The sequence below is a fragment of the Oncorhynchus masou genome, chromosome 18, assembly GCF_036934945.1.
Source record: "Oncorhynchus masou masou isolate Uvic2021 chromosome 18, UVic_Omas_1.1, whole genome shotgun sequence".
NCBI classification, from domain to species: domain Eukaryota; kingdom Metazoa; phylum Chordata; class Actinopteri; order Salmoniformes; family Salmonidae; genus Oncorhynchus; species Oncorhynchus masou.
Genome location: NC_088229.1, coordinates 59999049 through 60056902, shown reverse-complemented (window position 1 = coordinate 60056902; position 57854 = coordinate 59999049). Strand labels below are relative to the sequence as shown.

Sequence of the window (57854 nt, the reverse complement as noted above, 5' to 3'; positions counted from 1 at the left end):
TCACCCCCTCTGGCCTTATTGCTTAAATATGATTTTATTCTAAGGATGAAAAAAAAATCATATTGAGATATTATCCCATTTAGAATGTGTTGATTACGCATCCACCACCAATCAATTTAACTAACATGATTGCTATGGGTCTGCTGAGAGAGAATTGCATTTTTGCTTCAACAAATAAATCATTGAATCTAAATTGGATGAAAATGAAAGGCTTTTGCCACAGTTGCATGTCTGTCTGTTGACCTCTGCCCATTCATCTCTCTTTGACCTGTCATTAGGATTATAACTATGGTCTGTTCTGGTGTGCTCTCTGAGGCCCACAGGAAATGAATGATCAGCCCACTCAGTTAACTCTCTTTTCAGAACCAGCTAACCTAATGAACCATATGATACATCAACAAATGTGATACACAGTACACATTGAAAATTGTTTTAATCTTCTCATAATTACATTTATTTTGAGTATGTTTCAACTACAAATATGACTACACACTGTTCATTTTTCCACAAAGATCCTGTATAGTAGTATTTTAGCTTGATAGCCCATTAACCCTGTAGCCTTAACACAGGAAATCAGATGAGGTCAGAGGGAGAGGAATTCCAGTGATGTAATTGTCCCTTTGACCCGTGTTCCACTGTCCCCCCAGCCATGCTCCTGTGAGGGCTAGAGGAACCAGCCTTCCTTCCTCCACCACCTGCCTGCTGGGCTCACACATATGAAAGGACAGGCCCTTTGTAATCCAGCAGGGATTACACCACCCAACAATGCAGCGCTGAAAGAGTGACAAAAGCCCTGTATCAAACGCAACCCTGGGCTGCTGAGGGGAACCTGCTATGATCTCCCACTACCAACACTGTCACGACCACCTCTCATCTCCTCAAGAAAGCCCTTTAGCATTCGCTCCTCCTGTCTTCTACCCTCTCATCTCTAGTGCCAGGCTTCTTTATCTGTGCATTCCTTTCCATTTACATTGCAGTGGGGGAGGGACAGAAGGGAGGGACAGTGGGGAGGGACTGTCTCTGATCTGATAGAGCCAGGAGAGAGAGAGTCAGGAGAAACCTGAGGGTATCTAGAGTGTGTGTATATCCACCCCCACACTTCACTCTCAATACATACATTCTCAAGATAGGCAGGCAGGCACCAATGCATAAGGGTAAAAGGACAAATAGTATTGTGTGTATGATGGTTTTACTACCTCTTCGAAACGCAGTGCTCAAATGGACCTAACTAGTTGAGGAGACATGAACAGTTTGACCATCAACATGGCCATTTGCTTAAAGGTCTTCGTCTGCTTAAAACACATCACGACTTATGTAAAAGCACTATTGAAAGGACGTTTGGGTTGATTCTTAAGAGTCTGCAAATGTTTACATTTTAGAAGAGGGTGAAAAGAGGTAGTTTGCTTTAGGGATTTCCCTAGGGAATCATTGTATTCCCCTTCCACCCTTTGCTCAAATATATGAGAGAGAGGGGAGGGCTGTGGGTTGGTCTTGGAAGGTAGTAAGATGTGACGTGAGATGAAGAGCACCAGAGTCAGGTGTAGCGCTTATGTTAGATCTATTGTAGAGAACCTTGTGCATTCAGTCGGTCAGTTAGGTATTGACTGAGGAAAGTATAGGCTTGAGTCACTCTAATCAATTAAGAAAGAAGAAAATCATGCCAAACCATATTCAAAACCATGGTGTAGCTGTCTATGCATAACTTGATTCACTACAGTGTGTGCTGTGCTGGAGAACGTTGTCTTTTACGGAACAATTCCCTATCTCTGATATACATAACAACTGTAAACATTTTCACTGTTCAGACATTGTCCCTTGAGGCAGTGTGAAAAAGACGAATCTGCCCTATTTCCACCCTCTAGTAAAATAAAAGCAACATTTTGCACAGGGGTATGGGATCGTGGATTGAGAGACTGGAAGGACACAAGGAGTGTGGAACTGCTTCTGATCCTGCATGTCACCGCTTCTCTCTGTCCAGCAGAGGCATGTATTCATCAACGCCAAGGGAAGCCAGACTTCCCCCCAAAAATTGACCAACAAAAAAAAACATATTAAATAATTTATCTTTCGCATCTCTTGGGTTTCATAATTTACCTTCAATTCGCAAGAGGCTGGATGTATCTCACCAGAGAAGGCATCCGAGCGAGCGAAACAGCGCACCTCTGTCTCTGTATGTGTAGGCCATATATTTGACGCTGTCTGGTCATAAAGAGTATGATATTGTTGCCGCCCATAGCATTGAATGCAACGGAAGCCAGCGTGCGTTTGGCCTCCCTTGATAATAAAAGTTTAAAATAATAGTCAATCAGCGTTGAGCTAAACTGAGTGAGCTCAACTGTGAATGGTCCTGGCGCACCCAAAAAAAAGTGTCAAGGGAAGCCAGTTTGGATTTGGCTTCACTCCCATCACATCGAGAGTGTACGTCACTAACAGAAACTTGTTGTGGATCTCGATGTGTTGTAGTCTTCCGGAGGCTAGCTAGCTAAAATTGTCCCTTTCCTAAATTAGCTATGGATGGAGATAGGGATTTGGAGATGTGGTTTTACTTAATTCTCTGTACTGGCCAATGATTATAATGGCGATTCTGAGAAGATGTATGTTCAATAGGTTGCTAAATGTAGAAGGCTAATGTTAACTAGCTAAAGTTTCCCATTAAAGGAAGTTAGGCTAGCAAGCCAGCTTTTTAGTCAGTTAGCCTAGGACCACAAAAAATGTAAGTGTGTAATTTATGACAGAGTGATAGATTGTTTCTTCAACATGAAAGAGAGGAGGATGGCATTGGCATGAGTCAACATGTTTTTTCTACTTGCACAAACGCACATGCACGAACAAACACACACATACACACAGAAATCAGAACCATGGACAGCCACATCATATGTATCTTAAGTTGATTGGGCTAAATTGTTTTTGGTATATTTTAGTTGTCACTGCGTTAGACTAAGCATAGGTAATTTGATGATGTTGAAATGTTGAAGTTTAAATGGTGCTGGAATAGTGGAGGCAAATCCCGTTTTCTTTGTGACTTGCAGTAACTCTATGTGGTTCTAAATCAATAGTTGTTTAGTCGGAAACATTAACTTGGTTGAACATGCTGTAGGTCATGTAACTGTTTGTTACATGCAGAATGCTTTGTGGACCTCACTTGACAGAGGATGCTTTCCAGTTTTGTGATGAAACACAGGTGTGGTTGAATTTATTCTGCCACTGTGTCATCTCATTGACTCAGCCTTAGGCCTATTTATCACGGTCTCAAGGCATATGAACTAACAGGTTATAGAGCAAACAACACAATTATCACAACACGTAGGTTGTAATATGACTTTTTTTCTGGCTTCCCCAGTGATTTTACCCACTGCTGTCCAGTTAATTGGAACACAAAGCACAGCGAGGTCGATGGGAGAGAGTGGTGGAGAAGGGGGTTGCTGTCTATCTCAGCCAACACTCCGCCTTCACTGCACACTGGAAATTGACTGGGGAACCAGCAAGCGAGACCGACAGACTGTCACTGGGAAAATGAACTGTCACCTCTCATTTCTCAAACTCCTGGCAGCATCGAATTGGCCAGCTTTGAACCATGTGACGCAACACTGATTGAGTTCTGCTGTCTCCATTTGGAACAATACAACTGTTTTTTTAAATGAATGGAAAGAGACCCTGCAGCCGAATGAGAGTGGATGTTCTGTGACAGCATTTTAGCCTTATTCTACTCGACCTGCCATGGTTACAATCGTCCCGTTTCACCACCCCTCATTATTTCCATAGCGCTGCTTCGTTACTCTGCTTTTCTCCCGTTCCTGTTTTTCTTACGCCAAACAGCCATGGTGAACTGACAGGCACACCGTGGCAAACTATTAGGGTGGCCATTTGGATCCTGGAGGCAATTCCAGAAAGTATCAAGACGTTAACCCTGGCCCAGCCACTTGTCCCTCCTGGTTAGCCTGCATATAGGGTAGAGAATGGATGCAGTTGCTGGAGCACTCATGAGGGGTTGGCCTGCAAGTTGGCTTGGGGATGCAGATATGAATGAGCCTCCCAAGGAGGGGGATGATTTTTGGAGACACTTACCTTGGCTCAAATGAACCACTGTCACAACAAAGGAATCACGCGGAAAGCGGGACATGTGCCATTATCTTTGAGGCCTACTGAACACCTGTAAGAAGCTTTTATCCTGGTTCTAAAATGTTTAGGATACCACCCTGATTTCTGCCTCGATAATCAACAAAAGGGATCTCTCTGTGCTGCCCCTGAACTCCCCAATCCCCAACCCCCTAACCCATGAATACTGTATCCAGTTCAGATCCTTTGAAGCCTGCTGTCCCTGCCTTGAAGCCTGCTGTCCCTGCCTTGAAGCTTGGTGTCCCTGCAGTGTGACATGCCACAGTGGAACCAGAGACTAAGGAAGTGAGCCAGGCATTCAACTTGTAAAAGAGCTTGCAACAACTGCAACCAGCATGGGGCTCACTATTCATCTCTTTGGTGTCAGAAAATGTTACAGTGACGATGTTAAAAAAATATGACTAAATGTTGACTTGTTGCTATGTATTATCGCTCTTTGTGTTTCAGCTGGCATTCATGCTATAGCTTACGCCATTACCATTGTGCCTAGTAGTATTCTCTGCCTGCGTTTCTGCCTTTTGCATCTCTGTGTTTATTGCATGTTAAATCCCTGGCCCTGCTTGTTTTACGTTCTCCAGTTAGAGCTGTAGTGCCACACTGACAGGCTGGTGAAAAACCATCCTCCATCTCACTGGTTGAACATCTGTCTCCATGGTGCTGGCTCCTCCATTGCTGGCTGTGACGCAGGTGGAGAGCCCTGGTGGGAGGTCTGAGGTATTACCAAGCGAGAGGACAGGAATCACACCTCTGGGTTCAAGTCCTGCACTTAGTCCCTTCCCTGTTTTTGTTGGACCTGTCAGCCGTCACTATATCTACTGCCATCACCTCCCAAGGCCCCATTGTGACTGTCAGGGTAGAGAAAAGATACATGGCAACTAACCTGACATATTCTCTTTGGTGACGCTCAGTGTAAAGTTTAAAGTGAAACGATGATTGGTTGAAAATCTATCAATTATTGACGCCAATTGCTAGAAGAGAACATAAAACCTCATTCAGATGTATTTCAAATCATCATGGCTTGCCTGATGACTGTTTGTTTCAAACGGTCTAATTGGGCAAATGGGAGGAAGAGAGTCAGCTTCAAAAAGAGACAACGAGGGAGGAGAGGACCACATGGGTTGTGGCAGGAGGCAATGAGGCAGATAGGTCTTTTAATGGAATGATCATCATCTAGCACCAGTTCCCTCTTTGTTAATAATTCATGGTAAAAAAAATGTAAGGAACTATGATGACACTACAATTGTCTAATAAGCCATACAATATGTAGATGAAAAAATATCCCCTGCCGCTTTTTAGCCTTGAATATTAAAAGCAAAGAAAAGGAAGAGAGGGAGACCTTCAGTTGACTCGTCAAAGCCATTCTGGTGTCCTGACAGATTGACTAGAGGCCTTTGTGAATCCATTTGTGGGTGAACTTTGAATGAACCTCAGCTTTGGGGGAGAGGGCACTGACAGGCCAGTGCCTCTGGGGCAGGAACTGTGCAAACCTAACACTCAGTGCAAATATTGAGCCTGCCTATAACATCAGGAGATGAAACAGGGTTGTCAAGCCCCTGCCAGCTTTAAGGAAGAGCTGAGGGCAGAATACAAGGTTTAACTATAAATGTAGCTCTAGTGGTGGTAGATTATCCAATTACTTTTCTAATGAACTATTATAGCAATCAGAAGAGAAAGTGGCAAGTGTAAGTGGGAACCTGTACCAATTGTTTGTGGATCTCAGGGCATGGCATTTGTGCAGAGCCAAATTGAATTTGGGTAACAAATCTAGTGTGAAACCTGGCACCCTGGAGTTTGTTGTCATGTTTAGAAAGCCTGGGGGTATTCTGAGGTGAAGAGGTCATTGGTAGCCACCCCATGTGTGGTGAAAGACTCCTCATGTCACATTATGCAAAGGGAAAGAATGGGTAAAACTCAACAGCAATGAAAGACAGAACATGATATATTTGTTAAAGTTTAATTTTGTAAAAACTATTATATAGAAATCAGTCATATGCGATTGTCAATATGAATTGCATTTCAAAGAAAATTACATATTTTTCCATCTGATTCCTAATTTCATGAGTAGGCAGATGTAAAAGTTTCAACAACAGTTAAACAATGTTGACTTCCAAAATACTGTTTGCGTAGAAAGAACATCGAAGAAGAATTCAATTAGTTCCAAAGATTTAGATTTTCTTACAACATATCCTTATTGTTACATTCAATAAATTATTTATAGCCTACTGTATGGGAACATTTCATTGACTCACAAAATGTACAAATCAGCACAAATACAGACTTTTCAAAACAAACATTTTATTTCTAACTTCTCACATAATTATCTAAATGTATTTGTAGAATATACCCGTAAATAGTGCAAACATGAAACTAAATTGTTTGCAGAAATTAGTGCACCTAAACCCTGTAAACCTGCAGTATCCTTGAACATGTGACAAGTAAAGTGCAGCACCATGAGTGCGGTAATTCAAATGTTATTTGTAAAAACGATTGCTTTATGCGGTCTTCGAGCTTGGCGAGACATCAGGAGATGAGGTGATCTCTCCCAAATCATTTGCCGGTACTGCTATGTTTCGAAAGACGGTTCCTGCTTTCTCACGCTTTTTCTGCTTCATCCTGCGGTTTTGGAACCAAATTTTCACTTGAGTCTCGTTGAGCTCGAGAATAGCGGCAACTTCCACTCGCCGGGCCCTGGTCAGGTACTTGTTGAAATGGAACTCCTTCTCGAGCTCTGTCAGCTGCTTTGTGTTGAAGTTGGTACGGATTACATTCTGTTGACCGGGGACTCCATACTCTGAAACTGTGAAAGTTAATGAATGAATGAAGGAACTGATGGAATAAATTGAATTTTAAATGAAGGAATAAAAACAGGAATAAACCGTATTATGATTATGTGATGATTGTGAGCGGCCAAGCAAACACATTCTGTATTTGATAATTTATTTTACGCACCACGGCACATTTTACGCACTAATATGCAAAGCACAAACATTGATTAGGCAGTGTCTTTATAAATTCCTCATATATATATATATATTGTAATGTTGTCTATAAATTAGCCTTTGTCATGACAGTGTTATTTATGACCCTGTCCCAGGAGCTAACAAACCTGTTTTAGGGGGATTCCTCTTAACTTTCATCCAGTCGAAAGTTTTTGAAGTTAAATCTGCATTGAAATCATCCGAATCCTTATCACTATATTGGAAAGGAACTAATCTCGAGTAAATACTCTCCAAGTATTCTGGTTGCCCCTGTTCTCCACTGCAAAAGTGCAGATACTGGCTACTTGGTGCAGACCCTGGCTCACTGTTCCCTTCGGCCAGGGGCTCACTATTCCCTTCGGCCAGGGGGGGCATGTTCGTTCCAATGGCTGACACAGGAATCCCAGGCGTCTGAATGAAACCTCGTTCTTGTTCATGAATTAGAGCGTATTGATGAGGTCCATAATCCAAGTTGGGCCCTGTTGGCGAGCCATACACCGAGTTTCCCGTTGAGCCAAACTGGAGATCTATATGATGTAGCTGGGGCTGGTGGAGAGGGTGGCTTGATGTCTGGTGCACCGAAGAACCACCAACTAACCGCCCATCGAACACAAAACTATCACTTGTTGAGCATGAATTGGAAGATAAGGAGGACCTGTATCCATGGTTTAAATTGTGGTGTCCGGCATTGGCATTGAATATGTTAGTCCCCTTGTTACAAATGGTATAATCTAAGTAAGAGTTCATCCTGTATTGTTATGGCAAAATTAATGAAGACGGGTCAGTCCACCTTAATTGCTCTTCCCTGTGCCCTACAACCTCTAGGTAGTATGTCAAATCTGTAAAACTGCCTACCACGCTCATATCACCTTAGTGACAGACCATGTGACTCACTTTACGCCAATGGCAAGTGGGACCTATAACAGTTTGTCAGGTCAGGATCGTCCATCAAACGTCTCACATTTACATGACAAATGCTTCAGGCAAACTCGCCCATCAATCTGATAAGAACAGAAACACGTCACACCACTTCTGCAAGGACCTTCTGGTCAGACTGAGGGAGAATGATAGTCTGAAAAAGTTCAAGATTTTGAAATTATTTCAATTTTGTCTCTCGAAAATTTAGAGTTTGAAGCAAACAGTTGATTTGGATGGTCTATGTGATCGAAATAGTATTTTGGCTGTGCTTTTTTAACAGCATTATAAGAGTAAGTAAGTTTAGTGAACTGAAATGTTTCCATTGTCATTCATGCAGTTAACAAGAGGATATACGATTGGTGTATAATACCAGGCGTTCTCTATGAGAATTATGTTGCCCAATGTGTATAAGTAAAGCAGCTCATGTGAATTACTTGATTAGCTCGGCGTGTTCTTCCGTCTGAGAGCTAATTTTACAGAGGAGTCTTGAAATTAATGCGACGATCAATCTTCTGCTCCTCTAAACGCTTGACAGCTACTTCTCCAATTTGCTCGAGAGAGAACAAAGAACAGCCTAAATCATTGTGCCTTTATGGACTTTTAACAATGTATTAATGCGTAAACTCTTTACCAGACTATACCTAATGTGGCCTATTTCATTTGACATATTTTAATATATTTGGTATGTATTTTACTCTAACTGGACACCTTTAAACTATATAGAGGTAGAGCAAGCTCTTTTTGAAAACAAGATGTGTAAAAAAAACAGTTCTGCAGAAAGTCTGAACCACAAATGCATTTATTCAACAATATACAGAAATTATTCGTCAGCATAGCCTACACATGCATTTCAACGTGTGTCCAAAAGGATTTCACAATGAAATTACATTTTGAGGAACATTGATTCAACTGTCCCTGAAGCATTAGAGTCTGTCTGTAAACACTAAGCCCTATGATAAAAAATAACAAAATACATTCAATTCCCATAAATTAAATAAATAAATAACATTGTAATAAATATGTTTGTAATATTCCAATGCATACAGTTGGGTCATGACTTGCATAATGTCAAGTCTTGTACAAAAACATAAGTGAGAAAAGTTTTTACTTGATATTGATTTAAATTCGATGTTTTACATTATCCGGTGGTTTCATGTAATTAAATAATTTCAGGTTTATCCTATATGGATAAGAAATCAAAATAGAAAAACAGAGCAGTCCAACAGGAACGAATAGCCTATGCAGGTGCTGATCTGTGGATGGCATCACATTGACTCTAGCAATACTTATAAACACTCTACTCGAATTAACTCTGTGTTTTACCTCCGACTCTAGTGGTCACAATCAGTCGCTTAATTCCCAAAATAGTTAAAGCTGCTCTTTTCGAGTAAAATATTAGTAACTCTGCTGTAATGACTCAACACTATTTGCATGCATTTGGATTCAGCGAATAATTGGCCTTTTGCGCAATTATTATTATTTTTAAATGTGTGCAGGCCTGAACTTTGGATTCGGTCCACAAAGGATCTGATTATGGTCAAGTGACATTTTGACTACATATGCTATAAATGAGTCAGTTTAGGAGCTTGCTTTATTCATTCTTGAGAAGAATGATGCCCCAATATGTATGTTGTGTTTGGATCATATAGTGTAGGTTTGGGATGGTGTTGGCTTGACATCATCTGTGCAGTCTGATTACACTGATTACTTATCCCGCATGCAGTGAATGGCAAGTTCACATCAACATGATCAGGGTCAGCTTGAGCATAATGAATGGAAAAACTACTATAATTGTCCTGCATACTGCAAGGAGCATATTCTGGGGTTGTGGCATATTTCTGTTGCCCTTTCATTGAGTTTGGGGAGACTGATGCACTGACATAATTGTGTTGTTGATGCTTTAAAGATGGCGGGGAAACAGTGTCATAATCCTCCCCATTGCATTAAAATAACCTAGATTGGTAAGAGTTCCAAAACTACCTGAAGAGGAGCACAGTCCTTTAAACTTTCCATCTTTCTTGCACTTCATTCTCCGATTTTGAAACCAAATCTTGATCTGCCTCTCCTTTAGACTGAGTTGGCTAGCCATCTCCACGCGCCTGGGGCGGCAAAGGTAACGATTGAAGTGGAACTCCTTCTCGAGCTCAACCAACTGGGCGCTTGTGTATGCGGTGCGCGCCCTTTTGGAGACTGCAGTTGTTGGGCTTTCCTCGTCACCAAATAGTTCTGCCGAGAGAAAATGAAATGTAACCTCATTCATAAATTGAATATAGTACCTAAACAAAATCTTAACATTAGGCTATATTACATTAACATGTGAACTTCTTTCGAAACTGGAAATGCAATTAGCCAACGCCCATTGGTCGTAATCATATTTACATTTACATTTAAGTCATTTAGCAGACGCTCTTATCCAGAGCGACTTACATATAATACAATTAGGATTTATCCAGCTTAAAACAGTATTATTTGTAGATCTAAATGGAAATTTTACTGTCCAACTATTTATTGGGCTAGGCATTTGAATACACACCATTAACTTCTAATGGATTGTCTCCGTTCTTCTTTATACAGTTCTGAATTGTCGACTTCTTCATCCACGGGAATATGATTTTGGTGAAGGTAGAATTTGAGTTAGGGTCAATCTCTTTTGGGTGCTGTGATTTGCTGTTGTCATTTGACTGCGATGAGCAATCCAACTCCTTCAAGTTGACCTGGCTCTCCAGGTAGGCCAAGGGTTGGTGGGCTGGTGCGTCATGATTGTATCCAAATCCACTGGCACCTTGGTATGGGGACTCTCCAAATATTGCTATGGCGTCTTGGTAGGTATTTCTCTGCATTGTCAAGAAATGTCTCATCAGCTACGGGGGCCCTTTTGACCTTCTGAAGGAACATTGACACCCAGAAGTCACGTGACAGTTTCCTTCCAATGACCTCTTGGTTGCTGTTCTGAAAGGTTATGAAAAAACACAGAAGGGAGGTGACAGTATGAATCCATCTTATCAACTCAATAGCATCATGACGTGAATAGGAGCCTTTCAACCTGCTTACAGCAGAGGCAATGTCAGACTAAACGATACTCTCTAATATCTACTTTTCCCTTCTCATCCCTAAAACAAGTCATTGTTTGTTGAGAAACAAGTCATCAGTTTTTAGTCCAGTAGTGTTATTCAACATAGGCCTACATAGGCCTACTTTTGCAGACGCGTCAATGGGCTGAAACAAATAAGAATGCAAACAACAATGCAATTTGAATTCCATAAAGAGAAGACATTTTTATATTTTCAAGAATTTAATGCTAGAATGCTTGAGGCCTGTAGAACTTGTGTGAAACTATGCTATTTTAGAGAAAAAATAAATAGCTCTACATGTTAAATTACTAGCCTAAAAAAATACAACTAATTAAAGATACATAGGCTAATGATAACAGTATTATAATATATAACTGTCGATAGAGATTTAGGCAACAAAACTCGACAAACAAAAACAAGGTAACTGTGTCAAGTGTCCTACATAAAGCCCAATGTAGGGGGGAAAAAACAGCCAATTTCTTTATTCAATATCAAATAAACTTAACCGTTAATGGTAGCCTATAATTGTATGTCTAATCACGTTTCCTTACATTTCCATTGAAATCTTCAACATGAACAAAATATTCAAGGTCTCTAAATTCATTGTAACGATTATGCTGAGTATGCCTTTAAAAGCAACCAAAATAAGTAAAAACAGAAGATGATTAAATAGTTTAATAGAAAACGAATGTTGGATGGTATGGAGGCATAGCGTACAGCTTTATGAACTCTGCTTGAACCGCGCACGAGTCGTATGGTCATAAATCACAAAGAAAATAGTCGACCATTCACCAGCCCGGCTTACCTTAGCGTATAACGTAGACTCCACGAATACTGACTAGATATGATTCATTTCACATTCAGAATCAATAACGAGAGGTCTCTCCTTTCAAAAACATCGAGGAGTATTATAATCCAGTTCCAATGATAGGCTTGCTATTAGCTCATTGGGAGTCGCCCACAGCATGGAAGAGGTCGAACGAGAATATGGGTAGCCTTTGCGCAGCTGACGAGACAGCGAAGAAGAATTCTGGCCACATCGCCAATTTGAAAACACTATTCGCCGAAAACCATGACCTCAGTCCGTAAATTATGAGACAAATACATGTGGATACATTACTCCATGATGCTTTGTAAGGGACTGTCTGCAGTTATAGCAGCCTATTTTAAAATGTGTGTTTAGGATAGCCTTTCCACAACGATAATTATGGTAATTGCAGATATGGTGGGACGGGGCTAGTGGCCTTTGATCGAATAGATTCAGACGAGAGCAATCTGCATTAATGAACTGACCTGAGGCGCCAACTTTTCTCTATGGCATAGCCATAGAGCTAACATAGGCCTACTCAAAGTATAGACTGGGCTATCTCATTGGATGTTATATGCCAGATTTTACCAACAACATAAATATATAAAAATCAAGAGTCCAGTGTTTGGAGATGACAACAGAAAACAAATAACAATTTGAGAATAGTAGCCAAAATGTGGAATGGCATTGGTGTCTTAAAATAAAGAAAGGAAATCAAAACGCACCAATTGAACTATGCCAAACTAAATTGTCAAAATGGGGTTATGATTTTGTCACTTTATGACTTTGCATACTATTGCATGACCCCTGCATGAATAATGTATGTCAATGTGACATTTGCCAAAAAGTTCTTGTTGAGTGTGACTGGCTATCAATAGAATGTATTCCCATGATAATATGAATTTAAAATGTCAGGATTATGCGGTTGTCTAACCTGGCAGACAACCATATCGAAAAGTTTACTGTTTTGCACACATCAGGACAAAACACACCAACCCAACACTCATATTCAGTTTTGGAGAGATAAATGAATATTCCAGCATATTAGTGCTCAAAAGGCCATGGACCCACATTGCGTCAGTTTCTTTGGAGAACCATCTGCCTCTTGGCTGTACAGGTTAGACATTGAGCCTATTGGAGGTGAGGATCAAACATGCCGCTATAGGATTGTTGTTAGTGGATCGATACCCATTGGGACTGTGGCGGTGCTTTGATCTTTGATGTTAACCTTTTAATTGAAAATACTCAATCCCCTCCATTCATTCATTAGGGACAATAGTTAATACCCCAGGCAGGATAGCTAATGTTTAACTACACGGAAGTAATTAGGCTACAACACAAAATAATCTAAACATTGACCAGTCTTTTGATCAAACACGTCAGGCTGCCAATCTAACGAAATTTAGCCGAGGTAATTTAGCCGTGACCGGTTCAGACCATGCACATGGATTTGTTGAAGCTATCAAATGGATACCATACATTTCCCACTTTTTCTATTTACATTGTCATTATACATTTATAGGATGTCTGCCTATAGCCTAGCTATATAATCTTTCAGTGATCAAATATATATGTGTGCCTATTCTTCGAATCTCAAGACAAATTCCTGCCATATACACTGTCATGAAAATACTATAATAATCGTTTCAAATCATATTCCATAAAAAGCTCCTATCCTGGGGAAACGATGATCAATTCGAAATGATGCATGAATATGTGGCGTCGAGATTAGACAATGATTTATTTCAAGGTTCTATGGCTTAAAATGAAACGTTAAGGCTCTGTAATTGCCAAGTTGATGTAACCCGAGACCTCCAGGCAGAAAGTCTTTATATCGGTCTGCTCAGCCCAGATGAAGGATGGAGAAAGACAATTAAGAGCACCGATTAATCGTATCACTTGTGGATCTGTAGAGTAATGCACATACAAAAACAAAACAAGAGTATTCCAGAAACACAATGGCAGCTGTCTCTGACATTGGCTCACATATCATTAGGCTATAAATCAAAATGGAACGACTGGCAGACAAGAAAGAGAGGAAGATAGTGTAGGTTGAAATGTATACATCACCTAACCCATCGAAATCAATTAAAAAGAGAGATAGTCTAGCCCATGGATCTCTCGCATATTGAAACTTCAATATAGAAAATCAAACAACATAATGTTTCATGCTTGTTGTAACATTTCTTGAATTGGACCATACATTTCCTGCAACGTCATTCACATAGCCTGATTAATACAAAATCAGATTCTCCAAAATGTTATCCATATACTTACAATACATTTGCAGGATCTTCTTCATTCCAGCCATGTAGACTTTAAGAAGATACATTGTACATCAGCGGGCAAATCACTACAGTGGTTGGCCTGATGAACGCATGCATCTACTCTGCAACCTCTTCCTCAATTAGTTAATGAATCACGTGACATGGATGGTTGCTCACCAGGCTACTCTGACCTATGATGTGGGAACTGGCTTCAGAGCAATGCAACTTTGTTTTGTATTATTTGCACGGTGCTGCAAATATAAAGTCAAACCTACCCATATCGTTTTTGATTTGCACTGTAGTGCTGTCTTTGAGAACGAAGATAAGAACTCTTGATTTCTTTGGCAGACGGTCTGGTCCTCTATAGATAAACTGTATAGCAAAACGTGTATTAAAGAATGAAGAAATACATGTTATCCTGAACGATGCCCACATCTTAGGCCTATACTGAAACGTCGAATGGAGCCGTTCATTTCTCTGTCAGAAAATGGTTGGTCGGTTAGAATCTAAACTCATGGATTAGTTCAGATTGCTACAAGGCAAATTATTATTAAAAACGGCAAGGCCTCCTGCTGATCTCATGCAACGGCAATTGATAGTAGGCGCATAAATACAATAAACAAGATTTACAAATGTTCAAACAACTGATTCTAGTCTATAAGAGGCAGACATATTTACGCCAGCAATTAACTACCCTAAATAAATTTAGGTAAGGCAAATAAGTTAACACACCCTCTGAGTTTAGTCTACAACAGCGAAAATCATTTTAAAAATGCATGGGGATATAGGCAGTTTCAGACCCAAATATTAATTTCAGGCCTCATGGTCAGCATGACGAAATTTAGGACAACACACAGTAAATATTCTAGCATTCAGATTTGAACAAAAACAGACTGCCTCGTCAAAGTATTGATCCATCCCTAACCGTGTGGGGGTGGGCATAAAAAGTATAAGTAGTATAAATATAAAGAACTACGTTCAAAAAGCATGTCTCACCATGGGTTTGGTACACCATCCTCTTTGATAATATTTAATACCATGAAAAATAACATCTTATCCAACTTCCTTACACTTTTAATAAAATGTAGTCTGCACTAGCCCAGTTTGGACTAGCCCAGTCAATCAATATCGTAAAGGCCAGGGCTCTCCAACCCTGTTCCCGGAGAGCTATCCTCCTGTATGTCAACCAGCTAATTATTAGAATCAGGTGCTCTCCAGGAACTGGGTTGGAGAGCCCTGTCATAAGTTGGAAAGCTTTCATATAATAACGATTTTTATACTAGATATAACACCTCATGGCTTTACCCATCAGTTGCATTGAAAATACATGAGACGTGCATTTCGTTATAACAATAGACCTATGTTTCAAAACTGGAAGTAATGAGCAACAGTGGCACTTACCGAAGTTCTCTAAAAACGTATCTTATTATCCAAATGACAAAACTCGGGCGTAAAGGTTAGCACTCGGTATTCGCCAACAGCTAGTTTTGCGCATTATAGTTTTCAAAGGAGACATGATGGATATGTCGGCGAAATGAATGCAGACGGAAGGCTATCGTCAGTAGTAACATGGGGCTGTCTATAGACTGGGCACTTGATGCTGAGTGGGTAGGGCTACCCGAACAATGTAAACCTTAGCTCGCCCCATGTCATTGCTGTTAATCTTTAGACGGACTCGCGGTCATTACTAGCCAAATAGTATGGATTATATTCAAAGTAGTGATCCTGGGATAAGAAAAATAACAATTTTGATCTTGACCGTTTGTGTATTAAAGCAACACGATTAAATAATAATAAAAAAATGCATAATGACAAAGTTTATAAACTAGGTTTGGCACACATCTAGTCCAACATTAGGCTCTCTCTGTCAAAAAGGTCAGTAGGCTCTGTTGAGGGTAAATAAAGAATTGCATGTTAATTCCAATCACTCAATATAGGCTATGTATCCCTGTTGCACAGTGGCTCCAAAGCCCATGATTTCCATCTCAGCCTGCACCTTCAGTGGGGTATGGGGGGAATAGATTACAGGTATTCTTCAGTGGCGCCTAAATCAATACCAACGAAATCCTAAATGTCTTGTTTAAGCATTTTTTGTGTGCTAGATACAAGACAACCACGTTTAGGCTATTTATTTTATTTCCAATCTTATTGATCTTCACTGGAATTATGTCAAGGTGGACCAAACGATTCTAATTAGCATGATATACCTCCATGTAATTGCCTAAATAAAGGAAACACAAACATAAAGTGTCTTAACCTCTATATTTCTGTTCAGTGTAAAATAATTACAAACACAACATGTAAAGTGTTGGTCTTACGTTTCATAAGGTGAAAAAAATATCCCAGAAATGTTCCATATGCACAAATATCTCTCGCCTTTGTTGTGCACAAATTTGTTTACATTCCTGTTAGTGAGCATTTCTCATTTGCCAAGATATTCCATCCACCTGATAGGTGTGGCATATCAAGAAGCTGATTATTGCTGGGGACAATAAAAGGCCACTAAAATGTTCTGTTTTGTCACACAAAACAATGCCACAAATGTCTAAAGTTTTGAGGGAGCGTGCAATTGGCATGCTGACTCTAGGAATGTCCACCAGAGCGGTTGCCAGAGAACTGATGTTCATTTCTCTGCCATAAGCCACCTCCAAAGTAGTTTTAAAGAATTTGGCAGTATGTCCAACAGGCCTCACAACCACTGACCACATGTAACACGCCAGCCCCCAGGACCTCCACATCATCAGGCTTCTTTACCTGCAGGATCTGCTATGATATTTTGAAATTGTTTCATGTTGCGTTTATACTTGTGTTCTCTGTAATTTGGGGAATATGTATATTGTACATAATTTAAAAGATAAATAACGGGTCAACATCTAAATATTGCTCCCAGCGTTGATCAAAGCTCAGAAGGCTTATATTCTTGATCTGACGGAGTTCTAATCGCGCCTGCATCTTTGCGAACGAGTGGAATCATGAACAGTGGTCTGTTCGTAATATTCGCCTGCGTCTCCTGGATTTGCCTCCCGGATTGGCCTTTTTAGAATTACATTCACCACTCTCTCAACCGCTAACTCCGCCCTCTCGTGCACATGCCGAGGGCCTGAGATGTGAATCTAACCACCCCAGCTCGGAGTCGGCTCAAGTAGGTAACGAGAGACCCTGTGGAGTGTGTTTGCGAGATGCAGGACAAAAGGCCATTTTAAAACCGTCCCGAGACTCCTGCCGTGTCTACAGACATCCCCCAAAACAAACAAAAACCGTCTTTCAAAGAATGAGTGCACAACTGGTAAATAGTCTCTTATAAAGACGGTATGTCGGTCAGTTGGCTAGCTGTCGCAGATACTTAAATTGCAGGTTCTGTATTGGGCTACTTTATCCCAAATAGAAGGATGAAGTAAGAATCGAACGTTAAACGGAGCATACCTTAGCAGGATAATAATAACGTTGCTTTACAGAGGCTATACTGAGACAGCCAGTGATGTGGTGAGGCTGAGGCAGGCTGCAATGCATGTAGGAAGAAGCAGAGATACCGCAAGATAGCGGAAGAAGTAGTGAACACATAGGGATATTTGATATATATATATATATCAATATGAACATCGCCACATGGCCTATTTTCCCTATAGGCCTATATTGTCGAATCAAAAAGCAAACAATACAGTCTTATATCGATCGTCCACTGGAGTTTACAGTTTACCCATCACCCACTACATCACTGATATTAATACAAAATTGTAAGTAACATTCTAATAATTCATGTGAATGCGATAATACATAGGATAATCTGTGTGCTCCATTGACGCCTGTGTGGAGCTTGATGAGTAATGCCTAGGAATACAACCGTGAGCACTATGGAATTTGAGAAAAGAGATATGTAAAGAGTTGATGGTTTTATACAATTCATTATGACAACTGACTGAACAGTCGCTGATGTTGTGTGAGTGTCATTTCTCATATTTCCCCCTTTCAAATCAAATCAAATCAGGCGTATAACATTACAACTGTTTAAGCTAGCTAACAGGCTATGTGGATGTTAATCAACTGAGGTGAAAGAACTGCCAAACGTATAATTTCTGTTTACCAAATATCATTTTTACGTTTTTTAATTGTATAACAAACCTCACTAAAACTCGAACCCTGGTTATGGCTCTGACCATGATCGGCCAGAAGAGCTTCAGTGCGCATTGGCATAGATTCTACAAGTGTCTGGAAGTCTAGTGGAGGGATGTGACACCCTTCTTCCACGAGAAATTCCATAATATGGTGTTTTGTTGATGGTGGTAGAAAACGCTCTCTCAGGACACATCCAGAATCTCCAATAAGTGTTAAATTGGGTTTAGATCTAGTGACTAACACACACACACACACACACACACTTTAAACCCCATATGCTCATTTGAAACCCCTCTTCTTGTCACTGAGGTCTCTTCTTCAAGTCAAAAATTAGCAACTGGGAATTTTTATACGTGACCCTAAGCATGACAGTATGTTAACTGCTTAATTAACGTTCAATATAATTCGTATCCCTCATTTACTCAAGTGTTTCCTTTATTTTGGCAGTTAAATGCAGACTGTTTTTCAATTTTTAAAAAAAGTGTTGATTAAAAATGGTGACATTGAAGACGTTATCCGAGTCTTGACTTTTGTTTGGTCATTTCCTCCAGTGCAAACAGAGTTGAAGTCGGAAGTTTACATACACTTTAGCCAAATACATTTAAACTCAGTTTTTCACAATGCCTGACATTTAATCCTAGTAAGAATTCCCTGTCTTAGGTCAGTTAGGATCACCACTTAATTTAAAAAATGTGAAATGTCAGGATAATAGTAGCAAATTATTTATTTCAGCTTAGATTTCTTTCATCACATTCCCAGTGGATCAGAAGTTTATATATGCTAAATTAGTATTTGGTAGCATTGCCTTTAAATTGTTTAACTTAGGTCAAACATTTTGGGTAGCCTTCCACGAGCTTCCCACAATAAGTTGGGTGAATTTTGGCCCATTCCTCCTGACAGCTGGTGTAACTGAGTCAGGTTTGTAGGCCTCCTTGCTTGCACACGCTGTTACAGTTCTGCCCACAAATGTTCTATAGGATTGAGGTCAGGGCTTTGTGATGGCCACTCCAATACCTTGACTTTGTTGTCCTTAAGCCATTTTGCCACAACTTTGGAAATATGCTTGGGGTCATTGTCCACTTGGAAGACCCATTTGCAACCAAGCTTTAACTTCCTGACTGATGTCTTGAGATGTTGCTTCAATATATCCACACCATTTGCCTGCCTCATGATGCCATCTATTTTGTGAGGTGCACCAGTCCCTCCTGCAGCAAAGCACCCCCACAACATGATGCTGCCACCCCCGTGCTTCACGGTTGGGATGGTGTTCTTCTGCTTGCAATTCTCCATTTTTTTCCTCCAAACATAACGATGGTCATTATGGCCAAACAGTTCTATTTTTGCTTCATTAGACCAGAGCACATTTCTCCAAAAAGTACAATCTTTGTCCCCATGTGCAGTTGCAAACCATAGTCTGGCTTTTTTATGGCGGTTTTGTAGCAGTGGCTTCTTCCTTGCTGAGCAGTCTTTCAGGTAATGTCGATATAGGACTCATTATGCTGTGGATATAGATACTTTTGTACCCGTTTCCTCCAGCATCTTCAGAAGGTCCTTTGCTGTTGTTCTGGGATTGATTTGCACTTTTCGCACCAAAGTACGTTCATCTCTAGGAGACAGAACGTGTCTCCTTCCTGAGCGGTATGACGGCTGGGTGGTCCCATGGTGTTTATACTTGCGTACTATTGTTTGTACAGATGAACATGGTACCTTCAGGCGTTTGGAAATTGCACCCAAGGATGAACCAGACTTGTGGTCTACATTTTTTCTTCTGCGGTCTTGGCTGATTTCTTTTGATTTTCCCATGATGTCAATCAAAGAGGCACTGAGTTTGAGGTAGGCCTTGAAATACATCCACAAGTAAACCTCCAATTGACTCAAATTATGTCAATTAGCCTATCAGAAACTTCTAAAGCCATGACATAATTTTCTGGAATTTTCCAAACTGTTTAAAGGCACAGTCATCTTAGTGTATGTAAACTTCTGACCCACTGGACTTGTGATACAGTGAATTGTAAGTTCAATAATCTGTCTGTAAACAATTGTTGGAAAAATTACTTGTACAAAGTAGATTTGGACTTGTAGACTTGCCAAAACAATAGTTTGTTCACAAAAAATGTGTGGAGTGGTGGAAAAACGAGTTTTTAATGACTCCAACAAAGTGTATGTAAACTTCCGACTTCAACTGTAACTTGTCTCTCTCCGGTTTTGAAAAAAACATGGCCTGCTGGAGCTACGTCATCCGAAAAATCCAGATCCCAAAACACATACGAGGTGGACACGAACTTTCTGATTAATGTCGTTTTTGGACATACAGCCTTTGATAGACACCGCGCCTCACGAATCGCATGACATTTTAATATTTGTGAGAAGCGGTGACCTGCGTTTCACCCCTTCCTCAAGACCTCACACATGAACAATTTCTGACTTGTTCGATGATATTGAGTAATATAGGCCTACTCCTTCTACCAAAAAGGGAGCAGGGGACCAATATATATAGGAACCAGGCTCCTGTGAGTTATTGGAGCTGATAATTCTGAGCGCAGAGGGAGCAATGACATGTATAGTGATTTACAGTTAAATAGCAAACAGTGGGTAGGCTAGACCTACACCCCGAATTAAAACATAATTCCAAATAAATACATTATTTTGTTCCAGAATGTTTTTACATGTTAGGGTACTCGAGAAAGTGAGATAATGGGAGACATTTAGTTGTATCTCCTCTCATTGGAAATATAGGCCAGGCATTGTCATATAACCACAGACTTTAAGGTTTGAGACTTCTTTTTTTTAAGACTGTGCTTAATTTACAACTTTGCTAAAATATTTGAGTAGTCTAGACGTCATACATGTTATCCATTGGACATACAGTAGCCTATTGTTTTGTGTGTAGGCTATAACATAGTCATAGGCCTATAGTTAGATGATCGATTGAGCGGGGCAACAGTGAAGCCGGTCTGAAGCGGGCTCTGCTGGTGTGCAGGTGGCGTTACATCACGTCACTGAATAAGCATTGGCCTATGCTCCAATCGCATATTTGAAGATTTACTTTAAGGACACTTTGTGAGGCACGATTATTATGCCATCTATCCACGCATATTCAAATATTTGTGTCGACTGAAAGTGAGACAAGTTTTCAGATAAAGAACAAATAGCCTGTTAATCTATCAATGCTTTTTCAATGTAAAACTTTATTCCCAACTGCTCAACAAAAAGGCCTACGCACGAATAAAGGTGTCAATAATCTCCATGCAATTGTATCGAATATGAATAATAAGTAGGCCTAGAAATGTAAAACGACACATTGTGTTTTGTTTAAGAATTGTCTAACGTATTTTACGCATTAATCCATCCATACAGAATAACCAACACAAGATACAATTCCATAGGCTACCATTTATGCTTCCAAAAGCACAAATTAAAACAATTATTCAGACTGTCTTTTTCGTTCGTGTAGGCCTATGGATTTCAAGGATGTTGACGATGCCAGAGAAACAGGCCTATTGGTATTGTAGGTTAGATCCTCAGCATCTGTGGCTCTCGTCTAGTGACCTCGCGATGATCCCGGTCTATGAATTATTGATGAGATCCGTGCACAGATCACCCCTATCAATATGCAATACTTATTATCCTGGTTAAATGGCTATTTAACAGTTATGAATAGTGGCATTGTTTCAACCCAATAGAAAACATTGGTGTGTTTCACCTATATGTGTTAGCATATATTTTTTTAAATATATAAAATGATTTAAGCAAAAAAAGTTTGAGACATCGGGAATATTTATTGCATTTAGGTACATTTTAGAAGAATAAATGACAGCTATTGACGAAAGATGTCAAAACCAGTGTTTTCATATTGGCCTAATTTGATTGGATATCACCACGCAGATCTGCGATTGCATGCTGATTCATATACAATTTGGTAAGGTATGCTTGCTGCACATTGGGACACATACAATTTAGCCATGGTGGCAACTACGCAAAGACATGAACCATAGGCTACAAACGCACAATAGCAACACGTTATAATATAACATACAAAATTGGGCGTAATTCCAAGTTTGACATACAGGCCTACACAATCAGGATCAGTGTTTGATGCGTTTATATACTGAACAAAAATATAAAAACGTAACATGTAACAATTTCTAAGATTTTACTGATTTTTGGTTCAAATAAGGAAATCAGTCAATTGTAATGAATGAATTGGGCACTAATCGATGGATTTCACATGACTGGGAATACAGATATGCATCTTTGATTACAGATATCTTTGAAAAAAAGCCTCAAAATGGGCCTCAGGACCTCGTCACGCTATTTCTGTGCATTTAAACTGCCACCGAGAAAATGCAATTGTGTTCATTGTTGGTAGTTTATGGCTGCCCATTTCATAACCTCACCGCCACCATGGGGCACTCTGTTCACAACATTGACATCAGCAAACCGCTTGCCCACATCGACGCTATATACCTTGTCTGCGGTTGTGAGGCTAGTTGGATGTACTGCCAAATTCTCTAAAATTATGTTGGAGGCGGCTTATGCTAGAGAAATTAACATTAAATTCTCCGGCAACAGCTCTGCAGTCAGCATGCCAATTGCACCTCCCTCAAAACTTGAGACATCTGTGGCATTGTGTTGTGTGACAAAAAAACACATTTTAGAGTGGCCTTTTAAAGTGGCCAACAGAACAAGCTTCTTGATATGCCACACCAGTCAGGTGGATGGATTATCTTGGCAAATGGGGAAATGCTCACTAACAGGGATTTAATCAAATTTGTGCACAACATTTCAAAGAAATACGCTTTTTGTGCATACAGAACATTTCTAGGATCTTTTATTTCAGCTCATGAAACACGGGACCAATACTTTACATGTTGCGTTTATATTTTTGTTCAGTGTGGAATTATTAAGCCTAATATTTATATGATTAGACCTCCATATATCCAGCATAATTTATTCAGATCGACTGAGGTCTGATTCCCAACGTTTACAGTGGATTCACCTATCCTGTCCTTGGAGAGACGCACTGTTCAACGGCGTATCTTGGAGATTGATGGGACACACAAAACCCTGTTCAAGTTCCTGCTTTACCTTAGGCCACGCTTTTATCAAGACGGTCTAATTTTTGGATCCAGACTTGAATTTCACTTCAAGTTTTTGTCAGTTTTCTGACTTGAGTCTATAGGCCAGAGACATGCATTATCCAATTGCCCTTCTCATACCAGCACCTATGACACTGAATACACGAGGTTCAATGCAGTCATTGCAGAAATTGAATTAGTTTGTGTCCTGTTCGTGAAGAGGCAGAATTTCCCCCTGTTTTACGCTGACCAAAATGAATGAATTCTTATTTGCTGGTGTTTATAGATAAATCGATTGCAATCCATGGATCCTCAAAATATTTTATTTTGAGGCTAATTCCAACATGAATAAGATATGTTTGGTTTATAATCATAGACAGTGGAACACTTATTTAAATGTATCACTGCATTTCTGATATGAACTTTCTATCCTGATATCGAGGATATCGCCACTGCCCAGACTAGTGCTGTACAGTCCACAGCCCTTTCTAATCCCTTCGCAGCAGTTAAACCGTCACTTTCATTCAAGAATGTGAATTATATAGTACATTGTCTACTCCCCAAAACCATAAAACTAACTTTATGGACCCCACGTGACCTTTCAGAGTCAGTGAAGGGATTATATGTTCTACGGTACGGAGGCATTTAGTAAATTCGAGCCATGTACCTGTAAGATAGCCTACATGTTGGGACATTTGATGGGGAAACGAATAACTAAATACAAGCAAACAGAAGTGCGACTCAACCCAAAGAAGTCAATAAGAGGGTAAGTTTAAAAGGTTTAGAGTTTGTTTTTCTGGTAAATAATGGCAGCATGGAACCATTAATGAATCTAATAACCTTGACATGATGATGGGCACTTTATAGGTGCATGGTTAAAACAATATAGCTTGGACGAAAACAACGCAAATATTTAAATCAGCAACAACCTGCCTCAAATGTAATTCACGTCATAGGCCTATACAAAAAAAGTAATCTTAAGCCAATGATAAGCATGAAAACTTCTATGGAAATTATTCTTGCTAATATGTTATTTTATAGCAATGTAAAACAGTACAAAATCTATAGGAACATGTTGTTTATAAAGTTCATTTGTTTAATCGTGTGGCAAGGGTAAGCCTAAATTGTTGATACAAGATGTCCAAAATGCCATGAAGGGTTTACGTTCACCAGTGTTATTGCCTATGTGTGTCTATAGAATAGTGCATTAAAACATGTGTAGGCCTAATTAATTAATTTACTATATGTTAAATGAAGAAGAGGTTAATTAATTGCAATTACTATGCTTCAAATATATCAAGCGATGGAGAGAAACTTTATTTCCAAATCTATAGATTCACATAGAAATACAAAAAGCTTAATTGGCTAAATCTTTACCATCACTGTAGGCGTATAATCCACTGAATACCACTCCATTCCTGTCCACTATACAAATTGATCACATTGAAAAGGTTCAATACATTTATGCAACTTAATAAGTACTTAGTTCTAAACAATTACAATTGGATATATTTGTGCACAACGTGTCATAGGCTACATAACAGATTTACCTGTATTTTTAAACCTGGAAAACGTACTGCGCTGACCACGATAATCAAGCATAAATACAGCATTAAAAACTTACACTGAAGCGCTTTGAATGATCCCATCATCTATAGGTTTACATTCAATGAAGAGCAGCATATGTTTTGGAAACATAGACTACTGTACACTTTACACCTGTTAGAATGTTTAGAAATGACACAATATAGGCTAACAGCTCACGTGAAACATGACAACATTCAAGAGATAAAACAGAGCACATGACTTCATACTACCCTTAGACAATGAGTCTAACCTTTTTCTAGTTCCAAAGATAACTACAGGCTACCGTAACACAACGTCAAACTAAACGTCTGTTAAAGACCACAGAATATTTTTTTGTCTAAAATCACAACAACATGCTGAAAGGTGCTGCGCTGTAGCTTACAGTACTCCGGATGTCCCCCTTATCACTTGCAGTTCGAGCTCAGTTATGGAACGCGCTACCTCCTGTAACCAGGCTCATACTTTTCAGTTTATTGTCTTTCTTCCATTTCATCCTTCGATTCTGAAACCAGATTTTTATTTGTCGTTCCGTGAGGCACAACGTGTGGGCTATCTCTATTCTCCTCCTCCGGGTTAGGTATCTATTGAAGTGAAATTCTTTCTCCAGCTCTAGCGTCTGGTAGCGGGTATACGCTGTACGGGCCCTTTTCCCATCTGGTCCAGCCATTTCTAAATTGCATGAAAAATCCAAATTAGAAGTGGACAACAGATGGTGGAAATAGGATTTTAAACATTTGTAAAGGAAACATGTTTAACAGCACATATGAAATATTAAGCAATTCTGGGTGTTGAATAGGCTGCATGCCGGCGCGTGCCATGCACGGATTGTCGCACAACTATCCTACATGACCAGAAATAGAACTTGCATTCAGCTATAGCCTAAACATAAATACCCACCAATTTTCCAACATTTAAACAATGTTTCTTTAACTTAATCTTTATTACAATTAAAATATACTTTAATAGGCTAACAATTGTTTTATCTTCCACTAAGAAGTATATTGCACTGGACAATATCATAAAAGCAAATCCGTGGCCATATCCTACCATCCTTACGGAGTTCATGCAACACTTGACATATTTATGACGCTACAAATTTGGACTATAGAAAAGCACATCAGCGAGCATGCAATTCACTCCAAAGCAAGACCACCACAAAACACAGTAAAAGTAGGCTTTGTATGTACCATGGTTAATGTGCAGTTTCCGCATCCATGGGAATATTTGCGGCGTTTGGCAATCGTTTGAGATTGTCGTGGAGGTTGCGTTATTGGACTCCTGTTGTAGTTGTTGTGCCCGGGCAGCCATGCTGCTGGTACTGCTTGTGTGCGCGCCTTCCTCGGTCTCAGAGACAATGCTGGTATCCTCTATCTCTGTAAAATGACTGTTGCCTTTGTTGAGATTATTGTTGGCGATCGAGGTCGTGCTCCGGTCAGGTGGAGGAGAGGGGCTTTTTAGTTCCAAAGACTCGCGGTTGACGCAAGGAAGGGGATCTGGAGACGAAAGCGAGCAGGTCGGCAATCTGTATCGGGCATCCGGGCCAGTGGACGGAAAACCACGGGTATCCTCTCCAACAGCCGCGAAGTGGCTACCAGTGTCGGGGCGATTTACGGTTAGGTCCATGCCATTGTAGTTGCATCCGAAAGACCCAGAGTGCATGGTGCCAGGGTCCCTGAACGTACCGTTCACAGTGCCGTTAGTCCCATAATTTAGTAACTGATAGTCGGAGCCATTCGGATAGCGCCCTGAAAACGAGTTAACAAAGTAAGAGCTCATTTGCTTGTTTTTAAAGGCTCGATTTGTAGATCTTTGTCGCTATAATCCTCTGCTTCACGATTTATGATGTAATCATGAATTATAGCAAAGAAGCCTACTGTACTTTGCCAGGTATGCGGCCAAATATGGGAGAGCGCTCGGGAATCACGTGCATTTGTTGACCAGTCGTAAATTCTCACTGATGACTTCAAGAGGTAATTCATGCTCTATGGTTACAAATGATGACGAAATGATGGTCGTTATGCTCGAGTCAATGGTGCCTCCCCATTGCGCCCGGAGATCCATGTAGGCAGACAGCGTCATCTACTGGCAGTGGAGGTAACTGTCAGAGAGGGTGCTCAATACTTTTTTACATTGACTGTTCTAGGACACAAAAGTAGGCTAAACTATTTTACCAATAGGTATCTCAGACGGGTATCCCAGTATAAAAAAGTTAAACAAAAATATATATTATAGTAGGCCTAATACACTAGGCATTTGTAGAGAGACTTGCCTATTTAAAATGACTGGCTTGCTCAACTAGGTCAATTTTACAGGACATAGTGATAATAATAACTATTATAAGACTATTGCCTTCACATCAGCAAAACAAAAAAACTTTCTATGAAATATTTACAGAAATTACCAACGCTTTATTTGCATTTACAAAAGACAACAAAAACATGTCTTACATAATATTTCACAGGACATCCAGACGGCAAGTGCACAATAAACAACTTGTGAAAACATTATCCAGTTGAATATGACAAAGCGATGTAAAAGCCTAAAACAAACAAAATACAACACACACTATGGTAGGCTATTAGACCAAAGCATCTCTTGTATCGATAATGGGGCCATAAAAAATATTTTTGAAGCAAAAATATTTAATTATCGAGTATTTTGACTAGGCTTGTTTTTGCACTTCTCCAACGCCGCTCCAGGAAACCAGTATGTGCGAGTGTAGGCCTATTTCACGATCGTCACCAGTTACCACAACCACAAAGTCATAAACCCCGCCTATTTCTGCAATTGATTTTCCTAAAATGTGAATTTATACCTTTACCACACTACCTAACCTTAAATTAAGACCACATTTATGTTTTCATAAATTTTTACGATATAGCCAATTTTGACTTTGTGGATGTGGTAAACACTACTTTACTTTCAAGCAACAATATTGACAAAATACAAACACAATCAAATAAGAATAGGCTAGCCAGCTTCAGTTGTTTTTAACCTGTTTCTAACCAACATACGTTATTTCATCGTGCAAATATATTTATCTAGTAGGCCTATTTACATATTTTCACAAACATGTGTAGGCCTATGCAGCCATTTTATGAAAAACAACAACCAACAATAATTAAACATGTCAATTCATGGTACAACAGTTATAGGATGGCTTGTGTAGCTTTTTTACTCAGTGTCTTTTAATCCGTCTGTTTTTCCTCCTCTTCATCGCTGGGTTTCGAAGGATTCATAACTTTGTTCTCCTTTTTCCACTTCATTCTGCGATTCTGGAACCAAATCTTTATCTGACGTTCAGTGAGACACAGAGCATGCGAAATCTCGATTCGACGACGCCTGGTGAGATACCTATTGAAATGAAACTCTTTCTCGAGCTCAAGAGTCTGGTATCGAGTATAGGTCTGACGGCCCCTGCGTCCACTGCTGCCCAATGTCCCTACAAACAAAGAATAGCAAACCAAATCCAGCAATTATGTAAGAAACAAAGACATGGAATGGATGGATACCTTTACACTATCATCGCTTTTATAGACTATCGCTACATTCACTATTATGGATGTAATAAATTAGTCTATATACACACACATGTAAAATAGCCTCCATTAGTAAAGCCTTAGAAATAGCATTGCCTAGTTGAAATTATCCATTTGATTCACACGATAGCCCACTGTATTTTGACAGTTAAACTTGTTTTGTATAGGAAACGCGTTTATCTGTTAATATATTTTTCATGTCAATCACGTTCTCGGCGATAGAATGCAATACATATCACAGTCATCAACTCATCATGCATGTGTTCACACAACGACTTGTAAAATTCTTCCTCTTTTTCCCCCGTCTTAATTTCAAAGCAATAGTTACTTATAAGCTACAATGCCAGGCAACACTGTTACAGTAGTCATCTGATTGATAGGCAACATGCTGACTGTACACCCCCTTTCAATAAATTAACAATAAAACACGTTAAACGTTAACAAAAATCAAAAGTAAAGGTTTCACTGACCGGCGGTGCAAGAATTCATCCTTTGCATCCACGGATAAAGCAGAGAAGACTTGTCGTCCACAGCAGTGGTTATGTTTACATTCTGCTCGAGGCACTCTGACTTGCGCTGGTCCTGAGTTAAAAAGAGCGGCTGCTCCTCTCGATTTGCGAAAGCGCACGAGCGGTCACTGTAAAAAGTGGCAGCGGCATAGTCGCAGGGAGCGCTGGTGCTGGGACGACCGTAGATACCAGTGGTTTGCTGGTAATATGAGGTTGGGTATACCTTCTCTTGCATATTGGCAGCTCCATATGTAGCGTTGGAAAAGTGTCTTAAAGGGTCAGTATATCCGGAGGAATATAAAGGTATCTGAGCGAGGAGAGACTCCTGTCCTCCGGGCAGAGAAGCAGGAAAAGTTGAGTTGACAAAATAGGAACTCATTGGATGGACAAATATGCTCCGAGGAATATGATTTGTAATGTTTTATAGTCCAAGTGGTTTTGCCATTACTTTATCGGAGATTTGGTCTTAGCTGAAGGGGGCTTGCGAGGTGCCACTCAATAGGGCAGAAGGGAACTGTACCATCTGATCAACGTCCGGCCAATCGCGAGCGTCTGGTTGCAATATTGCTCTCATGGGGGGGGGGCTCTTGTAGCGCACAGGGGTCCCCAGTGACTCGAAACGAAGCGCCCAGGCTTCTCGTGCAGTCTTTCCACGTATCAAATGAGCTTGCGCCCTCTGATTCATTCAACATTGAAGCATTTCGTTTTCGTTCTTAATTTCGTTGCAAACAAACGATATAAATACATAATGCTGGCAACACCACCCTACCCTCGCTCCACACCACAGACACACACACACCACACACGACCCTTATATGATCTTAATTCGATCTTTGGTTTGCATGAAATAATCACTGTTCAATTTCCCATTTTATCAAACTGACTTAAGAAGAATAATGTTGTTCGTTGGTGTTCTTTCAATTACCCACAAATGTAAAGTATTGATTACTAGAAGTAGGCTAGTTGCACAATCAAAAGTGGGCCTATCCAATTGATCCAGCTGAATTTCTACTTTCACGCAGCTGTTATTTTAAGCTGTTTGACAATTTATGTTTCATCATTCGTTCATGTATAAGTTAACGTGTTCGTTATGTTTTCTAGGTATTCCCACACTGGCCGGATAAAAAAGTAAAACACGACCAAGACATCTACACTGACAAATCAACTCACAAAAGGCAAAAGGATTTTCTAACTGACCAAGGCCAATGCAGAGGATATTACACATTGGTTTCAACATTCATCACTAAAAGATTGCGGTTCGTGTTTCGGGAACCTGTAGGCCTAAGTAGACCACATTACCTGCAGCATGTTTTATTATTAACCACTAAAATAAATAATCTATGTTTTTGAATATGATCAAATAAATATATTTACATGAATATAAACATTGACATTATCGAATCTAGTCTGATATTATTTTGACTGCTTCTTATATCAGTAGACCCATATTATTGAGTTGAATAATATTATTTAATATTTATTATGCTATTATCGTTATTTTGTTGGACTAAAAAGTTCAATACATTTGAATAAATAAACAACGCCATTTTCTACAACAGGACGTATTTCCTTTTTCCAATCAATATTATTTTCTTTCACTGTAGAAACCTTGTTTAAGATGATATTTCAACAAAATAATTTTGTATTATCTAAAGTTGATACTTAATAGTCTGTGTAGACTTCCTTCAACAAAATTATGTTTCCACAACTAAGCAAACATTTTAGCTAAGTATTCTTACGACTTGTCTGTATACAGAATGACAGTTATTCAACGTCAATAGCGTTTGTGCAAAATACATTTTAGTTTGCTTTAGTTTAATTTGAAAAGAAACGAAAGAAAAAATAAATAATTTGTACCAATACGCCAATGTCCTTCTGAAAGCGTCTGTCTCAAGAATTCGGTGTCCAAATGTAGGCTTATTGTCGCCACTAGATGGAGTCAAAGAGAAATACACGAGATCAGTTTGTAGAGAAAATGTGCCAGCATACTGCTGTGTAAATGGAGTGAATAACATACAGTTTATCAATTAATTGATTGAGGCTTGACAATAATGTTGATGATGATGATGACGACGTCGAATAGTGCAGATGATTGGAAAGTGGATTCTGAAAAATTACATTGGACCATTGAGAAAATCGCTTACATCATGTCTCAATTTTACTCTTTAAATGACCCATAAAACATTTTGGTTATGAGTCAATTGTTGCATATCAACTTAGCATTACAGCTAGCTCAAAGGTAATACAAACGTAGGATACACACAACAAAAAATGTTATCAAAAACACTGTACATCATGGACATCTAAATATTTTGGGATGTGTGATTTTCAGTGTACGCACATGACTGTGTCAGCTTCCAAGAGGTATCATATAGGCCTACCTATTTATCTGAAACCTTCGTCAAAATACGAAATGCATTTAGGCCACAGTCACCCGCCAAAGATACTGCTGCCATCTTGCCACTAACACACTATAGGTATTGCAAATCGATACAATGCTTGTACACTTTAGGACACTAGCCATTTTGTATGCTACCAATGTTACATTTAACGGTTTTTATCGAACATAATTTGCACCTCATGACCTACTCAACATTTTATCATTTTAAAAACCTTATAAGACAGGCTTCAAGTATGATTGTTGCGATATAGGACATTGAGATTTGACGACCTACCTTTTGTTGATAATTCATCATTTCGCATGTGGGTATTCCGGATGTGATTATCACGGTTCTTTTAACGTCTTCCATTACAGTTAATTTGGTATATTGCATACGGTAAGTAGCAATAACTAAACGATTCCCTCTGTGAAAAATAAAAAATAAACTATTCCATTGTCCTTGCGAATATTGAGTCTTCTTTGACGGTGCAATTCAGAGATAGCCACATTAGCATAGGCTAACATTGGATGAGAGATTCCTCATTGACTCCATCTCTCAGTTGGTGGAGCTCCGTAGATACAGAACACATTTCTACCAGAATTCAAGTGTAGCTTATACAAGAGCCAAGAAAACGAAGGTGTTACTGAATGAGCGGTCGAAAACAGACAGCTGCAATATAACCTCAAGGGGGAAAAAGTTCCCTGTCCGGAGCCCACATGACCAACCTCAGCCAATCCCAGAACCCAGACAGTCGTAAAGTTCCATCATAAAGTTGTACATTTTCATTAGCAGACTAATTTATAGCATTTTTCAGGAATGCTTCAATAGAAGGCATTTTTTTCTTCATCGCCATCTTTTTCTTTCAAAGATGGGAAAGCATGTTGGGCTTTTTTTAAAGCTACGTTGTCTTTTAAGCGAAATGGCTAGGTCTATAATATTTCAGTCCGGTATCCTATTTAGATAATAATTCCTTATCAGTTGAATATTAGGCTTCAAAAAAGCGGAAACGTTTGACCATAATGTAGTTCAACACAATAGCATATAGCATTATGTAAAACATGTTTGGTTACAATTGACATGGTCTTATAGGATAGTTATTATAAGTTGACTTAAATGATTGATAAAAGCCTATAGGTAGACTATGTAAACGGATAATTATTTAAGGCCTAGTCTACATTTGCATTACATTTAGTAATGTAGTTAAGTTAAACTAGTTATATATCCACATAATCAACCGTGAACCCTTTATGAATAAAGAATCCCTTAGATAGCCTATAGGCCTATCTTCATTTAATTAGCACAGATTTTCAAACAAATGCGAGCAAAATATGATAGGGATCCATGCAATTAGCCTATAGTTTTGCAATAGCCTACTGAACTGCCCATTTTAAGATTGTACTCTCTTGTAAAACAGTTGTATGTTAAGATATATAGACCAATGATTTCCCTATATGAAAACACCCACTGGGCACACGCTGGTTGAATCAACGTTGTTTCCACGTCATTTCAATGAAATTATTTTAAGCCAACATGTAATAGAGTTTGAACTGACGTCTGTGCCCAGTGGTCATCAGGCATGTATATAATCATAAGGTAAAATATTTATATAAAATGTATGGAAAAATGTTCCGTTACATAGCCAAAGCAACTGTTTGCATGGTGCCCTGTTAAATTTAATTTAATTGACAAAAGGATTTCCTACGTTTATAGATGCAATAAAACCATAAAACCCCCCAATGCAACCTATTCCTTCTGCAAAAGGTCGCACAGAGAAAATTCGGCCTAATCTATCCAAAACAGGAGTGACCTAAACCGAACATATTCTAGGAAACTTGCATGTTTTTTTATTGATATTAATTCAGTTATGTTTTTCATTGAAAGACCAATAGGACTAAACCTCCACGACAATAAACGAAACATTTGTTTTTTACAAGTATTTTCTATAAAATTCGTAAGTATTATGTAGACTTGGAGGTTGTCAAATACAGTTTGAAATTATTCTACTTTGGATGAATGTGACCTGTAAGTAGTTCTATATGCCTACGTTGGAACATTGTATTGTATGCTAAAAAATGCTAACAACCTATCAACAATAAACTAACATGAAGCATTTTGATATATTATAGTTTTCATTAACTACAATGTATTTGCCTCATAAAGGTGGATGAAATTTAGCTGGAATTCAGACTGTTTATTAACCTTCAGACACGTTTTTACAAATCTAGGCCCAATGAATATACAATTGGCATGAATTCAGCCAGGCTTATATTAGACTGAATGACGGTGTACAAAATATCAGTTACCCGACATAGTAAAACAAATATTTTTTAGATCTTTTGAATTAGTTATGCTAGTACCAAACTGTATAGGCTACTCAAAATGTCGATATAACACCGAGGAAACTGGATACAGACCTGCAATATGTGATCTCGATTGTTAGCCAGCTTAAGTCCTCCACTGAGTTGAGCAATGATTCGTTTTTTTAAATGAACCTCCGACTCCTTCAAATAGCTATGCGTCGACACATCCAAATGTTAATTATTTCACGCTTACTGTGTACCTGTTTGTCATCTGTTGTTGTATGCCTTTCTTTTTTTCTGAAACTTATACTTTTTCATTAAACGTTAATCAAATACAACCACCGACTGTTTCCTCGTTACTGTTGCTCTATAGCAACTCAGCAAATGCGCATGTGCCAATTTAATCTATTAAAAACGGTTGGTGGTTGTATTTGATTAACGTTTTATTAAAAAAGTATGGATTTCAGCAAACAAAGGTCCGAACAATTACACTATTAGGTAGGCCTATATATTTCACATTAAAGGAGAGGCTTCGATTTTTAAAGGTTACATTTTATTTACAGTTTACATCCAGTAGAAGCCTTCACAGCCAAGGCCTGACAACAGCTCTAGCCACAACATTGACAACACAGATACAAAACTGCCAATTAAAATGACAGGGACTCGATATGTGCACGTTACTCTCTTTGCATAAAACATGCCCATTGGAGATTTACGCAAAAGTTCTCTGCACATCTTAATTAAGTTAGGATGTTGTCCCAGCTTTTTTATTTTTCTTTTTTCTTTATTCTTTATTAAACTGGGAAAGTCAGTTAAGAACAAATGATTATTTACAATGACGGCCTACCCCGGTCAAACACTAACCCGGACGACGCTGGGCCAATTGTGCGATGCTCTATGGGACTACCAATGACGGCCGGTTGTGATACAGCCTGGAATCGAACCAAAGGTTCTGTAGTGACGCCTCTAGCACTGAGATGCGGTACCTTAGACCGCTGCGCCACTCGGAATGCCATCTAATGATGAATCATTATTATTAGTGGCAGAAAGTGTGGCAGCTGTGCTACCTTACTGCACTAAATTACATAATTATACATTCTAACAACATAAATACCTGTTCAGACTATTCTGCAGAAGTGATTCACATGCACAAACCTCTAATTGTAATGATGTGTACAATGGTGCGTAAAAACCATTTTGCGCACGTCTTCTCAAGTTTTATAGAATTTAATTTGATAATGAATTATCAACTAACACAATAGATTTCACTGTTGATTTTTTTATTCGAAATGCAATTTATAATTAACACATTTGTTATCACTGTGTGGCATCCCATCACCAAGTCAAGGATCGTCTTAACATTTACCCTCCTCATCTGACGTCTGAATATTCTTGTAAGTTTCTTTGCTCTGTTTCTTGATTTCATTCTGATCCGGGCTGTTTATTGGAAATGTGTGCTTCTTGTTCTCCTTCTTCCATTTCATGCGTCTGTTCTGAAACCAGATTTTAATCTGCAGCTCGGTGAGTGCCAGAGCGTGCGACACTTCAACCTTGCGCTTGCTGGTCTAGTAAGAGTTGAATAAGAACTCCTTCTCAAGTTCCAGAGTCTGGAAGCGACTGTATGCCTGTCTACCTCTTCTCGGTCCGGTAACTGCTGAGACAAAACATTTTAGTGACGCTGCTGGGCTGCACATTTAGTTTAACATTGACTCAATAGGCCTAGTAGCCTAGTGGTTAGAGCGTTGGACTATTAGCCGAAAGGTTGCAAGTTCATATCCCCGAGCTGACAAGGTACAAATATGTCGTTCTGCCCCTGAACAGGCAGTTAACCTACTGTTCCGAGGCCGTCATTGAAAATTAGAATTTGTTCTTAACTGACTTGCCTAGTTAAATAAAGGTATATATATATAAAAAAACAGAGGCTACCACGTACCAAAACGTTAGAGAAAAACACACACACACACAAAAAAAGAAAATCAGGCAAAGCTGAAACCTTTCTCACATCATAAAAAGATTTACAGTCTCTTGTTGACACCATAACGAGCCATTGTCCTCTCTCTCGGGGGTCATTTGAACTTTTTGGGGGGGGGGTCCTCACATATCTCCGAGGTCAACCAAATTCTCAAATTAGGTGTTTTAAGGGTCAGTGACTCACCTTGTGGTTTCATCCAGGGAAATAGGTCCGGTCGAGAGGAGCACGCACTGTTCTGCGCACACGGAATCATTTGCAACCCCGGTGGATTTCAAATTATAATCACTGTACTGGATACAATCCGTATTATGGGATGCGTAAAAGGTTGGTCTTTGTATCACATCGTGGGCATGATACAAGTTGCCCATTGGCAGCGATAATACGCACGGATTTAGTTGGTGTTTGTGAGCGGTTTTGAACAACGATGTGCCATTGTATAATATCGTTAATTGCGTGGGATGTGGCTGCTGGATGGTGCCACCGGCACCGTATACGTATGATACAGAGGATGTGCTTCCCAAATCATGTGCCAGCCCATAATCGGAATTCCAGGACTCGCTGTTGCTGTTTTTTGAGAAGAGCATTAACGAAATAAGAGCTCATTTTCAACTTTGATGTTTAAAATCTTATTTAAGTCAGGCGACTAGCATATATTACACTTTATGGAATAAACGCAAGGTTTTTTAAGTTTAGGCATGACTTTCCTCGGTGAAGACCAACGTTTCCATGTCAATTCAATCGCCTACCTCTCTGAAGTCTATGAATGATTGGGCATACTATATGGATTATAGCTTCACAGGGTATATCCTACCTTGTTTTGGATACGATGATGTCTCCAAACGAAAATCTCCAGACAACAGACAAAGCATTGCGCACTTGAATGCAAAGTGTGAGAAACCAACAGAGGGAGGGGGTGATAGGGAGACGAGGGAACCGACTGGGCACACATTGATTGAATCAACGTTTTTTACACGTCATTTTGAACCAGTGTGGAATAGACGTTGAATTTACGTCAACCTGAAACAAATATTAAACTGTGAAGAGCTAGCTATTAGCTGAAATACTAGAGAATATTGATGCACAGGCTAGTTCATTGGATCGAATAGACAAGAACACAGCTTACATTTTAGGATTAATTTCTAACAACAATCTGATAACCTATATTTTTAATAGGCATTCAAATACCTCAATAATAAGATGTTGTTCATCATCAGCAGCCTGTTTCAGCGTGAAAAGTAGAGGCTACTTTATTTTGGCTATTACAAATCAATCATTATTCGTATATACGGGGCTTGAGTTATTGTGTTTGTAGATTACAATAAAACGAATGTGCTTTTATTGAAATTTAAATATTGTGATAAAGTGTGTTGAAAGTTATATAAAACTATAACTAAACTGTGTAATTTAACTATGTAACTGAAACTATTGTTATGACAACGATAGCAACAGCTTATAGGTCTTGAGATCATAGACTCATAGACTTGAGATCACGCGCATCGAAACTCTACAAAGGCCTACATATTCCAATCGAAAAATATATCGTTAAATGATTTCGATTGTAATTAAAGCCTACTTTTCCAAATAATTATTGAGGTAAAATGTAAACACATCGACATATCGAATTACCATTTAAATACAGTAGTAGGCCGACAATGTTTATGAGCTTGATGAAAAAAAAAAAAAAATCAAACAAGATCATTGTTAAAGAAAATATACTTACATTTTCATTGAAATATTAGTTTGCATTTCCAAAGATTTCACTCATAATTTGTAGGCCTCCAAATGTGCAAATCTAAGATTTCCAAATAATTTACATAAATTAGGAAACTATTTGATTATTCATATGGAGTATATATTGATAATATGCCTAGTACTATTATCAATATAATCCTGAATTGAACAAATATCCTCATTTCTACATGAGCAATGATCAACGCATATCATCTCTGAAGGCATTTGTCTATATTTCTCACCAACTCAAATAAAATAATGCTCAATAAGTAAATGTACACCCCATCCCAAATCTAAAATAACCATATGAAAATACTGTGGGTAAATTTGCAATTAAAGTCAGTGAAATGTGAGGAGTATTTGTTAGTCCAGCTTGGTGATCATTTCAGTATCCTGAGCTTTTCTTCTAAGGTTTGGCACACATGATTGATTATGGTTCCCATTGCAAAATTTGAATTTCCTGCTTAGCTAAACAAAAATCAATATGATAATAAAGCATAATAGCAAAGTCATCAACATCAAAGTCATACAAATTTGCTATATGCCTACATGGTCACATCTTCCCTTCACATTACTGAGTAAAACATCCAGATTTCCAGAATTATTTAAAATAAAACGTGTTTTCACCATTGGCTCAGTGGTTATAGTGATATTTAACAACCCAAGATATTTGATAAGACACAGATAGTATTCACTTACATTCAATTCTGTAAAAGCCACAGTGTTTGCTTGGACATATGAGATGACACGTCTTCCTACCAAGTACCACACAATACCTAAGTCACGATAGGCACCACTGCTTCAATATTTTCACAATAAGACCTATTCTATTTATCTATTCTCCATTTCTCTTCAATTAATTCTCAGTAGCTCAGTGCTAATGTAGAAATGAATTTCATTTTGATGATGTAAAAGTGAAGAAATGTACACAGTATAGGGAGAGGATTTCGGGGACAACTTGTGTACAGTTTTGCCAGGAAAGCTTGTTCACTCTGCCCCGCTCGTGGTTTATGGCACTATGGCTGAACTGGTAAACGTCCCTGCTCCCTAGCGCCCTTGTCCGTGCTGGGGGACTTTGCGCAAGGGTTTGCGGATGGGGTGGGGGAACTCGGGCCTCTGGATCAGTAGGGCTGGGGTGGAGATGACAAACAGGCTCTGGAGGGCCTTGGGGTCAGAGGACATGGGGGTGCAGTGAAGCCGTCCAGGGGTGAGCTGGGAGATGTTTGACACTGTGGCCCGGGCCTTGGACTCTGCATAAGACGAGCTCATACTGCCCTGGCGAGCACCATTGACTAAGAGTCAAAGAGAGAGAGAAAAAGAGAGAGAGGTAGAGAAAATCAATACTATGCCATCCAATTATCCAGAAGTACAATGCCCAAGATCAGTGGCGGTACAGTAATGACACAATAAAGTGAAGTGCTGTGGGTGTGCTCACTTGTCCATGGGATACGCTGGGCACTGTTGGTCCTCCTCAGGTCCCCTGGCGGCCGGCGGACCGTCTCTAGGACGTGGTCCTCTGGGGTGTAGTATTGAAGGCAGGCAGACTCAGTATGAGTGGGCCCCCTGTCCAGACTGGGCCAGGGCCAGCGCTGCTGCAGCAGCTGGGAATGGACGTACTGACGGCAGGGCTTGGTCCCTGGAGGCAACTGGTGTTGGATCACAGTACAGTGACGCTTCGGTCTCCAGGAGAACTCAGTCAGGGAGTCCAACTGGCAAGACATCACATAGGACAGACTTAAGCATCTCATTACAAATGGAGTAATGTTTGAGATTATGCAGTGACCATAGAGAGCAAGAGTAATGGTGTATTTTTGTAGGCACTAACTCCACCATAACTCATTGGTTAAACAAAGCCTATGGTGAAATAATGTTTTTTTGTAGGGTTTTTGGATAAAACGCCGAAAATAAGGTCTGTAGTAAACACAGGCTTTGGAGATCTTATACATTTTGTTCTATGAGATAATCTTCATCAGCTAACATCACTTAATTATTATCTATGCATAAGTCACTTTAATAACTCTACCCTCATGTGTATATTACCTCAATTACCTCGACTAACCGGTGCCCTTGCACATTGACTCTGTACCAGTACCCCCCTGTATATAGCCTCGCTATTGTTATTTTACTGCGTCTCTGTAATTATGTTACTTTTATTTTTTTTAGGTATGTTTCTGAAAAACTGCATTGTTGGTTAAGGGCTTGCAAGTAAGCACTTCACTGTAAGGTCTACACCAGTTCTATTCGGCGCATGTGACAAATAAAATTTTATTTGATATTATCTCACAGAACAAAATGTATAAGATCTCCTAAACCTGTGTTAATCTCTGATTTTATTTCAGTGTTTATCCGAAAACCTCATTATTTTCCCATTAATTTCCCCCATAAGAATGCTTGAACAAACCAGAGATAACTAATTTCTGTTTTTTAGGACTACAAGCTGGCGAGCTCTTTATCCCATATTAGGAAAAATATAGAGGACACATTTCCTTGCTAGGGAAACAATAAACAGAACTTACTAAACAGACCAGTGAGTGACTATGGAGGTGTAGCCTTACCTTATTGGCTCGTTCATGTCTGTGTAGGGGCAGCTCATTCTGCTCGCGAGGGGGTGTAATGCCATTAGGCATGGACTGGCCTCTCCCCTGCAACAGCTTATAGATCTGGTCCACCACCCCGAGGTCCCTTAGTAGACTCTCCCGTTGGAGCAGTCCACTCACCCTCTCCACCTCCTCATCAGAGAGGTCCTGCACCGTAGGGGAACCATTGGTAGCAGTAGGCAGGAGGGGCATGGTCAGGAGCTGGACAACCACAATTCACACCATACAGTAAGGAATAAGTTAATCACAGTGTATAATCATTCTTCAGTATTCATTGAGATGCTTATGTAAATATGATAAATGGCCATTATATAGTTTGGTAGCTGGACATATATGTAAGGTGTTCAGTGGAGAAGATATTTGGCTCCCCCTTGCGGCTACTGAAAGGCCCTGCAACTTCAAGTCCACTAAGATTGCCACCCCCAATGATACGACAAGACTTTGGACTTCTCTTTATGGTTGTTGACTGCTAGATTCTGTAGGCAATAATACATTCAAACCTTAGGTAAAATGTTATATAAAACTGATGATCAGGGTGATGTGACTCACAGTAACCTGTTGGGAGTTGGTCTGACGAACTTGTACTCTGTGTGGTTTGGCCCTCTCTCCTGCAGACTCCCCCTGCAAGTCTCGTCTACGGCTCCCGTTCTGCTCCCTCTCCTTCTGCTCCTGCTTCAGACGCAGCTCCTGCAGCTGCTGCCTGAGTGGACAGTCACACACAAACAAGTTGTACATGAAACAATGAAAACATTTAATTTAAAGGTACAACAATTTTGTATTTTCTGTTGAATGTTTTCATGGTATTGTCAAGAAGCCTGTGCGTGCGTATGTGTGTGAGTGTTTGGGTGATAGTTTCTACCTGGCACACTCCTCCCTGGCCTTAGAGGCGGCAGTCTCCTGAAACAGGGAGCTGCTGTGTTTGAAGTACTTCTCATACTTCTCTCCTCCCTCGCGGGGGTAGATCCCACGGAAGCCACCCAGGTGTTTGGCTTCATACCTCCGCATCTGCTCTACACTGGCTGCCTGGGACTGACGCAGTTCCTCACTCCTGACAACACAAAAATTACCACAACTGAATGAAAAAATTACCACAACTGAATGAATGCATACACTCAATATACACTGAATGTACCAAACATTAAGAACACCTTCCTAATATTGAGTTGCTACCCCCCCTTTTGCCCTCAGAACAGCCTCAATTCGTCTAAGCATGGACTCTACAAGGTGTCGAAAGCGTTACACAGGGATGCTGGCTCATGTTGACTCCAATGCTTCCCACAGCTGTGTCAAGTTGGCTGGATGTCCTTTGGGTGTTGGACCATTCTTGATACACACAGGAAACTGTTGAGCGTGAAAAACCAGCAGCGATGCAGTTCTTGACACACTCAAACCAGTGCGCCTGGCACCTACTACCATAGCCTGTTCGAAGTCACTTATATCTTTAGTCTTGCCCATGTCTCAGTTGTCTCAAGGCTTAAAAATTATTATTTAACCTGTCTCCTCCCCTTCATATACACTGACTGAAGTGGATTTAACAAGTGACATCAATAAGGGATCATAGCTTTCACCTGGATTCACCTGGTCAGTCTATGTCATGGAAAGTGTTCTTAATGTTTTGTACACTCACTTTGTTTGTTACATGTCTATAACGATGATGATTTATAATAAAATGACCCATCAGAGCTTATTGTTACATGGTCAAACTCATTATACAAGCCTACTGAAATCAAAGTTCCGCATTGTCTTCCTATCCATCACATGGTCCTGACTATACCTAGCCTCTCTGGAGCGGTTCTGCTGCAGCCTCTCCTTCACCCTGCGCTTCTCCTCCTCAGTGATCTTACGGCGGTCACAGGCACCCAGGTTTATAAGGACAAGGGTGTCATACAGCAGGCTATCCTTCACCTCCCGGTCCAACCGCGAATCAGTAGTGAAACTGGGGGAGTGGTTCACCTGCACAAACATTAAAGGGATACTTCAGGATTTTGGTAATGAGGAACATTATCTACCTCCTACTAACTTACTAATGCTAGCGCAATTGCTAACTATCGTTAGCGCAATGAGTAAGTTTATGGGTCTCTGCTAGGATGCTACACTCCCATTAATTGTACTAACGCTAGTTAGCATTGGCTCATGAAACTAACTCTAACTTCCTTCATACTGGACACAGAGACATAAAAATTGTATCTAGGAGCTCATCTGCCTCTGGGAAAATAGATAAAAAGACCCATTGTGAAAATCCCCAAGTATCCCTTTAATAAACACGCCCATATGTTAATGCGAACATAATTGAACATCATGAATATTCCTTGTTTGCAATCTAGCTTTAATAATTAAATTATTATAAGTTGCTAGCGAAATGCCTATTGGACACTGCGTGATGAGAGTGTAGTAGATTAGAATAACACATTTCTTAGCTCAACAAACACTGAACCGGAGCCAAATCAATACATCATCCTGATTCTTTAAGAAGGCCTCACCTCCAGCAGCCAGGGCCTGAGTCGATGGTCTAGTAGCACATCAAAGCCAAGGATCTCAAAGCAGGCGCTGCCGGCAGCGTGGTTGGGGAAACAGGTGTGGTAGTTGTGTTTGAGGATGGGGTGGGCAGAGATGAGCGTCTTAATAATCACGTCCTCAATGTCCAACCACATCTTCTCTGTGTCGTAACACATGGCCTCCAGGTGCTTGTTCAAGGTGGACAGCTTCCTGGAACGACAGGGAGGAGGGAACTGAGATGCAAGCGTTGCATCATGAGATGAATTATACAAACAAACAAAGCTAAAGGTCAACTCGAGAGGTTTTTGAAGTAAACAAACACCCGCTTACCGTTTGCTGCCAGTGTCATCATCACGGACAAAGTTCTCACTGTGCTTGTTGATGGCATAGTTGGTCAGATGCATGCAAACATCATCCTTGTACAAATATAAAGTTTGTGAGGGAGAGCCGGGGATGTGTAAAGGTAAAATAAGGGATCAGAAAGGACACCGTAGAAAATATGCTATCATTCTGGAATAAACATATGAATACTGTAAAGATGCGATTCCCCATTATAAATGATTATCTAGAATGCTTCAGAGCATCAACGACACAACCAACACCACAACTACCAATTAACTGTCAAAGAACAGGGCGAGATAGGAGAATAAGAAGTGTGTAATGCTGCGTAACAGTTGGCATTAGAAGTGTTAACGGAGTATCTGTGTTGTCCACGTTACCACGTTGCCATTGCTGGGCTCGTTGTATTGGGTAGTGCAGAAGCGAGCCAACCCCTCGTTGTACAGGAAGATGCGGAAGGGGTCACAGGAGGTCACCAGCACATAGATACGCAGGTCAAACTTGAAGCCGTCAATAACGAATGGCTGGGGGAGAGGACGTTTGGCATTATGATATATCTAATGACATCAACATAACCCTGCTCTCTGATTAGTCCCTTCGTAATAACATTGTCATAGCCCTGCTCTCTGATTGGTCCTTTCATAATGACATTGTCATAACTCTTCTCTCTGATTGGTCCCATAAATACTGTCACATAATAAGGTATCACATTTATTGCAACTGCCATCCTGCAACCTCAGTTGAACTACGAGTTGAATTGATTGCGCAGAATATTACACAATAAGTACAAAAGTCTAGAAGGATCCCTCTCTGAGAAGGGAGTGAGTCTCACCCGGGAGACATACACCTGGCAGATCATGTGTTCCCCCGGCCGAATGTCTTTGCTGGACTTGGTGAGTAAGATGCCTCGCCCTTGGCAACCGGAGTCTGGCTTACAGATGTAAGTCTTGTGTTTCTTGGACCTGGTGTAAGCTTGGAAGTCACTATAACTGCAGAGATACAAAAAAACACTTCCATTCTCAATTGATTACTCTCCTGATCATTTACAGTCAAAAGTTTGGACACACCTACTCATTCCAGGGTTTGACTTTATTTTTACTATTTTCTACATTGTAGAATAATATTGAAGACATTAAAACTATGAAATAACACATATGGAATCATGTATTAAACAAAAAAAGTGTTAAAAAAATCTAAATATATTTTAGATTCTTCAAAGTAGCCACCCTATACGTTGATGACAGCTTGTAATACAAATTGTATTAGTCACATGCGCCGAATACAGTGAAATGCATACTTATGAGCCCCTAACCAACAATGTAGTTTAGACAAACTATGGATAGGAATAAGAAATAAAAGCAACAAGTAATTAATAAGCAGCAGTAAAATCACAATTGCGTGACTATATTTACGGGGGGGGGGGGGGTACCGGTACCGAGACAATGTGCGGGGTCACCAGTTAGTTGAGGTAATATGTACATGTAGGTAACGTTAATAAAGTGACTATGCATAGATGTTAACAGAGAGTAGCAGTGGTGTAAAAGGGGGGGGGGGGGCAATGCAAATAGTCTGTGTAGCCATTTGATTAGGTGTTCGGGAGTCTTATGGCTTGGGAGTAGAAGCTGCTTAAAAGCCGCTTGGACCTAGACTTGGCACTCCGGTACCACTTGCCATGCTATAGCAGAGAGAACAGCCTATGACTGGAGTCTGACAATTTTTAGGGCCTTCCTCTGACACCGCCTGGTAAAGAGGTCCTGGATGGCAGGAAGCTTGGCCTCATTTGATTTAACTTTTAACTAGGCAAGTCAGTTAAGAACAAATTCGTATTCACAATGAAGGCCTAGGAACAGTGGGTTGACTGCCTTGTTCAGGTGCAGAATGACAGATTTTTACCTTGGCAGCTCAGGGAGTCGATCTAGCAATCTTTCGGTTACTGGCACAACACTAACAACTAGGCTACCTGCCGCCCATCACATATGCTGAGCACTTTCTGGTTGCTTTTCCTTCACTCTGCGGTCCAACTCATCCCAAACCATCAATTGGGTTGAGGTCGGGTGATTGTGGAGGCCAGGTCATCTGATGCAGCACTCCATCTCTCCTACTTGGTCAAATAGCCCTTACATAGCCTGGAGGTGTGTTTTGGATTATTGTTCTATTGAAAAACAAATGATAGTCCCACTAAGCACAAACCAGATGGGATGGCGTATCGCTGCAGAATGCTGTGGTAACCAGGCTGGTTAAGTGTGCCTTGAATTCTAAATAAATCACAGACAGTGTCACCAGCAAAGCACTCCCACACCATCATACCTCATCCTCTATGCTTCACAGTGGGAAACACACACGCAGAGGTCATCCGTTCACCTACTCTGCATCTCACAAAGACACGGCGGTTGGAACCAAAAATCTCACATTTGGACTCATCAGACCAAACAACACATTACCACCGGTCTAATGTCCAGTGCTCGTATTTCTTGGCCCAAGCAAGTCTCTTATTTGTGTCCTTTAGTAGTGGTTTCTTTGCAGTAATTCGACCATGAAGGCCTGATTCACACAGAGTCCTCTGAACAGTTGATGTTGAGATGCGTCTGTTACTTGAACTCTGTGAAGCATTTATTTGGGCTGCAAGCTGAGGTGCAGCAAACTAATGAACTTGTCCTCTGCAGCAGAGATAACTCTGGGTCTTCCATTCCTGTGGTGGTCCATGAGACCAGTTTAATTATAGTGCTTGATGGTTTTTGCGACTGCACTTGAAGAAACTTTCAAAGTTCTTGAAATTTTCCAGATTGACTGACCTTCATGTCTTAAAGTTATGATGGACTGCCTTTTCTCTTTGCTTATTTGAGCGGTTCTGCCATAATATTGACTTGGTATTTTACAAAATAGGGCTATCTTCTGTATGCCATCCCTACCTTGTCACAAGAAAACTGATTGGCTCAAACACATTAAGAAAGAAAGAAATTCCACAAATTAACTTTTAACAAGGCACACCTGTTAATTGAAATGCATTCCAGGTGACTACCGCATGAAGCTGGTTGAGAGAATGCAAAGAGTGTGCAAAGCTGTCATCAAGGCAAAGGATTGCTACTTTGAAGAATCTCAAATCTCAAATATATTTTGATTTGTTTAACACTTTTTTTGGTTAACACATGATTCCATATGTGTTATTTCATAGTTTTGATGTCTTCACCATTATTCTACAATGTAGAAAATAGTACAAATAAAGAAAAATCCTGGAATGAGTAGGTGTGTCCAAACTTTTGACTGGTACTGTATGTGTTTTGAATAACGAGACTTAAGCACATTGACAATGAGAACTCACTCTGCTGGTAGGCACCATGTTCGGGGAAAGATATTGTAGTCTTTGGGGAAGAGCTTTAGCATGCGGTTCATGTTTCGAGCCAGAAGATCCTTTCTACAAATCTCACTCATCCCTGGAAAATGGTTGATCTTCTGTAATCGTACAGCAGACACATAGCATTGAATGTGGCAAATCAACAGGGGCAGAGGAACCTTTTCAGAACTCTATGAGGAGAGAAGTGCAATTGGGAGATGTTGAGTACCTGGTAGCGCTTCATGTCCATAACTCTGTCCAGTGAGACAGAGCAGTCTGTCCAGAAGAGAGTCCAGTCCTCGCCCTCCACTGCTTCCCAAAGGCCATATCTGCGAGCAGCACGTCGCACTGACAGGGTGAGGAAGAAAGACTTCCTATTAGATGACAAATATTAATCTACACTAAGTATACAAAACATTAAGGGACCCCTGCTCTTTTCATGACATAGACTGACCAGGTGAATCCAGGCAAAAGACATGATCCCTCATTGATATAACTTGTTAAATCCACATCAAATCAGTGTAGATGAAGGGGAGGAAACAGGTTAAAGAAGAGACATGGATTGTGTATGTGTGCCATTCAGAGGGTGAATGGGCAAGACAAAATATTTAAGTGCCTTTGAACAGAATATGGTAGTAGGTGTCTGGTGCACGGGTTTGTGACAAGAACTGCAACGCTGCTGGGTTTTTCACAGTCAACAGTTTCCCGTGTGTATCAAGAAAGGTCCACCACCCAAAGGACTTCCAGCCAACTTGACAAAACTGTGTGAAGCATTGGAGTCAACATGGGCCAGCATCCCTGTGGAACGCTTTCGACATCTTGTAGAGTCCCTACCCTGACAAATTGAGGCTGTTCTGATGGCAAAAGAGGGTACAACTCAATATTAAGAAGTTGTTCCTAATGTATGTTGTACTCAGTGTATGTCTGTGCTTCAAATGTATTTGACTCGACAAGTAGCAAAAATAAATGAAAATGTTCTCAGATTATCCCAACATGGGGGTAACAAAGCAAGTGACATGGGTGACCTTTGAATACTTCCGGCGCCGATAGAGATGGCCGCCTCGCTTCGCGTTCCAAGGAAACTATGCAGTATTTTTTTTTTTATGTGTTATTTCTTACATTGTTACCCAGGTAATCTTAGGTTTTATTACATACAGTCGGGAGGAACTATTGGATATGAGCAACGTCAACTCACCAACATTACGACCAGGAATACGACTTTCCCAAAGCGGATCCTCTGTTTGGCTTACCACCCAGGACAAGGGATCGGATCCCAGCTGGCGAACCAAAACAACGTCGCCGTAGAAGGGACAGACGGAGCGGTCTTCTGGTCAGGCTACGAAGATGGGCACATCGCGCACCGCTCCCGAGCATACTACACGCCAATGTCCAGTCTCTTAACAACAAGGTAGACAAAATCTGAGCAAGGATAGCATTCCAGAGAGACATCCGAGACTGTAACGTTCTTTGTTTCACAGAAACATGGCTCACTCGAGACACGCTATCTGAGTCGTACAGCCACCTGGTTTCTTCACGCATCGCGCCGACAGAAACAAGTATCTCTCTGGTAAGAAGAAGGGCGGGGGTGTATGCCATATGATTAACGAGATGTGGTGTGATCATAACAACATACAGGAACTCAAGTCCTTTTGCTCACCTGACTTAGAATTCCTCACAATCAAATGCCGACCGCATTATCTACCAAGAGAATTCTCTTCAATCATAATCACAGTCGTGTATATTCCCCCCCCCCAAGCAGACACATCGACGGCCCTGAAAGAACTTCATTGGACTCTATGTAAACTGGAAACCACATATCCTGAGGCTGCATGTATTGTAGCCGGGGATTTTAACAAGGCTAATCTGAAAACAAGGCTCCCCATATTCTATCAGCATATCGATTCCGCGACGCAAGGCCCTCCCTTCGGAAAAGCTGACCACGACTCCATTTTGTTGCTCCCAGCCTATAGACAGAAACTAAAACAGGAAGCACCAGCACTGAGGTCTGTTCAACGCTGGTCCGACTAATCAGATTCCACGCTTCAAGATTGCTTCGATCACGTGGACTGGGATATGTTCCGCATTGGGGCGAACAACAACATTGACGAATACGCTGATTCGGTGTGCGAGTTTATTAACAAGTGCATCGGTGATGTTGTACCCACAGCCTCTATTAAAACATTACCCAACCAGAAACCGTGGATTGATGGGAGCATTCGCGCAAAACTGAACGCACGAACCACTGCTTTTGATCAGGGCAAGGTGACCGGAAACATGACCGAATACAAACAGTGTAGCTATTCCCTCCGCAAGGCAATCAAACAAGCTAAGCGTCAGTACAGAGACAAAGTGGAGTCGCAATTCAACGGCTCAGACACGAGAGGTATGTGGCAGGGACTACTGTCAATCACGGAGTACAAAAGAAAAAACAGCCCCGTCGCGGATCACAATGCCTTGCTCCCAGACAGACTAAACAACTTTTTTGCTTGCTTTGAGGACAATACAGTGCCACTGACACCGCCCGCTACCAAAACCTGTGGGCTCTCCTTCACTGTAGCCAATGTGAGTAAAACATTTAAACGTGTTAACCTTCGCAAGGCTGCAGGCCCAGACGGCATCCCCGACCGCGTCCTCAGAGCATGCGCAGACCAGCTGGCTGGTGTGTTTACAGACATATTCAATCAATCCTTATCCCAGTCTGCTGTCCCCACATGCTTCAAGAGGGCCACCATTGTTCCTATTCCCAAGAAAGCTAACTGAGCTAAATGAATACCGCCCTGTAGCACTCACTTCCGTCATCATGAAGTGCTTTGAGAGATTAGTCAAGGACCATATCACCTCCACCCTACCTGACACCCTAGACCCACTCCAACTTGCTTACCGCCCCAATAGGTCCACAGACGATGCAATCACACTGCACACTGCCCTAACCGATCTGGACAAGAGAAATACCTATGTAAGAATGCTGTTCATCGATTACAGCTCAGCATTTAACACCATAGTACCCTCCAACTCGTCATTAAGCTCGAGATCCTGGGTCTCGACCCGCCCTGTGCAACTGGGTCCTGGACTTCCTGACGGACCGCACCCAGGTGGAGAGGGTAGGTAACATCTCCACCCCGCTGATCCTCAACACTGGGTCCCCACAAGGGTGCGTTCTCAGTCCTCTCCTGTACTCCCTGTTCACCCACGAGTGTGTGGCCATGCATGCCTCCAACTCAATCATCAAGTTTGCAGACGACACTATAGTGGTAGGCTTGATTACCAACAACGACGAGACGCCCTACAGGGAGGAGGTGAGGGCCCTCCGAGTGTGGTGTCAGGAAAATAACCTCACAGTCAATGTCAACAAAACAAAGGAGATGATCGGGGACTTCAGAAAACAGCAGAGGGAGCAGCCCCCTATCCACATCAACGGGACAGTAGTGGATAGGGTGGAGAGTTTTAAGTTCCTCTGCATACACATCACAGACAAACTGAAATGGTCCACCCACACAGACAGCGTGGTGAAGAAAGCGCAGCAGCACCTCTACAACCTCAGGAGGCTGAAGAAATTTGGCTTGTCACCAAAAACACTCACAAACTTTTACAGATGCACAATCGAGAGCATCCTGTCGGGCTGTAACAGCGCCGGGTACGGCAGCTGCTCCGCCCATAACCGGAAGGCTCTCCAGAGGGTACTGAGTTCTGCACAACGCATCACCGGGTGCAAACTACCTGCCTACACCTACACCACCCGATGTCACAGGAAGGCCAAAAAGATCATCAAGGACAACAACCACCCGAGCCACTGCCTGTTCACCCCGCTATCATCCAGAAGGTGAGGTCAGTACAGGTGCATCAAAGCGGGGACCGAGAGACTGAAAAACAGCTTCTATCTCAAGGCCATCAGACTGTTAAACAGCCATCACTAAAATTGAGTGGCTGCTGCCAACATACTGACTCAACTCCAGCCACTTTAATAATGGAAAAATTGATGTAATCAATTTATCACTAGCCACTTTATATTATATAATTTTTACATACCCTACATTACTCATCTCATATGTATATACTGTACGCTATACCATCTATTGCATCTTGCCATCTTGATGTAATTAAATGTATCACTAGCCACTTTAAACAATGCAACTTTATATAATGTTCTCATACCCTACATTACTCATCTCATATGTATATACTGTACGCTATACCATCTACTGCATCTTGCCATCTTGATGTAATGTATCACCAGCCACTTTAAACAATGCCGCGTTATATGTTTTCCTACCCTATATTACTCATCTCATATGTATATACTGTACTCTGTACTATCTACTGCATCTTGCCTATGCCGTTCGGCCATCACTCATTTATATATTTTGTTTGTACATATTCATATTCATTCCTTTACACTTGTGTGTATAAGGTGTTGTTGTGAAATTGTTAGGTTATATTACTTGTTAGATATTACTGCATGGTCGGAACTCAAAGCACAAGCATTTCGCTACACTTGCATTAACATCTGCTAACCATGTGTATGTGACAAATAAATTTGATTTGATTTGAAAAGATAAAATCACACCAATTCACACGTTGGTATATGCAGAATAACTCACCACTTTCATATTTGCAGTTGACGATATTGATCCACAGTCATCTGGGAGAGAAGAAACAGAGAGAGGGGGACAGACGTGCCTTGCTGCAAGGTTGTAATCATCCTTCCCCAATAACTTTTGCCTCTCCCAGCATTCTGGGGAAGTGGAAGCATCAAAGCACCAGTACGTACATCCATACAGTTACATATTTTAACTTTAAGTACCTCTTTTTCCTTTTCTTCTTCCTCTTGCCAGCGGATGGAGGAGTAGGGGTGCAGGCCTCGGGTTGACTATCGCTCCCCCAGCCCTCGCCCTCCTCTCCTCCCTCAGGTCCACACTTGAAGGCATCATCTTCAGAGTCTTTGTCAGGGCTCTCTACTCGCAGGTCCATCCTGAAGAAGATACACAAAGAGGAATAAAAAGATGCTTACATATCAGTAACACTAGTTAATTAACTTGAGTTATCAAGCATCAATTAACACAAATTAAAATGCATTCTGTTTTCCAAACTACATCTAAGCAATTTGCATACATTTACATAATTGTGTTTTGATGTGGATACAAGTACCCCACCCTGAAAAACAATCAACTGGATCAGAATCCAGGTTGTTATGTACACAGGGAATCATGTTTCTATTTCCATTTCACTTCTCAGGTAGGTACTCGGCCTGTCAACATTCCATCCATAGCAGAGGGTCATTCAAGAGTTATTGGGCAGCGAATCAAGTTTGCAACTGAGTTCAGACGGATCACTCCGTTTGGAAAAAAGACTCCTCAGACAGTAACTTAGCCTAAATCCCCTTGAAGTGTCCTTGTGTGCCCTGACCATCACTGAGGGGTTCTCTCTCCGATCTCACGTCCCTAAGGTAAAGCCTAGGCGAGACTAGGCTAATTGCTGGTAATGATAAGGGTAAGTGCTGGACAGGGCCCAGGGGAGGGTGAGGAGGGACATCCCTGTCAGGCTGCGGGAGGCCTGGGTGCTGGGCATAGGCTGCTAGTGGGAGGAGCTACAGGAGGATGGGCTAATTGTAATGGCTGGAATGGAATCGATGGAATGGTACCAAACACATCCAACACATGAAAACAGCATGTTTGACTCCGTTCCATTGATTCCATTCCAGCCATTATAATCAGACCATCCACCTATAGCTCCTCCCACCAGCCTCCTCTGGTGCTGGGTAACAGTATTCTGAGCCAGTGATCTGGATAAACCTGGCCCTGAACTCCTGTAATTGAGCTTGGCCGAGACAGCCCAGTGACCTCTACAGGTATACTGTTACAGCACTCTCATAGGATCTCTCTTTAGGACCTATCCAAAAAAACAACAATTGCATAAATATAGTCTTTAAATAGGCCTAGCAGTTCTGTGTTCAAGCATATTCTTTCTAGTATATCAGATGTAAATTATAGTCAAAGAACGATATCGGTCTATTACTTTCTAATAACTCATTTTCAATTCACTAATCTCTACCCTCAAGATGGAAAAACAAAGTAATTATTTCATGCAAAAGTTATGAAGTCATGGTCAAAAACTTCTGAAAACAACTCAAATCAACAATTCAGTCAACCACTGTGCTGACTTTGCATGTTATTCTCTGATCAATGCTCACTGCATTTTCCCTCATTATCACATTTTATTTGTCACATTCGCCGAATACTTACAGTGAAATGCTTACTACCAAGCTCTTTCCTGACAACACAGAGGTAAAATAAGAAAATAAAAACACAAGAATGAAGCTATATACAAGGTGAACCAATACCATATCAATGTGAAGGGATACGAGGTAGCTGAGGTAGTTATGTATGTACATGTAGGCCTGGGTAAAGTGACTAGGCATCAGGATTGATAATAATAAGATTTATAAAAACTAAGTAGCAGCATTGCATTCGGAAAGTATTCAGACCCTTTGACCTTTTCCACATTTTCTTACGTTACAGCCTTATTAAATAGTTTGCCCCCTCATCAATCTACACACAATACCCCATAATGACAAAGCAAAAACAGGTTCTTAGAAAAAATAAACCACCAAAATATCACATTTACATAAATATTCAGATCCTTAACTCAGTACTTTGTTGAAGCACCTTTGGCAGCAATTACAGCCCGAGTCTTCTTGGATATGACGCTACAAGCTTGACACACCTGTATTTAGGGAGTTTCTCCCATTTTTCTCTGCAAATCCTCTCAAGCTCTGTCAGGTTGCATGGGGAGCGTCGCTGCACAGCTATGTTCGATAGGGTTCAAGTCCGGGCTCTGGCTTGGCCACTCAAGGACTTGTCTCGATGCCACTCCTGCGTTGTCTTGGATGTGTGCTTAGGGTTGTTTTCCTGTTGGGAGGTGAACCTTTGCCCCAGTCCGAGGTCCTGAGTGCTCTGCAGCAGGATTTCATCAAGGATCTCTCCGTTCTTTGCGCCGTTCATCTTTCCCTCAATCTTGACTAGTCTCCCAGTCCCTGCCACTTAAAAACAACCCCACAGCATGACGCTGCCACCACCATGCTTCCCCTTAGGGATGGTGCCAGGATTCTTCCAGACATGATGCTTGGCATTCAGGCCAAAGAGTTCAATCTTGGTTTCCTCAGACCAGAGAACCTCGTTTCTCATGGTCTGAGAGTCCTTTAGGTGCCTTTTGGCAAACTCCAAGCCGGCTGTCATGTGCCTTTTACTGTGGAGTGGCTTCTGTCTGGCTACTCTACCATAAAGGCCTGGTTGGGGGAATGCTACAAGATGGTTGTCCTTCTGGGAGGTTCTCCCATCTCCACAGATGAACTCTGGAGCCCCTGACCAAGGCCCTTCTTCCCCGATTGCTCAGTTTGGCCTGGCGGAGAGCCTTCTTCCATTTAAGAATGATGGAGGCCACTGTGTTCTTGGGGACTTTCAATGCTGTAGACATTTTTTGGTACACTTTCCCAGATCTGTGCCTTATAACAATCCAGTCTCAGAGCTCTATGGACTAGTCTTTGGAACTCGTGGCTTGGTTTTTGCTCTGACATGCACTGTCTAATGTGGGACCTTATATAGACAGGTGTGTGCCTTTCCAAATCATGTCCAATCAATTGAATTTACCATAGGTGGTCTCCAATCTAGTTGTAGAAACATCTCAAGGATGTTCAATGGAAAAAGGATGCACCTGATCTCAATTTTGAGTCTCATAGCAAAGGGTCTGAATAATTATGTAAATATGGTATCTGTTCGTTTAAATACATTTGCAAAAATGTCTAAAAAAACTGTTTTCGCTTTGTCATTATGGGGTATTGTGTGTAGATTGCTGAGGGAACATTTTTATTTAATACATTTTAGAATAAGGCTGTAACGTAACAAAATGTGGGAAAAGGGAAGGGGTCTGAATAATTTACAAATGCACTGTATGATGAGAGTATGTGTACATGTGTGAAAGTGTGGGTGTGTGTGTGTGTGTGTGTGTGGCGTCAGTATGCGTGTGTTGTGTGTGTGCGTTGTCTGTGTTTGTACGTAAGTGTGTGTTTGCGTTGTGTGAGTCCGTGTGTATGTGTGTGTGGATAGAGTCTTGTGAGTGTGCATAGAGTCAGTGCAAAATAGAGTCAGCGCATATAGTCCGGGTAATCATTTGATTTTCTATACAACAGTCTTATTGCTTGTTGATAGAGCCTGTTGGTCTGAGAAACGTTGCCCCGGTACCACTTGCCGGACGGTAGCAGAGAGAACAGTCTATGGCTTGGGTGGCTGAAGTCTTTCACAATTTTTCGGGCCTTCCTCTAACGCCGCCTGATATCGAGGTACAGGATGGAAGGGAGCTCAGCCCCAGTGATGTACTGGGCCGTCCTCAACACCCTCTGCAGAGCTTTGCATTCGAGGACGGTGCAGTTGCTTTCCAAGCAGTGATGCAACCAGTCAAGATGCTCTCGATGGTGCAGCTGTAGAACCTCTTCAGGACCTAAGGGCCTATGCCAAATCTCTTCAGCCTCCTGAGGGAGAAGAGGCACTGTTGTGCCCTCTTCACGAGTGTGCAGCCCATGTGTGTGGATCATGTTAAGTCTTTAGTGATGTGGACACCGAGGAACAGGATCCAGTTGCAGAGGGAGGTGTTCAGTCCCAGGGTCCCGAGCTTGGTGATGAGCTTGGGGGGGACCATGGAGTTTAACGCTGAGCTGTAGTCAATGAACAGCACTCTCACATACATATATATATACTTTTTTTTAGGGTACACAAACCTGTGCTGTGCATTTAAGGCGGGTGGAAATGTTAGACGATGCCCTCCACCTGTCCAACTCACCCACTCTGTTTGTTGGTCGTGGCCCCTCAGATTCAGGGGCCCAGCAAGATGTGGTCGTTCCCAACAGAAGGCAGCTCACAAAGCCACATATCCACCTCTGGTCTGGTCCTAATCCTAAACAAAAAGAGCACATTTGTATTATGAGCCCAGGGGTGGCCCTACTTAGATTGACTTACATCCTAATAGCAGGGCCAGAGGGTCAGGTGGCCAATAAGAAACTAGGGAAAAACACCTGACAGAGAGAAAATGATGAGCAGGAGATCACATTGTGGAAGTAGAGGGTTAATCCCTCATATTTGTTCAAGGTAATTAGACAAGTGCTTTGACACTGGGAGAAATTCAAATATGTGCTGAAACCACTAGCTACAGTGCACATTAGCAAAAATGAATGCTTTGCAATGACCATGGATAAATCTGCACTACAGATAATCTGAACTGAACCGTAATTGTTCAAAGGGATGCTCTGGTCTATGTTACCCTAACCTGTGGATTTATAAAGAATTTCTGCTCTATCAACAGCATGCTCAGTTTCTTTCATAGCGATATTTGTTTTATTCTAACCAAATATGAGTTACAACTAGCCCCCCAGCATACAAAGATTAAAGCCTAGGAGGTCATTTGATCTGTGTGGGGGTCACTTTACCTTATGTTTCCTTGTTGTCATGGTAACTAATAGGTATCAGTCATCTCCTAACTAGCGCGCGCACACACGCACACACACACTGACCGAGTCTCTGCTATGTTAACACTTGCTTTCTTTTTACCCCTAACATACCCTCCCTCACAAGCTACAAATGTTATTTCACACATTACAGTTTATCCATTCCCTACTGAGCCAACAGTAACCTTTTTTAGAAAAGTAACTGAATAATTGGCATTGCAAATGGTGAGTTCAAAATATAAACCCACTGTATTAACTTGACTTCCCTGCTGCTATGCTAGTTAGCTTCTTGGCTGGATAACGCATGGCATTGCTATGGTAACAGAACGCTCGCTTGACTGCAGGGCAAGCAGCAGCAAGTAGGTATCAACACCTGAGTCTCAAACATGTTCTCACTCACCCGAAAATGGCAAACCATACACTGTCAAAATGAAATAGTAAATCTTACCTTCTACTTTTCGTTCCGTACAATATGTGTTAGTGTGGCAGGCACACGGTGTCAATATTGTTTAAAAACATTCCCGACGTCCTGTTCTTCTGCGCTGAAGTTCCTCCTACACAAACAGGCTGTAGTTTCGTCCAATCACGCAGCCCATTGTTCGTTCGACAGCCAACGGGCTCTCAGCAACGCCTAGTGGGGGTTTGTACCTAAAAAAAAATATATATAAAAAAATAAGAGTATTCTACAGATTATTGTATTGGACAATAAACAATGTTTTTTTTAAAGGTAATTTGAAAAATACAACATTTTATTGAGTAAATGTATATATTGGTTCTCTTAATTTTGATGAGAGATAAACAATTAAAAGAAGGTTATTTGTTGATGTTAAAGTAGAAATGTACCAATTTAAGGTTGTGCCATTGGATTTGGAGTGGGGTCACGAAAAAATGGGGGCCCTGTTGAAAAATGTGAAATACTAATGTACCCTAACAAAATGTTCATTTTATTAGGTGAAAATAGATTAAAATCAGGTGCTTCATCTATCTCCTGAAGCTACAGAATGAAACGGAAAGCTGCTCCATGATCAGCCAATCAGAGAAGGGTAGAAATCCTGCCAGCTTTGACAAGGTCCTCAAGCAGCTAATCAAGATATTGTTAGTTACATCTTTGCAAAAGCCACTATATTTATCAGGGGTGCAACTTTGGTTTTAGAAGTGGAGGGATATCATTTTTTTATATTTTTTTATCCGGTCGGATAAACACTCCAAACAGCCTACCCGACTGTTCGGAGGCGTCGGCATTGTCCTAAAGCATACTGTTGCCTCGTTTTGTATCACATTCCAATGCTAAAACTGGTGGGGACAAAAATGCAATTTCAGAAAGTGGAGGGGACATGTCCCCCGTCCGCCCGTCCCAGTGAAAGTTGCGCCCCTGATATTCATAACAGCAGACAAATGGTGAATGGTGACGCAGAAGCTTTTGTTGGTTAGAGCAGCCTTTTTCAAACCTCTCCTCAGAGACTCCCAGCCATTTCATAAATTTGAACTATTCAACATGTATTTCAACTATTCAACGAGGAATCATCAAGCCCTTGACTACTTGAATTAGGTTTGCTAGTTCAGGGCTACAACACAATTATAAAACCTCTAGGGGTCCGAGGAAAGGTTTGATAAAGGATGTATGTCAGTTTGCGCCATCTAGAGGCGAGGTTGATACTGATGTTCAGTTCACTGACACTCAATACTTCTGGAAGTTTATACTGAGGTTCAGGATGCTGAGAAAATGTAACAAGAAAATTATTGTATAATCTGAGCACTATTCTTCAGTATAGTGTGAAACATTTTCAAAATAGGAAACAGGTGGTATGTAGCCTACCCACCAGGGTGCACAGAGTATCTTCAGAGATGAAAAGACGAAGCAAAAGGTTTCACTATTGCCAAGATCTGTTCAAAATAAGCCTAGTGTGATTCTATGGGCTTATTTTGGATCTAAACTTGTCATCTCGTCATTACATACAGATCTGCGGTATCTTTAAATGAAGCAGCACAGAACAAGGCCTTGATCAAATAAAATGGGGCAGAATTAAATTAAACCCGGAAACATCAACCTCAAAATCAACAAACCATCATAAGAATAAATCCTTCAGAAAATGCAATATGGATCAGAGCAATGAAAGAAAAAGAGCCAAAAGCCAAACCCGGCCTTCAACAGGTGCATAGAGCATTTCAATGCTCCATTCTGTGCCTAATACTACACTATCCTGGCTAACGTCAGAAAGGTTAGGGTTAT

General features: G+C 40.8%; 4 protein-coding genes and 2 pseudogenes across 4 annotated transcripts; all 6 read right to left on the bottom strand.

The window, feature by feature from the left end:
* Positions 1-6611: 6611 nt before the first annotated feature.
* LOC135503747 (homeobox protein Hox-B1b-like) lies at positions 6612-7844 on the bottom strand. Its single transcript, XM_064921886.1, has 2 exons — positions 7226-7844; positions 6612-6916 (listed from the first exon to the last, which is right to left on the bottom strand). Exons 1-2 carry the CDS (start codon positions 7842-7844, stop codon positions 6612-6614), a joined length of 924 nt encoding a protein of 307 aa, XP_064777958.1.
* Positions 7845-9610: 1766 nt separating this feature from the next.
* LOC135503746 (homeobox protein Hox-B3a-like) lies at positions 9611-10855 on the bottom strand (annotated as a pseudogene).
* A 14313-nt stretch (positions 10856-25168) lies between these two features.
* LOC135503745 (homeobox protein Hox-B5b-like) lies at positions 25169-26736 on the bottom strand. The gene is made up of 2 exons (XM_064921885.1): positions 26127-26736; positions 25169-25608 (listed from the first exon to the last, which is right to left on the bottom strand). Exons 1-2 carry the CDS (start codon positions 26713-26715, stop codon positions 25361-25363), a joined length of 837 nt encoding a protein of 278 aa, XP_064777957.1. The 5' UTR covers positions 26716-26736; the 3' UTR covers positions 25169-25360.
* Positions 26737-28127: 1391 nt separating this feature from the next.
* Positions 28128-29366, bottom strand: LOC135503743 (homeobox protein Hox-B6b-like). The gene is made up of 2 exons (XM_064921884.1): positions 28949-29366; positions 28128-28381 (listed from the first exon to the last, which is right to left on the bottom strand). Exons 1-2 carry the CDS (start codon positions 29364-29366, stop codon positions 28128-28130), a joined length of 672 nt encoding a protein of 223 aa, XP_064777956.1.
* A 5657-nt stretch (positions 29367-35023) lies between these two features.
* On the bottom strand, positions 35024-36243 carry LOC135559401 (homeobox protein Hox-B8a-like; annotated as a pseudogene).
* Positions 36244-37282: 1039 nt separating this feature from the next.
* ttll6 (tubulin tyrosine ligase-like family, member 6) lies at positions 37283-50773 on the bottom strand. The gene is made up of 13 exons (XM_064924022.1): positions 50733-50773; positions 46364-46482; positions 46123-46253; positions 43636-43792; positions 43184-43327; positions 42795-42880; positions 42449-42674; positions 41743-41921; positions 40828-41016; positions 40518-40668; positions 39927-40169; positions 38807-39080; positions 37283-38663 (listed from the first exon to the last, which is right to left on the bottom strand). Exons 2-13 carry the CDS (start codon positions 46382-46384, stop codon positions 38419-38421), a joined length of 2046 nt encoding a protein of 681 aa, XP_064780094.1. The 5' UTR covers positions 46385-46482; positions 50733-50773; the 3' UTR covers positions 37283-38418.
* Positions 50774-57854: the final 7081 nt, after the last annotated feature.

Coding starts and splice junctions, on each gene's coding strand:
- LOC135503747 (XM_064921886.1), bottom strand. CDS start 7,844: ATGAACTCTTACTTAGATTATACCATTTGTAACAAGGGGACTAACATA. Junction 6,917..7,225: donor GAGGAATCCCCCTAAAACAG/GTTTGTTAGCTC, acceptor TAACTTTCACAG/TTTCAGAGTATGGAGTCCCC.
- LOC135503745 (XM_064921885.1), bottom strand. CDS start 26,715: ATGAGCTCTTACTTTGTTAACTCGTTTTCAGGGCGCTATCCGAATGGC. Junction 25,609..26,126: donor GAAACTGCACATTAACCATG/GTACATACAAAG, acceptor CATGCAATTTAG/AAATGGCTGGACCAGATGGG.
- LOC135503743 (XM_064921884.1), bottom strand. CDS start 29,366: ATGAGTTCCTATTTTGTCAACTCAACTTTTCCTGCTTCTCTGCCCGGA. Junction 28,382..28,948: donor GATGAATTCTTGCACCGCCG/GTCAGTGAAACC, acceptor CTTTGTTTGTAG/GGACATTGGGCAGCAGTGGA.
- ttll6 (XM_064924022.1), bottom strand. CDS start 46,384: ATGGACATGAAGCGCTACCAG. Junction 41,922..42,448: donor TCAGGCCCTGGCTGCTGGAG/GTGAGGCCTTCT, acceptor ATGTTTGTGCAG/GTGAACCACTCCCCCAGTTT. Junction 41,017..41,742: donor AACCGCTCCAGAGAGGCTAG/GTATAGTCAGGA, acceptor TTGTGTTGTCAG/GAGTGAGGAACTGCGTCAGT.